Below are 72089 nucleotides of genomic sequence, written 5' to 3' on the forward strand. Positions count from 1 at the left end.
TTATTAGTCCATCAGTCTGTCCGTCGATGTTTCATCATTATTTAAACTATAACGTATCATTTCTTCGAAATGTTTCCGTGATGTCATGGCTAGACAAATGTTCAATCAACAAAGATTGGACATAATGTTTGACCTTTTTGGGTTTTAAGCATGAAAACAGTTGACGTATGTCACAATTGATACTTTACGGAAAATGAAGACACACTATGACAATGTATGATATGTATTCCATACATCAAAACTTGAATAATAATAACTGAGAAATGTATAACAAAAACTGCAGATTGCAGTATCATTATCATCTAAGTACTGAAGTACTGAACATTGGATGACCGCAAGTTCTTGTGGATGGCCACTAGCACTTGTTTCAGAAAAAAAAGTCACATATCTATAGCTGAAAGTGAGGTTGATGTACAGATATAACGTTTTTTTCTGAGACAAGTTCGTGCGTGGATGATATTTAAATGACAAAGAATTCAATCTCGCCGTAATAACTATTATATTGTAGTGATACAAATCAGCATACTCTGATTTATTGATATATATTGTATTTGTTTGTATATGTTTGTATGGTTTAGAAGTTTACAACGAAAAGCAGATAGGAATGGACTCGTTTAGTGACAAATGAAGAAATTGTTAAAAATTGATGAAATTGTTAAGCCGTCTTGAAAAAAATTGAAAATAGCGAACATGCACTCACATCAAAATGCATTTTGGGATTAAATAGGGCTTGGTTGACTAATTAAAAGATAATAGCAACTTCATAGGTTATTAGTTAATAGAAGCCTTAGAAGTATAAGTATCTTATCAATTGTATTTTCTCCAAATGTAGGCACTTCTGAATTGTTGGTACATACAAATGAAATGTTCAAAATATGGAAACTAAAACCGCCCTTTGGTCGTTCAGTTTTGTTCTCAACCGACCATCAATGAAATTTTATCATTAAAATGTATGTCAATATGTGAGTCATACGGGAGAATGGGCGACAATAAACTAGTTCAACATTGACAAATTCTGTATGTGGCTCATATTCCTAATTTAACCTAACTGTATATGTTGTACATAAATGTATTTGGTGTATTCTTTTATTTCAAGTTTGATAGAATAGATGCGTCCAACAAATGCCAAAATTTGAATAGATACTAATGAGGAGATATCATCTATATAGCAGAAAATAAAGTTAAAAATAATGCCAGCTTCTTTCCATTCTTCTTTAAAAAATAACACACTCTTGTTTCAAGTCAGCATCATGTGAATGAAGAAAGTAATCCGCATGAATAGGTGAATAGTTAGTTCACATGGGAATGTCGATTTTATGTTGAAAAACAAAGCACGGATACATTGAAGGGTGAAATACACAAGCATGGACATTTATCATTAAAAAGTGGGAGCAGAATCACTAAACCTTTTAAAATGTTACCGAGTCCAAATTACGGTTAGTTTTACGTGTATTCATACATTCGCATATTTTCAGTTCTATGGTGACAACAGAATAGAAGCGATCGGACAAAATCTGGCATAGTTAACATATAACAATGCAAGAAAACAGAATTGGTAAGTCATAGTATTTTTGTATAAGGTGGTGCAGTCAATATCTTACGACTCTTTTCCTAAAACAACGTTGAATCGAACTTTGTTTACATAGAAAATATCTGTACCAAGTCAGGAATATGACTGTTATTATTCATGTGCTAAATGTGTTTGTGCTCTATATGATGCCATTTTATTAGAACCTTTCCGATTTAAAGTTTCCTCGGGCTTCGGTATTTTTGTTATTAGAGGTTTACATTTAATTTTGCTATAATGGTATATTTTGTATTCTTGTATATCTTTCTTGCGAATATTCTTCGTCTATACATGTATGCCTTATAGTGTTTATTTGTTGTCATATTTGTTTGTTGTTAACGTGATTGAGATTATAAGACAATGTTGACTGCTGTACCCCTATGTTTTACATCCTTAACTTTTACGTCTTTTTTGTTTTATTACACAAAGTTTTCAATTTATTGAAATTTTATGCGACTGTCATACCAGTGAGTGGTTTAACTATCTATAAAACTAGGTTCAATTCACCATTTTGCACAGAAGAAAATGCCTGTCCAAGTCAGGAATATGACAGTTGTTATCCATTCGTTTGATGTGTTTATCATTTGATTTTGCAATTTGCTTTGGGACTTTCTGTTTAGAATTTTCCTCGGAATTCCTTTTTATACGACCGCAAAATTTGAAAAAAATTTCGTCGTATATTGCTATCACGTTGGCGTCGTCGTCGTCGTCGTCGTCGTCGTCGTCGTCGTCGTCGTCAGAATACTTTTAGTTTTCGCACTCTAACTTTAGTAAAAGTGAATGGAAATCTATGAAATTTTAACACAAGGTTTATGACCACAAAAGGAAGGTTGGTATTGATTTTGGGAGTTTTGGTCCCAACATTTTAGGAATTAGGGGCCAAAAAGGGCCCAAATAAGCATTTTCTTGGTTTTCGCACTATAACTTTAGTTTAAGTTTATAGAAATCTATGAAATTTTGACACAAGGTTTATGACCACAAAAGAACGGTTGGAATTGATTTTGGGAGTTTTGGTTTCAACAGTTTAGGAATTAGGGGCCAAAAAAGGGCCCAAATAAGCATTATTCTTGGTTTTCACACAATAACTTTAGTTTAAGTAAATAGAAATCAATGAAATTTAAACACAATGTTAATGACTACAAAAGGAAAGTTGGTATTGATTTTGGGAGTTTAGGTCCCAACAGTTTAGGAATTAGGGGCCAAAAGGGACCCAAATAAGCATTTTTCTTGGTTTTCGCACCATAACGTTAGTATAAGTAAATAGAAATCTATGAAATTTAAACACAAGGTTTATGACCATAAAAGGAAGGTTGGTATTGATTTTGGGAGTTTTGGTCCCAACAGAATAAGGGGCCCAAAGGGTCCAAAATTAAACTTTGTTTGATTTCATCAAAATTGAATAATTGGGGTTCTTTGATATGCCGAATCTAACTGTCATGACTGTGTATGTAGATTCTTAACTTTTGGTCCCGTTTTCAAATTGGTCTACATTAAGGTCCAAAGGGTCCAAAATTAAACTTAGTTTGATTTTGACAAAAAATGAATCAGTTGGGTTCTTTGATATGCTGAATCTAAAAATGTACTTAGATTCTTGATTATTGGCCCAGTTTTCAAGTTGGTCCAAATCGGGGTCCAAAATTAAACTTTGTTTGATTTCATCAAAAATTGAATAAATGGGGTTCTTTGATATACCAAATCTAACTGTGTATGTAGATTCTTCATTTTTGGTCCTGTTTTCAAATTGGTCTACACTAAAGTCCAAAGGGTCCAAAATTAAACTTAGTCTGATTTTAACAAAAATTGAAATCTTGGGGTTCTTTTATATGCTGAATCCAAAAATGTACTTAGATTTTTTATTATGGGCACAGTTTTCAAGTTGGTCCAAATCAGGATCTAAAATTATTATATTAAGTATTGTGCAATAGCAAGTCTTTTCAATTGCACAGTATTGCGCAATGGCAAGAAATATCTAATTGCACAATATTGTGAAATAGCAATTTTTTTTTTTAATTAGAGTTATCTTTCTTTGTCCAGAATAGTAAGCAAGAAATATCTAATTGCAAAATATTGTGCAATAGCAAGATTTTTTTTTAATTGGAGTTATCTTTCTTTGTCCAGAATCAACTTAAATCTTTGTTATATACAATATACAATGTATATTCACTTTTTACTACCAACTGATAAATTAAAATAATCTTTACCATTCAGTGATAACAAGCAGTTTTTTTACATCTTAATATTTTATGATGTATTTAAATGAGTAGTTATTGTTGCAAACTCCATTAGAAATTTTAATTGAGATTAGTTTTGGAATAAGGGAAAGGGGGATGTGATTAAAAAAATTGGGTTCAATTTTTCTCATTTGAAATTTCATAAATAAAAAAGAAAATTTCTTCAAACATTTTTTTGAGAGGATTAATATTCAACAGCATAGTGAATTGCTCTAAGAGAAAACAAAAATTTTAAGTTCATTAGAACACATTCATTCTGTGTCAGTAACATATGCTGCGTCAACTATTTAATCACAATCCAAATTTAGAGCTGAATCCAGCTTGAATGTTGTGTCCATACTTGCCCCAACCGTTCAGGGTTCAACCTCTGCGGTCGTATAAAGCTACGCCCTGCGGAGCATCTGTTTTTTTGTGTTGTTATTATATTTTTACATGTATGATTCAATATAAAACATAACAACGATATCATAAATTGTTTAGAAATCTCCCATATAGGATTTTATTACTAGACTTACTGTACTGTCATTACCAGGTAGGCGAGATATAGACGAAGAAAGGCAAGATATGTCTTGTTTCAAAAGAAAGGTAATTTTCAACTGGAGGCTATTGAAAGAAAAGCTCGAGCCAAACGAAGTCATAGATGCCTTAATTTCCGATGAGTTGGTGGAACAAGATTTATGGGAAAGGATTAATAAAGATTCACGACGATCTAAAATGGATTCAATTCTGACCAATGTTACAAATGAAATCCAAACATCTGACGAGTTGAAGATATTCGAAGATATTGTGACTAAATATAACCGCTACATCAAATTGAAAACACCAGGTTTTGACCATATTTCAGTCGATGGTAAGATTTGTTTATGGTTTTTTTTCTCCACTCTGATTAAAAGACAAAAAGTAGAGTCATAAATATTGTAAATGCAGATTTCATAAAATTATAACGACAACATAATCTCATTCGATACTACATTGTAACTAACGTTTACAAAATCAGCAGCTTATTAATATGATCAAAGTGTACACAACCGATAGTAATGCAAACAATAAATGTTATTTGATATTAAAACTATTATAAAACATTGCTTTTTGTTGTTACAACAACGGGCAAAATTACATGGGCAAAGAAAAGCATATTATAGTGTATATTACTGATCAAGTCAAGCAAACATATTGTGTTTTTACGACTCTTACGTAAGAAAAAGATATATTATTTTGGTAGAAGTTCTACTTAATTTGTAAACAAATAGATAGTTTGCAATTTTTTATCTTGATGATATTCGAAATATTTTCAGAGGCATTTTCTGTAATGAAATATCGGGAAGTAATCAATTTGTTTCGAATTTTACTCTGCTAAAATTTAAATCTTAAACATGTTAATTATATTTCCGGTTCTGGGATAAAAAAAAACACAAACAAAAAAAAAACTATTTATTAGAGCTAGTTATACTAACACAAATTGACGCCTAATTTATTTGTCTTTTTGAATATCTAATGATGACCATTTCATGTTATTAGACGCGTATTCTTTATTTTTTTTTATATCTAATTTCAACCAAGGTAAATCACATATCCGTAACAATTATGAAGTGTAAAATTTAAAGGAAAATAAATTTACAAGTTCAGTTGTTGTACAAAACATAATCGAAGTATCTTTTAGGTCCTTGGATACGTATTTTAGGACATTCATGGTACAAGCGAACAAAAAATAACCGTTCAAAATCGGCAAAGAGCACAAGGGAATGAAAACCGCATATGTTCTCCGGTATTGTCTTTAGACTTTTATTTTGTTACCAAACAATATCAGTTCTTGATACTTTAAATTTTCTACAGTCGTAAATCAGATATGGATTCTTTTAAAATATCAACCAAAGATTGAAATATATAAATATATAGTTATCAAAGGTACCAGGATTATAATTTAGTACGCAAGACGCGCGTTTCGTCTACATAAGACTCATCAGTGACGCTCATATCAAAATATGTATAAAGCCATACAAGTACAAAGTTGAAGAGCATTGAGGATCCAAATTCCAATATATATATATATATATATGTCTGTCAATGAATAACAATGATCTTTGACATCGTCCGATATAGTCCCTTATTTAAAGCTTGGCTAGAAGCATTTAAAACAAATAATTGTGCTTGATCTATATAGTCGCATTTACAAGATTTACCATGTCATTAAAAATATTTTATTTTGCAATGACGAAATACATTTTGTATTCGGATGTAATTGATTTTGATAGATTGAAATTGCCTACACACAAGAAGTTGTGCAACATCATCAAATCAAATGGTTATAAAGAACATCGACATGATCGCTGTATTTAATGTTGTTCTTCATTTCTATAAATAGTAGAAATGCTATTATTGTTTTCAATCATATCACGCTCTACCCTTTGAAGCAACAAACATGACGGTGTTAGTGAAATCAACTTAACATAATATCGACCAAAAAAAAAAGAATTTCCTTAACCCGTTGAAATCTGTTTCCATGAAAATAAATTGATACACACGAAATTTCATGTCCAACCTAACTAATAAAGACACAGAAATATCGTTCACAAAATGGACTACAAAACTGGGTCATCTCATTATAGCTAGTCTTTGTATGAAGATAACATTTATTTCTTCTTGGGTAATTGTGTCGTTTGTTTGCTGACTGTAATGCATTGCCTTTGTCTCTATTAATGTAGTATATTCTATATTTCTAATGAGTCTGATTTGTTTGTTTAATTAACAGGAAAAGTAGAGAAATATTTGCAAGCAAACAGGGAAATAGTAGAAAAAGAGCTGTATCCTAAATACTATATTGACATATTTTTGGAATTGTTCATTCTTTCGCTTGAAGACCATGAATGGCTACGAAACATTGAAAATGTCAGGCAAAAAATGGCAACTTTCTTTCTTGATAGAATTATGGAGCCAAGTAATGTAGAAAAAGGATCCACGAAACGATTGACTAACATATTTCGAACAGAAACAAACACCATACTAACGTGTTTGTCTCACAAAATGGAGAAGGATATGCCAAATGGATTCAACTTTATTGGTATTTATATATAAAGATAGATAAAGTCGAAGATGCACATGAAAAGTGTTTGTTCCGCAATATGATATTTTCTAAATTGTTAATTTCATTCGCATTTTGCACTTCAATTATTTCAGAAATTAATTGCACAGATGTGAGTTATTTTGTGGTCTATTGAGATTGAATGATTGATTGATTGGTGTTAAACGCCTCTTTTTACACAATTGTACTATTTTGTGGCGATCAGTTTTTTATTGATGGAGGTAGCTGAGAGAACAAGAGAACAAATGACACACAAATTATTGGTCACTGTACGATTTCAAAAATAAGCAAAACCCATACCTCATTGTCAGCTTTAAAAGACCCAGAAATGACAAATGTAAAATCAATTCAACGAGAAAATTAAAGAAATAATATATGTACCGAAAAATTAACGAAATAATTTATGTACCATAAAATTAACGAAAAACAAATATGTAACACGACAACAAACGATTGCCACTGAATTACAGGCTTCTGACTTGGTACAGGAACATATATACAGAATGTGCGGGGTTAAACAATTGCGCGGGATCCCAACCCTTCCCGAACCTGCGACAGTGGCGAAACAGTACAACATATTAACAAACTATAAAAATCAGTTTAAAAAGGCTTTATAGCTGACTATGCGGTATGGGCTTTGATCATTGTTGAAGGCCTTACGGTGACCTATAGTTGATAATTTCTGTGTCATTTTGGTCTCTTCTGGAGAGGTGTCTCATTGGCAATAATACCACATTTTTTTTTATATTAACTCATCAGATAGATACACATAGACAAACATCTAACAAAACCAGAGTGGGCGTAGCCTCGTACCTTTACATCCCAACAACTACAAGACACTTTGTACATATCTGAGAGTACTCGCAGTTACTGGCAGATAGTTCAAAGTCGCTATCAACTAATTAAAAAAATTATGCATCTAAGACTATAAGTCTAGTCAATTCAGGTTGAAGTCTACTGCATCTAACTTGTACGTGATTTTAACTGAAAAGTGGAACAGTAGTTGGACCACTTCGCCATCGAGTCCCCTAGTCTTTTGAGATATATTATTAATGAATGTTCATTGATACGTTTAAGTGATTGACATCATAACATCACCGGGAATTCGATCATTGTTTTTTTTTGTACATTTTTTTCTGATCCTCAAAATCGGCATATGGATGATAAACAACGAAATATCTCAACATTGTGCAATCCTCAGATTATTTAAACGATATGGTTCAGACATTGTACTACCAATATAACTTAGTTTCTGAAATCAATTCATCTTATAAGCGTAAAAAAATATGACACATACATTTATGAAGCTAAATATTTAAATAAATATGTCGATGTAAATTTGTACATCTGGAAAACATCAATACCGGATTGTGATAAACAAATTTTAAGAATGAGGATTTTCGACATTTTTATATTTTCTTAAATTGCTAATGTCATTCACATTGATAGAACCACTGGGTCGATGCCACTGGTGGTTGAGTTTTTTTCCCGAGGGTATCACCAGCCCAGTAGTCAGCACTTATGTGTTGACATGAATTATTATTGATACGGTCATATTTATAAATTAACTGTTTACAAAAATTTTTAAAATACAAAGGCTTTTCTACCTCAGGAATATATTACCTTAGCTGTATTTGGCAAACTTTTATGAAGTTTGGTCCTCAATGCTCTTCAAATTCGTACTTTAATTGGCCTTTTTAACTTATTTGGATTCAAGCGTCACTGATGAGTCTTTTGTAGACGAAACGCGCGTCTGGCGTAAATACAAAATTTAATCCTGGTATCTGTGATGAGTTTATTTGCATGTTTTCACTCTAATATTTTGAGAAAATGCATAACAGCTTATAAAAATAAAGGTTGTTTACCTACGCACACATTCTATTTATATTATCTTATATGCAATCTACAAATTATTGTTTCAGATTGATATAGTATAATGAATTTATTACTTAATCCATCAAAACAGGAGATGAAGATTTGCAACGGCTTATTATGAAGAGAGATGGCTTTCGAAATTCTATTATTTGTCATTGGGCATTTTTGAAAGAAAACTTCAATCCTTTTTACATCATGGATGACTTACTCAATAAGGCATTGATTGATGAAGATAGAGAAGAAATTATCAGAGCTAAGCCAAGACGAGAACAAGTTGATTCAACACTTCGAAACATAGTGAGGAGAATTGACCGACGGGAGACGTTTTCGGAACTGATATCAATTTTAAAGAAAGAGAACAGTTTTATAGCAGATAAATTGCAGGAAAAATCAGCAGATGAACCGCTTTGCATTGATTTGAAAAGTGGTGAGGATAAACTGTAAATGAATTGAAGTCATCTGAAACGAGTATCTTATTAAACATAATGTTAAAGAAAGTATTGAACAAACTCATGCATATCTCCTATCTTTTCGAGATTTATGCCGTTAAAATTTGGCGGGAAATACTCTCTCTTGGCTTTTCATAGCTTTATAATTGACAAGTTGAAGTTCTAAAAATCTGTTAAAAAGTAATTAAAATTTTATAAGACTTTTACAGATTGCTTATCTTTATACATGTAAAAGATTTACAAAAAGAAAAATGGGGGTTACTGGGCAAATTTTTTCAAGGCATTCAAATGTATAAAACCAGAGGATTCCGAAAATCTGACAAAAAATATAAAACAGGACAAGCCAGCTTCCTTAAACATTTCACTGAAAGTTTGTTTACCTTTTCAACCTTTTTATTTTTGTTTACCGGGTTTATCCTGCAATGGCGTTCTGCGGTCGCACTAAAAGTATATTTCTGAAGATTTTTATAAGATACTGGATTTTCATTTATTAGAAACTCCTTGCACACTTATTCTATTTGATCATTCCACCCCAATTGTATAAGGGATAAATATATTTTAAATAATATGTCGGAATAGCAATTCATATTGATTTCATCATCTTCTATGTAAATTTTATTGAAATCCGTGTTATTCCTTCAAATACACTACTATTATTCAGGGGATTGAAATTAACTGATCACTATCTGGACTGTATTTTAATGGACGGAGAAGGTTAGCTACAACAATTAGTATAATTCTAAGTCGGGTATTGCGAAGAGACGACTGCAAATATTTCAATTCGTTTTATTAGATTTTGGTATCCAATAAGCAGAAGAGAGAAGTATATCGTCCTTCTCATGTAAATTCGATAGTAGATAATCTATTCTTGAATGATGTGGAGTAATCAGTTTGATGTGATTTCAGAATTTGTCTGATAGCTATATATTTTACGTAACTATCTTTCTTTCAAGGACATTGGGTGTCTATAAAAAAAAACGATACAGCACACAATATATTAATCATATATAATCGTACTTGTGAATAGGTAACAAAACCCAACCAATATGAAAAAGAAAAAAGTTGATACAAGAATATATAAATATACTCTTAATCAGTTCGATATTGTAAAAATATAATCCATCTATTATGATTTTACTAAAATATCTTGAACGCAATCCAAGTTAAAAACCAATCCACATTTGTATAATTCTAATCAATTTAAAAGTTAATATTTGCAACTGAACTGTGTATATTTGCATTCAAAAATGTAACAATCATACCAAGCTGCAGTGGTTAGCATTGATCGATTTGAACTACACCTTTTTATTGATTTTATTGTGTGTCAAATTCATTTCCGAGAGACTCTTTTCTCCCTAGAGCGAACAGTGATGTAAATAGTTAAACGATTGAAATTTGTCTCAGTGTGGACTTTGGATCTAAAATTTGTCTAAAAGGAAGGTCTGGCTCAGGTTTATATTCACTATGCTTACCGTTCATATTTTATATAACAGCTGTTTTGATTCGCTAACGTACTTTATTACACATTTACGCTATAGAAAATATATAAGTAATCCTCCATTGAACATTGCAAATAATTATGTTTGTCATACCAGTGAAGTGACAGCTTAAAGTCTAGGTAATCAGTATTATAATCCGACATATTTTACCAACCATCCTTACAAGATCCAACAGACAAAGAGACTAGTTTCGAGAATACATAAGCCTTCACCATCAAGTTTTGAAAGTGTTTTTTTTTTATTTGACCTATAACAAGCAAGCACAGTTGGCTCGTAGACGATCCTGCATAATTATGAATGTTTTCGATTTCTCTACATTTTTAAGGATGAGGTGTGATAATTTGTCACATTAAGGATAGTACTTCAGCTCAAACGATATTTTCTTGTTGACCTTATTATGTTTACAATGTACAGGTTCACCTTCAGTAACCAGAAAACTGTGATCGATATGTTGATAAAGGCCTCTGTCAATATCTGGTGTAGTTTTTATAAATAACTGAATTATTTTACATAATTCCTTACGTTATTGGGTTTTGTTTTCGCTAGAAAGTTTCACAATTCTTACTTCATCAAATGAAGCTGTTAATGGCATTTTAAATGCGTATATCTATTCTCCAGATTTCTGCTGCCTAGCATTATCCACTACCATATTCACAAGTTTTGCATTTTATGTTATATGTAGTTATTTGCTTCGATAGAATAGCTTACAATTCAGAATTCGGTTGCATATGTTTGCACTGAGAAATTATTTTTTAATTTGCAAGAAAACGTGTTTAGTTTCAGATAAAAAGGCTCAGTTGGACTTCTTTAAAGCAGATATTGTGGAGGAATTCTATCCGAAAGATGTTGATACTTTTCTCGAACGTCACATTATCGATATTGATGACCACGAAGTTATTTGTGAAGCCGGATCTTCTAAAAAGGAAATGGCGCTAGGTTTTTTTCAAACAATTTCAGAAATAAAATTCATCAAAAGGGGATCTTTTGATTGTTTAATATACTGTTTGAAAACCAATGATTCACACAAGAAAATAAGACGACAGCTTGCAAAAGCATTGTTGTTACCGCACAAACCAGAAGAAGGTAAGAATGTCACACATTTATTCAAAATGGATACTACTATGTATGAACATTTATACAATATATATACATGTATGTATATAAAAAGAACCACTATCTAACTTCAACAACATACAACACTCTTAGGAATCAATATTACGGATGTTATGATTTTTAGGCTGAAATAAGAATTAGACGCATTAATTGATTGACGCTAATTCTTATCTATAAGTAAATATATATAAGGGAAGGTATTTAATCTTTCTTGGTTTTGGTTCAAACAAATAAGAAATGCAGAAATGGTGGTTTTACCATTAGTAATGACGTTTTTGCTTTTCTTTGTTATTCTTAAAACCATGTATAACATAATGGAAAATTTGTCAGTAGTATTTGGAGGATAACATTTATTTAACATAACGATTCTTATATTACTTCGGATACAGTTGAGTCATTATTATATATTGACTAGCTTTCAGAAATTGACAATGACGGTTTATTGAAAATAAAAATAAATATAACCAATATAACTGGAAAACGCCAGTTTGCCATTGGCCTGCTTTAAATCTAGATTTTCATGCTACTGAGATATCGTGGCACTATATCGACTTGCACTGTGCCCGGTACGTTAGACCACTCGACTACCTAAGCTGAATGAAAATCAAGCTTTCGGAGGCCGGGTATTACCTTTTTTTCGTCAGGCTTTATCTCGCGTCTTAACACAGCACATGAAATATAAGGCATGAAGATGGAATATTACAGATCAGCTGAATTATATATCGTAGAGGATCTTACAATTACATTTAGAATGCAGTCCCAGAAATAATTACATTATAAGTACGTCTGAAACGGTGACGACTCCACGACATAATTTATCCTTCTAAACACCAGTGATAGGCACCAAATCGCCTTGCACTATTCCTGGTGCGCTAGACCACTCGACCACCTAGTCTCGAAAATAATCAAGCTTTCTGTGGCCGGGTGTTCCCTTCCTCGTAAGTTTTTATCATGCTTCGTAACACCGTACATCATATTCAAGGCATGAAGATGGAATTTTACATATCAGCTAAATTATTTATGATATATATGTTAGCGACATTAATTCAAATTGAGGTATGGAGCTATAGTTCTAGGCAACTGGCTAACGCATATGTAGATAGTCAATTGCATAGATGGTGTTAGGCATTATTCGTATGTCCTATCTAGGATTTAAGCTGAAATCCTGAAAAACATGCACGGGAAATCAGTATTGATGCCTAAAATTTGAAAGAAAGTACACAAATGACAATCATTCGAAGTTCATACTTAAATGAAAGATATGTTAACTTGATAGAAAATTGTGTTTCCAGTATTTGTTAAGTCAGGGGACAGATGGGTTGCATAGCTATTGATTTTTTTATTTCTGGTAGTTGCACCTGTTATTCAAGCATTGGGTTAACATGCGGTTTAACATTATATGACAAAAGCTGTAAAATTCATAGCTGTTGTCATTTTGAAGTATATTAAATGTGGTGTAACAAAACATTGAAAATCAATTTGATTAAAAGCCTTCTCAAGGGCAAATTTTGACGCAAGATTTCAATTGTAACAAAAAAATACACATCAAACGAATTGACAACAACCGTCATATTCCTGACTTGGTACAGGCATTTTTAAATGTAGAAAATGATGGATTGAACCTGGTTTTATAGCGCTAAACCTCTCACGGTTTATGTTGTAATTTAAGAGTCTTTGCTTAGTATGAAGAAACCATCATCAGTGCTTAAACTTATGCCACGGCTTCAAATAGATACAAAAACGAAACAAAACTTTGATATTGGAATTCATTTAGAACATAGCTGAATATTTTTCTGTAGAGTTGCATGTGTAACATATGTAGATAACATAATTCATAGTTCCATACCGAATTTGTGTCACTACACAATAAGCTGCAATTATTTTTGATTTACCACCATCAGAAACGCTCAAAGCCAAATATGTAAAACCCAAAGACAATAAGTACTGATTCGCGTAAATAGTTTAACGTAATGCTGTATTGACAATTAAAGCTTTTCATTTATAAGGCTTAAACGAGCACACTCTTAGTCTTTTAATTAGTAAATAGTATTTCATGATTTAGGTGCTTTGCATGTGTAAAATGATGGGATTGTCTCTGTTTGTAGTAATTAACAGAACAGTGGTTACAGCCACAGATACCGCTGGGGATCTCTACCCGGAGAATACAAGTACGTTTTTGAAAGATTTAGTACACTTGTTACACTATTTTAATCTGTTTTTTTTTCATTTTTACCCATCGCGTTGTCAGTTTATTTTCGATTTATGAGTTTGACTGTCCCTTTAGTATCTTTCGTCCCTCTTTTAAATGTTTTTTTTATGTTAATTGTTCATTTGATTCAACATCCCTTTTTATCCGTTTCATGTCATTATATAAGAGTGGCTTTAATTTTTTTGTTTTTTTTGTCCATGAATTTATGAGTTTGAACAGCGGTATACTACTGTTGCCTTTATTTAAGTTTAACTGCTTATATAAAAATAATATGTCACAATTTGGCTTAAATTAGAACATTTTTTAAATTGACTTCTTTTGACGCGCTTGTTTTGATTTACCTTCTTCAAACGCTCTAAATAGAAATTTGAAAGACAAGAGGGCATTGAAACCTAAATTTATGATAGAGTTAAAAATTTATTACCCACCAACGGTGGTGCCGACCCAGTGCTGTTAAAACATTGTAACAACACTTTATACATTTCGTGCGTCTCAATGGCGTTTCTGGATTTACCGACATCGGGAGCTTTCAAATCCGAAAAATTGAAAGACGATGAGACATAAGAATCGAGACGGTTGAAAATATATATAATAAACATTTCCTTTAAATATAATAGATTTTTCATATTGATTCAATAAGTATACAGTTCCTATATCCTTTTCTTAGTCAAGGTCCTATGACCTCAAATAAGGTTCTAGATTCATACGGCTAACAGTTTATGAGTTACAAAAGCAAAACAACAAATTTATTTGTTAAAGGTTGGGATAACACCTCAAAGATTTCATCGAAACCGTTTTAATCCAAAAATTCTTTAAAAACATTAAAAAAAAAGAAATTTGTCGTTATCTCTTTTGATTACGGTGGAGATAAACAAGAACAGTGTTTGAGAGATAAATCTTACAATACAAAAGACTATCTCTATTAAAAACATGAGTTATAACACTTCAATATAATATCGAAAATACCTAAGCGAAATCTTGCAAAGCAACTTATCATTTCCTATCCGTTTTGGTGTCTCTCGCCTTTATGTGATGTCTGTTTTTGAAAACCTTCGAAAATATTCTTTTAGACTTAGGTCATATCTGTTAATCAAAAAGATGATGAGGTGGCTGTTCAATGAAAATATGAACTTGTTTTCAACTGAATTGCACTGCTCATGCAGAACTCATTAGTTTTTGTAAATATTTGTTGTTAGTCCGTCTTTGAATTTCGTACTTTTTTTGGGGGTATATTTACATAGATATATTTGTACAATTGATTGCAAGGTTGTCGGATATATCATTTTATAAGATGTTCCATCAAATTTTCAACCATCACATTTTTTTATTTATGCATCGAAATATTGTAGTGGTGCCCTATAAATGAAAGTATGCATTTTCTTACCTCAAAAGTTGTACATGTATTATTAGCTGTGTTGTTAAATTTTTGTCCCATTGATGTAAAGATAATTTCGAATTTCGCAAATTTGATATGTTATAGTAAAGTCAGGTCATGTTTTATGAGTTTGATTTTATTCGGCTTTTCTTATAGATTGAAATAAGTCGTGTTTTTGAATAACGTTTCTCAATAAGTAGATCAGAGCATACAGAATACACATTTAAAAAATAGAGGCAAAAGATACCAGAGGAACCTGCAAATTTAGAACTCATAAATAAACTTACAACATTTGACCAAGATGTACTGTGTATGTACTAGCCTGTTGTTTAGTGGTTGTCGTTTATTGATGTGGTTCATACCTGTTCCTCTTTTTACTTTTTTTTATATATGTATAGCTTGAACCGTTGGCTTTCAAAATCATTTAACGGTTTTAGTTCAACCTGTCTACAAAATTAGTTTAAATTACAGTTACGTATAACTAGAGCCTCTAAAGAGACTGTGTCGCTCACCTTAGTCTATGTGCATATTAAAACACAGATTGTGTTTTGGTGATGGTGATGTGTTTGTAAATCTTACTTTACTGAACATTCTTTCTGCTTATAATTATCTCTATTTATAATGAAGGTGGCTAAGTCGTTACTATGGAAAATATTTTGTAAAATAATTGACTATAAAGGGCAATAACTCCTAAAGTAGTCAATTGATCATTTTCAACATGTTCAATTATATGTAGGTCTTACTTTGCTGTACATTATTGCTGTTTACAGTTTATCTCTATCTATAGTTATGGTTAAGATTATGACCAAAAGCTGCAAAATTTTCAGGAATTACCAATTCAGGGGCAGCAAACCATTAAAGGGTTGTCCGATTCATCTTAAAATTTCAGGGCAGATATATCGTGACCTGATAAATAATTTAATCCCGGTCAGATTTGCTCTAAATGCTTTGGTTTCAGAGATATAAGACAAAATCTACATATCTTGGTTAGTTGGTCGGTTCACCGGACACAACTTTTGAAACTAGATACCCTAATGATGATTGTGCCCAAGTTTGGTTAAATTTCGCCCAGTAGTTTCAGAAAGAGAAGATTTTTGTAAAAGTTAACGACGACTGACGACGGACGTCAAGTAATATGAACTAAAAATAAGAATATGTGGTAATATTGCCAATGAGACAACTCTCCATAAAAGACCAAATGACACAGAAGTAAACAAGTGTTTCTGTGATGTCTGGTGACGACGACCAGTGCTAACCCGAACGTGCTTCTTTAAGGAGCTATTATAGAAGTGAAATTAACAGTTCATATTGATGCGGCGTAACGCAATCACTAATCAATAAATCAACTAACAATCCTGAAAACAGTCACAATGGAATTTTTTTCATCGTTTGCAATAACTTCACATTCAAATTCGCAAGTAGATCAGGTTTACGTGGATATTGATGTGTTGAAATTAGTTATCAAAGGTACCAGGATTATAATTTAGTACACCAGACGCGCGTTTCGTCTACATAAGACTCATTTGATCTTCAGTGCTGTACAACTTTGTCCTTTTTTTCACTTTCGATCTTTTATATCTGGGCGTCACTGGTGAGTCTTGTGTGGACGAGGCGCGTTTTTGGCGGATTGAATTTTAAACCTGACGCTTTTTTTTTATCCATTAATCATGTGTTTCTTTGTCTAATACGTTCTCCTGTTATTTGTATTGTAGTCCTGTAATATTATGTTGTCATTTCAATGTTATATTTAACATTGCCATTAAAGTGCGAGGTTTGGCATGCCACAAAACCAGGTTCAACACACCATTTTTTCCTTTAAAAATGTCCTGTACCAAGTCAGGAATATGGCCATTGTTATATTATAGTTCGTTTCTGTGTGTTTTACATTTTAACGTTGCGTCGTTTGTTTTCTCTTATTTTTGAGTGTAAATTGACATTGCGATAAGACGTGTCACGGTACTTGTCTATCCCAAATTCATGTATTTGGTTTTGATGTTATATTTGTTATTCTCGTGGGATTTTGTCTGATGCTTGGTCCGTTTCTGTGTGTGTTACATTGTAGTGTTGTGTTGTTATTCTCCTCTTATGTTTGGTGCGTTTCCCTCAGTTTTAGTTTGTTACCCCGATTTTGTTTTTTGTCCATGGATTTATGAGTTTGAACAGCGGTATACTACTGTTGCCTTTATTCATCAGTGACGATCATATCAAAATATTTATAAAACCAAACAAGTACAAAGTTGAAGAGCATTGAGGATACAAAATCCCGAAAAGTTGTGCCAAATACGACTAAGGTAGTCTATGTCTGGGATAAGAAAATCCTTAGTTTATCGAAAATTCAAAGTTTTGTAAACAGGAAATTTATAAAAATGACCACATTATTGATATTTATGTCAACATCGAAGTGTTGACTACTGGGCTGGTGATTCCCTCGGGGACGGAACGTCCACCAGCAGTGGCATCGACCCTGTGGTGTAAATAGTTATCAAAGGTACCAGGATTATAATTTAGTACGCCAGACGCGCGTTTCGTCTTCATAAGGCTCATCAGTGACGCTCATATCAAAATATTTATAAAGCAAGACAAGTACAAAGTTGAAGAGCATTGAGGATACAAAATCCCGAAATGTTTTGCCAAATACGGCTAAAGTAATCTATGCCTGGGATCAGAAAATACTTAGTTTATCGAAAATTCAAAGTATTGTAGACAGGAAATTTATAAAAAATGACCACATTATTGATATTTATGTCAACATCGTAGTGCTGACTACTAAGCTGCTGATACCCTCGGGGACGAAACGTCCTCCAGCAGTTGCATCGACCCAGTGGTGTAGATAGTTATCAAAGGAACCAGGATTATAATTTAGTACGAAAGCTGCTATGTCTTTAGTCTTCGGAAAATAAAGTATTTACAATAAGACCTTTAGAAAAAGTCCAACAAGATTTTTTTCCTCGACTACCGGGATATGCATGATTAGGACACCAGTAGTGAGTATGAAGTAAACCCTGATGATGTTAAATCTGATTCGACAAAAAAGGCAAGCGTGTCGTCGTATATGACAAAACAGTTTGAATTGGCACAATATTTTATGGATTACACTTGAAACAAAATAACACAACAAAAGTGCACATAGAACACTATGATTGTAATAGCTCGCGATCCCGCACCTTTAAAATAGGGAAAGGACGTTCTCCATAAGATCTATGTTACTGCTTATTTGGTACAAATAGACAAATATCCAGAAAAAATACAGTTGAATGTAGTCAAGGTTCACTATTTGCCTGTTTATGTTGTATGGTGCATGCATGATTGATTTTAGCTTTAAGTATCACTCGTGATATATCCACAAAACGTGCTATATGATATAGATTTTGCATAGCAATATATGTACTGCAAAAATCATCAAATTGTAGATTACTTTTCTAGCATTCCCTGTGAACTAAAAATGATCACGTGTTAACATGTATTTGCAGGTATTTTTACTGAGGGAGAATTGGTTTTGACATTTGAGGACGAGGAAACCAAAGATATATTGGAAAACGAGACATTGGGAGTAGGAAGATCAACTGAACACCAATACAGAGAGATCGAAGGCCTTAAACTGATCGCCATAGATGCAAAGAAATCGTCAGTTGTTGTGCATTTGAAATCTACCGATGGAAATGTTAAATATGTCGTAGAACAAGGAATTGCTAACGGAGATTTGACAAGCTTCATCAGAAATCTCTTGGATAATGAAAAGATCAAGATGCATATGTCACCAAAAACAAAATACAAAATCTCAGTCATTGTACGCTCAAAGGACAAACAAGTAGCAGTATCATCAGGTATGAATATCTATTAGTTGTTTCGATATATCAACTCTGTATGGTTGATTTTTTGTATTTCCTAGCACATTTCAAAAGTTAAAAGTTGCTAATTGATCAAAGATCCAAATACAAAGATGCCTACGATTATTGATAGCTGCTAACCTCCGCCAATGTATACCAGACATTACCTTTGTGAACAGTATGGGTCAAGTTCATTAACCATTTGGTATCTATCATAGACTAAAACCATGTTTACCATTTCGTATCATATATTTGTAAATCTTTGATATTTCTCCCCAACAACGGTAATCAAAATTTTGCCCTAAAAGGTATAATTCAAAAAGGGACGATCCTTCATTCTGTCCCAATTTAAGTTTGATATCATCACATAATTATCTGTTCAACAATGCGAGATACGAAATAGCATATATAAAAATCTTTCAAGAGGAATACAATTGGTAGGGGCGACATGGTCATGTAACGAAAGGACTAGGATTCAGATTATACATAAAATATACATCGCAATGTGAACCATAATATATTACAAACTGGTAGAGTAAAAGGAAGAAGTATAGATAAAAAACGAAAGATAGTAAAGGGCCATTAGAACTCCGACTATAATATACTGACAACATCATGACTAAAAATAAAAAGACAAACAAACAAACAACAGTTCACAAAATACAACTTAGAAAAATAAAAAAAAAACAGAGAGACATCAGGTGCCCTGAAAGGGTAAGCAGATCATGCACCCGTCATGTTGCTTATGTTAGCATAAACTAGTTGATCAATCTTATACGATAGGTCACATTTGGAAGAAAAGGGACAAGATAGTTGTTACGGCAATCGGAACATTTATGAAACAAAATCGTGATTGAGTCCACCGTTACATTTAGGATGGAACGATTTTAACTTCACTACTTGAAACTCTTGGTTTAACAGATAGTGAGAAGCAACCTACTTTCAATTAAATCATGATTGGAAAAACGAGCCTCAAAAACTTTAGTTTTTGCTTAACCCTAAGTTTGAAACTAAGTATGGCTTCTCGATTGTCTCATTTTTGGTTTTTTTCTTCATCTTAAAGCGTTTAAGCTTCGCAAATAAATTTCTTTTTATGTTTTTGTTTCTTATAATATTGATTTTTGGGAAAAATATTTTGCTAGTTTCTGTTGGCTAGGTGCCCATCAATTTTTTTTTCACTTTTTGGAATACACAAATAGCATTTTCTTTTATTTGTATTTACCTTTAAGAAACAATCGACTGAAATATACAAATGTTTTATGTTCGCCATCACAAATGTTTTGACCCCTACGATTAGTCTGTGTTCCAGATCAATAGTAATGTTTTCACGGTCTAAGTCTATATGTTCCCGAAAAAGTCAAGTCTCCTGTTCACGATCGTGATATTTCGACTGATGTGACGCTCACTAGTATCTTTCAACGCATCTGGTGTAGCTCCTTTGTATATGTGTCTACCGAACCAATATGATTTATTATTTTTGACTACTGGTTAAGTGTTATAGCTTCAAATATATAGTCATTGTTTTGGTAATTCAGTTTAGTAGGTTTTACGATAGACATAAGAATTCAGTAGGATCCGGTCCTCTTGATTTAAATCATTATTCAAATATAAACTAGTGAAAATGTGGACTCTGTCTGACTATGGTCTAAATGTAGAAGAGTCTTTCAAATTTATATCACTCACTAGCTGCTTTGATGACCCTTTTTACATTTTCACCATACACCTGGGTAATATTACATTCGTAGCAATATTTGTTCACCGCCGTTTAACTTCTGGATTGATTAAGATGGATAAGACAAAGTATTTATAGATATGTTTCCCCATATACAGATTAATACGATTCAGTTTTCAAGGAATCAATGCTAACAACATCAGAAACGAACTTCATCACAAAGAAGTAAGATATAAGATTCCGTTTTATATAACATCAATTGGAACCATAACGTTATAATTTAATTTTGGATGTAACGCGTCTTCTGATTTGCTGACGTTATTTGTTATGAGCTCATAGACATAATTTAGTCATGTGACCGTGACGTTATCAACGTTGTTCATGGTTTTCTACGGTTTAAAATGGAAGTTATAATTAAATTATAAAAAATTACTGCAATATTTTTTCTGTCTTTTCGAAATAACATTAAACACTTGGTGCACACTGTTAAATAACCCGCTACGCGCGTTATTCAGTGTGCACCAATTTTTTTATGTTATTTCTTCATAGACAGAAAAAATATTACAGTCATTCCTTTAATAATGAAAATTAATTTGCAATGAGATAACATTAGAGCATGATCAATTTTGAACAAGACACGCTGTAAAAATCGGTTAGTTGGTTGATACAACTTTGATTCCTCAAGTTGAAAAAAAAAATGCGTTAATATTTGATCGTTTTCAGAGACAAAGAGTGTGTAAATATTCTGATACCTTTTCAAGAAACATATATTTGGACAAAACATTGAACAATAATGTGTTTGTTTGTTTGTCCAATTGCTAACAGTTTCTTTTCACATAATTATTAATAAATGAATACTTGGTTAATCCTACGTACAAAAACGTGATCTTTGATAAAGATGAAATGTTTGCAAACCATAACACTTCGTGGCTTTATTGACAATTTGAATGAGCATCAAAAATGAATACTGATTTTGTTTCTATTTGACACCTAAACTTCACAAAATTCCGTACGAACAACGGTACACTACCGTTTCATCTACATGTCAATCATAGGAATTATACGTTAGATAAATTAAGTGTTGCTCCACATCTAGAAAAGGATTAGATAAATACAGTGAAACTGTTTACTAGCGTAGTGGCTTTTACCATTTCTGAATTCTAAAACACTCAAAAGATACATTTCAATCTCAGTCATTCTATGACATAAGTTCAACCTAAACTGTCATTGTTGAAACCTATAGCACCACCATATCACATTGATGGCTATTCATGCTTTTATGCTGTTTTTGGAAATTTAATATGATTTTTGCGTGACCCGGTATGTACACATCAAACTACCTGTTGTTTTTTTTTTTATTTTGGCTGTTCCTATCGCAAGTGGGTCCTGATGTGAGATTCGAATGCAAGAGGTTTTTACAGTGTGGTTTCCTATTTGGTTCACTTTTTTTTTAATTTCAAATGTACTTTATCGAAATAGTGTATAGTGAACTTTAAAAACTTTTGTATCGATGTCCTTGTCGATCAACTATCAACTACCTTTTTTGTTGGCGTCTTTGTTTGTATGTTTGTTTGAAATTTTAGTCCGATGTGATGTTTGTTAACAAAGTTTGGACTTTGTGTGTAGTAAAAACTTAGTATCATCCATGTCTATCAAATTGATTACCAAAACCAATAAAGTGTATCTTACAATTTAATGAACATAAAATTGCACAGTTAAAGACATATCTTAACAAATTGACAATATGTTAGGATATGTTTAGATTGTTAAGAAATGACCAGACAAACTAAGAATGTCTAGAGTTGGTTGAGTCAAAATCAGAAATTTTTACAATGATGTTTCAAGATAATCATCTTAATTTTACAAATGTCTATTTATAAATCATTTGAGCAAATCTTGTCAAACTTTAGAACTGTATTAATTAAAACATTATGAACTAAGGTTTCAACTCTCCCACGCAAAGTTGCCGATATTTTGATTTTTGTAATTTATAGGTTTTTAAAATCCTAATAAACTGTCTTCTCAAAATATATTACAACAAATCTAGTGGATACTTAAAACCAATAAAAAAAGAGGAAAAACTCTACTTAACTCGTAATATAACTATTTGTTTACTTCTGGAGTGTAAATGCATATTTTAGTTGCCACGCTTCTTAGATCAAAATGTTGTTTCTAACTTGAAATCGAATCAAATTTTTAAAACAATATATTTTTTGCAGGCACATTTAAATTGACTGGAAACCGAGGTATTCCTACAATGCGTATTATACAAGCAAATAGATTACTTTTAGAGGAAGAATATGATCCTCTGCCGTTAATAAACGCAATCTGCAACAAAGAAAATGTCAGACAATACAAGAGCGTTAGTAACCTCTCACCTGAGTCCAGGACATACCTTAAACAACTACTTATGGGAATCAACACAATCGAGGACAGACGAAAACGCGTTCAGCAATTTTTTAATATTGCAGAAGACAAAATAGAAGCAGATAAACTTTGGGACTTTATCAAAGATACAGCAAATGCTTTTTTAGTGAAGAAAATTGAAGATGATTGTCATGGTAGGAGTTCAGGTAAAGTAAATCTACTACAAGTTCAACAGTTTTGATTAATTATTGTTACAATCGTTGAATTTTCGATGAACTTGAGACATTTTACGTGTAATATATCCTGCACTTTTTGAAAATAGCAATACTTGTGACTACGATGGTAACTGCTGTATGTGACTGTGAAACTACAAAATACAGGCATAACCGGAGAGTTTAACCACTGCGGCGCAAACGATGTCGCTTTATTTCATGTCATACCGTTCCAATTGTTATCATTCCCAAACTTTTGGTTTTATACCATATTAAATTTACCATCTTATTACCAACAACGCCTTTTAAACTTAGCCATATAATTCTTTTCTCTTAAGGTCTTTTAGCATTTCGTGTATTTTGCTTACAATTGATTTTAACAAACTATTACAAATACATATACGTATTACTAGGTTTCTCTACTGCGTTTAAAATGAATTTACTAATATCTTTGCTATCATTGACTATAATTTCAGAAACAAACAGAGTGAGATTATTGAACCGATGTCCAGGAAATGGCTTAGTTTATAAAGGAACATATGAAGTTGAGATTATTGAAAAAGGTATGAACTATTATTCTTAGTTCTACATACTGTAGCTATTTCAAATTGTCATAATGCAGATATGATTTGCATATCTATAAAGACTTAATTGATTGGTTTGATATAATTTTCTGTAAACTTCCAAAGACCATATGCCGAACTGGTTTGCAAGACGTTGCCTATGCAAACACAATTTTAATGTCACTGTGTTATATATATATATGAATGATACACATGCATAAATCTTTATATTCATAGAAAAGGAATATTGCATAGAACAATTTACAATTGCTTGGTCAAAAGTTAAGGATAAAACGCATTTTCTAAAATAACGGAAGTATTCATTTTGATTTTGTACTGATTATAGTTTTTTTTTTCAATTATATGTATGTTTTCTGCAACATAATGCTTTTAAAAATGGTAAGTTAGATATTTGGCATGTAATATTGAGTAGTTATAACGCTTCGAAATTTACCTTGTTTAACCTAACACTTTTTTGTAAGCAATATTTCCTTTTCCTTTATCTTGTACATAGGTTGCCGCCATTAAAAAAAACTGTTAGGTAAACCTGTGTATATGCATTATTTCTCCTTTTATCAATAAACGACATTTTGTCATACCTTTCCAAATACTTTAGCTATTGTATTGGTGAAATGGAATGTGTCTTTTGATACACTAAGAGTTTTTTGTTACAATTTTGTTATTTTTCTTATCAGCATATCAAAATTAAAGGTGGAAAATCTTCAGTTATTCTGTTTGTATTTAATGCGATAATAGATATTTCTCTGATTCTTATAGCAAAACATGTTTATTATAGTTTTCAATTTCTTTCTGAAATATATTAAATGTAAATTTAACTGCATATTTAAAATATAAACATTTAATGAATCGATTAAAACTCAAATATCTTTCTTACGGTGATTTGGTTTTATCTGTACTAATCCACCATAACATATCTATGTTGACGAAATATGTTATGTATTTTGCGTTCTAAATACTCTTTAACCAAAAACATATTGAATAAATACAACACAGAAGAAACTACGTCTTTACCTATAGGTCATAATCAATTAAGAAAAATATAAAAATGTATCCCATCATGTAACGTTTACATAGTACATTGAATTTTAGTTCTTGGATAAAATTGTTATGATATATGATAATACGCATCGCAATTTAAGATTATCTTACATAAAGATCTAATCTTTTCATTTAAATGTGTTCATCTTATTCTTTTTGTTGATTCTTTTTGTTGGTATTCAAAACACGTTAAAGAAATTTCGGGTTCCCGAAGCATAACTAGTTTCCTCTACCATATAAGTTGTCTGGTGTGGTTCGTCTTTTAATTGCTAGAACATGTTGAAACTTTATACATTTATTTCCGGTGTCTAAGGGAAATATGAAGATTTGTTCACACAAGAAAAATCATATCTCACGAAGCCAAGATAAATGATATATCCCACTGCCTATACTTTTTTTAACTCCTGAATATAAAATTATAACATACTTGTTTTCTTTTCCGTTTTGTTTTATAACTAAACACAACATACACAATGATAATCAAAGTTAATCAATTATTTATTCTTTTCTATTTGTTTTTACATTTGAAATATTTTTTTAATGAAAGAATCAAAATATTTTATTCAAACATTAACTGCGGGTAACGTCGCACAAGGCAAACCTGACGTTCAGAGGGGAATATGAAGTTTTGTTCGACGTCACGTGTGATAGTTTCAACCAATCAAATGTTGATTTCGCTATCAAAATCAACATGCAGTGGAATAATAGTACTTAACCTCAATTATATTTTATATTTTTTCATTGATACTATTCTGTTGTTTGTGTATTTGTTTTAAGTTTCCGGTTTCATCCTGGTTATGCCATTGTAATAACATCTTTATGAATTTTTACAGACCTGAAATCTCCACTTCAATCCTTAATTGTAGAGAAAAAGAAAAAAAAAGGTAAAAGCTTAGTTTTATTCAGTCTATGAATATCGTAATTTCAAGAAATGAATCCGCGATAAGAATATTGTTTGAAGTAAAATATTTATGACGAGTTTTTAACGCATATCACTGTTTGTACGCACGTTTATTTTTTAACCAATTTGCATTACACTTTTGTTATTTGTTTATATCTATTGACGTGAGCTCCCTTTCGATTTTTATATTAATTTTACGTTTCTGAGTTGTGAGATTTATTCATTAAGACGGTGGATTTTACAGTTTTCGGACAATAACCGAAAAACAATCCTATTACAGGCAAATATAACCTTAGCCGTATTTGGCACATCTTTTGGAAATTTTAGATCCTCAATGCTCTTTAACTTTGCATTTGTTAGGCTATATAACTATTTTGCTCTGAACGTCACTGATGAGTCCTATATAGACGAAACGCTCGTCTGGCGTATTAAAATATAAGACTGGTTCCTTTGATAACTATTTAGACAAATTTCAAGAAATGTGGTTAATTGCTGACATCTATTGACATCAGCTTTTTTATTTTTCTATGTGTTTATGCGTTTCGGGGTCTTATACATAAAACAAATATTGGATGTTTCAGTTTTCATGAGCTTTGGTGAATTGTTTATATCTATTTACGTATAACTGGGTGCAAACCACGCGTAACTTAAAGTAAACTCCTCGTGCACATATTTCTTCAGTTAACTTCAATATAACTATTGGAGAAAATAATGCTAAGATAGACTGCTATACTATGTGTACATGTAACATTATGTTGTATACAGTGTCATGAGTAATTGGTTAACATTCTTTACGGTAGAGTCAACTTGGTTATACTTCAAGAAATTATGTAAATGACATATCGTACAAAGATTTTTTTCATGTCGTAGCTCATTATCGCTGCATGTCATCTAAGGTTGCATTTCTGTAAATATCTACAATGCAATTTCCCATATTCTCTCCTTTTACGGCTAACACTGAACCCCTTTTACTTTGAAGTTTTGAAAAAAATCTATTCTAGTTCTGAGTTTTTGTTCGTAAAAAAGGGTGATTTTCCATTTTTTTACACTATCTCAAAAGTGCTTTAAGCAGTTTTGATGAATCCATGATGACTGATTTATACATATCAAAACAAACTCCCTTTAGCTTTTTTTTATTTCTTAAAAGGCCTTGAGGAGGTATGGAATTTTATTCTTTAGAAAAGCAACGGTGTATCATGTGCTCATGGCGCAGCTGTTTATTTGCTATGTTTATGCAAAACTTTAAATTCATAAACTTTGTATTATGTTTAGCAATGACTGTATTCATACCCATTGATAAGGGTTTTCAGCACATAGTGGGTGATAGATTGTATGAACGCATAGATCAAATGATCGTACACCTCATTAGTGCATAGAAAAGTCTTTTCATAACCTTTTTTCTTTTCAATGTAAAAAAGATTATAAGAATATTTACATAGTTGTTGTTTCGTTTGCTTTGCAAGTCGGCGTATGTTTAATATGTACAAATTGAAAACTCCTTGCTATCCTGCTATCTTTTTCAACACCATACCAGTCCAGTGAAGATAAAAATAATATTCACATAACATTAAAGATCTGAATTATAGTGTTTAAAAGTAACTATTATATCATGATATAAAAGGAATTAAATTAAAAACAATATGTGTAAAAAATAAAATCACAAAAATACTGAACTTTGAGGAAAATTCAAAACAGAAAATCCTTAATCAAATGGCAAAATCAAAAATTTAAACACATCAAACAAATGAATAACAACTGTCATATTACTGACTTGGAACATGTAGAAAATGGTGAATTGAACCTGGTTTTTAGCTAGCTAAACCGCTCACATGTATGAAAGTCGCATCAAATTCGCATTTCAATTGCTTTCAATTTTTTATACGATATTGTATTTATTGATAACATTATTACAACGCTTTTAAACTGCTCTCATTGATAATTTAAAACAATTTCAGCTGCAGATGAAGAGTACAGATCACCAGAAGGTATAATTAAATATAAGGCGACAGTATTATATAAATACACAAGCGGCAAAATAATGGATGTTTTTCATTAATCCATACTTTGAGGAGGTCAACTAGGAGATGCCATCTATATTTTCCAACGTGAAGCTGAATTTTGCAAACTCTATACCCTGAATTAATAGATCGAGAAATCTGTTTCAAAGTTTGATTTAATAGTATCAAATCATTATTAAAGACTATGTTTTAGATAAGTTATCAGGACTTGGTTATATCATTTCTTAATTATTTGCTTTCAAGGATATATTTAAGTTTCAAGTGAAAATGTTTACTTTTATTGACCCTGAAGGAGTTTGACATTTAATGTTCTTCCTTAAGGATGTACGTTAATAGGTGAAGTTTTGGAATAAGTGTCAAATATCCGGACTCCTCAGTGTATTTGCATACGATACAAGGTAAAATATTTTGCCCCAGAACACCTATTTATCTTTTAACATAAGACTTAATAGCTCATTAAAGGTCGTTTGTCAAACGGGGCTCTCGGGTCTAAATCAACTTTTTTTCTTATATAGGATTTTCCTATGTTTTTCTATGATTAAACTTTATCTTATACCTCACGGAAATATAAAATAAAAATATGGGGTCACCGTTCATGTAAGCTCACAATCTGCCTCCGAAAGAAGCATACATTTTTGTAAATATACTTTTTTTCTGTTCAACTAATAGGAGAAATATTGGTAATATCGAAATAAAAAAGAAATAAATTACAGAAATCACAAAAATTTTACGACTATTTAGTTAATGTACAGCTTGCTTGAAAACAATAATAAAAAATATAGGTCACCGATGAGTTAAAAAAGATATTTCAATTTAAACGTCAAAAAATGATATTTTTGCACCAAAGGGAGATAATTTGGAGCTTTTTCTATAATATGAACATTTTAAAAGTCATCTGTGGCCGAACCAAATCGATTTTTCTTGCTGATTTTTGTACCATATTATAAAGTAATAACTAATTGTGTAATAAATAAAATTTGAAATGAAAAAAACAAATGTTTAATTTTTTGCTGATTTTTTTTATACCGGCGAGCCTCCTTAAAGAGAGTTTTTGATTTTCTTTCTTTTGATTTAAGACCCAAATAATAGCAATGCAAATATAAGGTAAAGACCGAGTCAGCCTTTTCCCGACATATTTTATAAATCAAATAATTCAAAAAGGAGTTTCATGACCTATCAATTTTTCTAGGTTATTTTGATTCTTAACTAAAACTCTTCCAGCTTAAAGTATCATTTTTGAATTCTTGATTTATTTAATTTTACCTTGATGAACATCGATGAAAAATGCTTTGTATATCTTTATTTTCATTATATCAGTGATAATAATTAGGTGTATGATATCGGTTATGGAGAAAACTTTTGGTTTAAAACTATTTAAATGAAAAAAATTGCATTTAATTGTAAGGAAAATAACAGTCTGTGTTGAAAGGGAGGACAATTTGAGGGGAATTACTTTCCTCTTATCAGCTTGAGATTATTTGCTCTATGCTACTGGGTGTATATCAGCCAGTTTTTGTTCTGCTTCAGTCCTGGTTGCTGTATAAACTCAATAAACCCACTTTCATGTTGTTTTTATAAATTATATAATTGAGGCTTTTATAAGTGCACTCACACTATGCAAATGAATACGAAAAATAATTCTAAAAAACATTATGAGTGTTATTTAAATGTCCACGAAACACAAGCATCAAAACACAGTTATTTCATTTATTCCAGTTTGGTTTTGATTTTAATTTTGATTTTATTTATTTCACAGTTCAAGATAATATTCAATGGATTAACAAGTATAACGTGATGTGGTTGCATATTGTAGACGGCAATTATTAAACAAAGACGGTGTGCAAAAAGGCACACAAATAATTGAATGGCATATATAAGCTAATTTTATTCTGACTTTTGCATGTATTTTTAGATGTCCTTTAAAAAAAATGAAAGTAAATTACAACTATGTAGCATTTAGGGAGTGATTTTATTTTAACTCTAGCTATGAGATTCAAACACGTGCTCTTCCTGTTGTTGATTTGTTCATCTCCATACTCTTGCAATTATTGAAATTTTAAGTAATAAAGGCTACTAGAGCCAGCTTGTTTTCCTAAGTAAATAAGGGTTGAGATGATACATATGTGTTGCCGTTTTTAAGCTTACCTAGCCCAAAGGACCATGTGTCATTGAGCTTATGCCATCACTTGGTGTTGGTCGGCTGTCTTCGGTCGTCGTCGTCGTATTGTTCTATTTCTAAAATCTTTTTCTCTAAATTTCGAAACTAGTGGGCAAAATACCTTCAAACTTTAAATGAGTGTTCCTAAGGGTACATATTTGTATTTGGTTTATTAATTTTATCTGAAGTTTGATCTATCAACAAACATGGCCGCTATTACTAACATAAAAACGTATGCGTCGAATTAAATTTTGGGATGATATCTCAAAGAAATTAGAGCAAACGTGGAAAAAAGTTATAGTAATGAATCGGTCTAGATCTATCTGCTATGAAATGTTCAGGCCAATTAGAGAACCCATTGTTGGGTTACTGTCAGCCGTAAATACAAAAAAGATGTGGTATGATTTCCAATGAGACTAATCTCCACAAGAAACTAAATGCCACAGAATTCACAGCTATAGGTCATCGTATGGCCTTCAACAATGAGCAAAACATCAGATTGATACAAATAGAAATACATATAACAAACTTTCGTGGATGGGTACGTACACATCCCATTGCTAAGTACAGATCTGAGAGAACTTGCAGTTACTGAAAGCTATCACAAAGTAAATAACAACTAGTCATGCATCTAAGACTAAATTAACAATCAATACATATCCAACATCCAATGGATTGAGTGTAAAGACGTCATAAACAGTCATAGAAAAACATGACCTTGTGCAGTGCCAAGATACAGCAGTCGACAAATTGTATATCTATGGGTCTATGGATACATATGTTTATAACGAAAATATTACGTTTGCTTTTAATTTACAGATAAAAAATCAAATATTATTTATTTCTATAGGAAATTTTTACATTTTTTCATAAATATCTTTAAAATTAGTAGACATGGTAGATTAGTCTTAGGTGATTAGTTAAGTTTTAGATGCATGATTTTTTTATTAGTTGTTAGTGGCTTTGAAGTAGCTATCAGATAACTGCAAGTACTCTCAGATTTGTTCATTGTGTCTTTTTGTGTCGGGATGTATAAGTACCCGGCCACGTACGTCAACTTGTATTTTTGTCCATCTGATGAGTTAAACCTTTTTCAATTGATTTTTATAGTTCGTTCTTATTTTGTACTGTTATACAACTGTCCTAGGTTAGGGGGAGGGTTGGGATCCCGTTAACATGTTTAACCTCACCACATTATTTATGTATGTGCCTGTCCCAAGTCAGGAGCCTGTACTTCAGTGGTTGTCGTTTGTTTATGTGTTACATATTTGTTGTTCGTTCATTTTTTTGCATAGATAAGGCCGTTACTTTTCTCGTTTGAATTGTTTTACATTGTCTTATCGGTGCCTTTTATAGCTGACTTTGCGGTATGAGCTTTGCTCATTATTGAAGGCCGTACGGTGACCTATAGTTGTTAATGTCTGCTTCATTTTGGTCTTTTGTGTCTCATTGACAATCATACCACATCTTCTTTTTTATAGATAGAAAGAAAATGTAAATGAGAATTTATTTTTATCTAAGAAAGATTTACAAATATTTTTGCATAATCAAATTATCAATTGACCCCTTAATAGTTATTGCCCTTGAAAGACATTGTTTTACATTTGTTTGTGCGTCTATAACATTCTCAAAAGTTTTCTCCTCTGAAACAACTTGGCCAAATATACCTACCTACCTATCCTCTTCGCTCCTGGTGGAGCATAAGGTCGCCACAAGATTTCTCCATCCAGATCTGTCTTTAGCCTTTGTTTCGGCTTCTCCCCAGGTCATGTCAAGCTCCTTTAGTTCTGCCTCAATTGTTCGACGCCAGGTGGTTTTGGGTCTTCCTCTTGGTCTCCTCCCCTGGGGTGTCCATCTAAGAGCTGTCCTGGTTATGTTGGATACAGGCATCCTGAGAACATGCCCCAGCCATCTGAAGCGCCTCTGTTGTATTTCTTTGAGGATACACATGGACTTGGTCGTTTCGAGGAGATGGTCATTTGAGATACGGTTTGGCCAAAAGATTTTACAAATTCGCCTCAGACAATTGTGGTGGAAACTTGAGAGCGATCTCATATCTGTTTTTGTTACTCTCCAGCATTCACTTCCATACAGAAGGACAGATTTAACATTACTGTTATATAGCCTGATCTTTGTTTTTCTGTTGTATTGGCTAGACTTCCAAATTGGTCGTAGTCTTTGAAATGCAGATCTGCCTTGGCTAGCCTACTTTTAATATCTTTTTTGGTTGAATCTTCTGTACTAACGACAGTTCCTAGATAGGTAAATTTATCTACTTGTTGGATTTCTGTACCTTCAGCTTCTAGTCGAAAGTTTGATGTTGTGTTGAGTCGCATTTCTTGAGTCTTTTTTGCATTTAATTCCAGTCCAATTTGGCTTGCAAAATAGCTGAGCCGATCTGTCTTTTCTTGCATATGATCTTGTTTTGATGAAAGGAGTGCTATATCATCAGCAAAGTCAAGGTCCTCTCGGGTTGTAAACATCGACCATGTGATGCCTCTTTTCTTGTCACTGGTGGTCTTCCGCATCACCCAGTCAATGGCAACCAGGAATAAGATGGGTGAGATGATGCAGCACTGTCGTACTCCAGATTGTACTTCAAACCAGTCAGTTTCCTTGTTGTTGAGTATCACAGCACATTCAAAGTTGGTATAAAAGCATTTTATCATTGTGACGATCTTTTGTGGTACTCCATATGATATAAGAATTGTCCAAAGAGTCTCTCTGTGTAAACTGTCGAATGCCTTCTTGAAATCAATAAAGTTGATATATAGAGGTGTCTTCCATTCTATACACTGCTCAATGATGTTCTTAAGCGCAAATATCTGATCAATGCATCCTTTCCCTTTTCTAAACCCAGCTTGTTCCTGTCTCAACCTGTCATCCAGCATGGAGTCTATTCTGTTTAACAGTATTCTGCAAAACACTTTACTTGGGATTGAGAGTAATGTTATCCCTCTCCAGTTGTCACAGTTCCCAAGATCACCTTTCTTTGATAGTTTAATGATAAGACCTTTTGACCAGTCTTCAGGGATTTTGTTTTCTTCCCATATGTCTTTGAAAAGATCATATAGTATGGCAGTTGCTGTATTGATGTCAGCTTTCAGTAGTTCTGCTTGAAGTCCATCTATGCCTGCTGCCTTTCCTGATTTCATGGATTTAATTGCCTTTGTTATTTCTTCTTTAGATGGTGGGTCAGTGCTGATATCCAATTCTTCAAGTTGGGGTGCTCCCTGGAATTCATTTATTGGCTCAGGTCTATTCAAAACAGCCTTAAAGTGTTCTACCCAACGTGCAGCTTGTTCCCTTTCAGTTGTGATGATTTTTCCATTATAGTCTTTTACTGGAAGCGGTTGTTTAGATTGTCCACACAAGTCTTTTGTGATCTTGTAGACTGTACTTAAGTCACCTCTTGCGGCAGCCTTTTCTGCTTCTTCAGCTCGTTCTTCCAGATGGTTCTTTTTATCTTTTCTAGCTCTTTTCTTCACCTCTTTATCTTTCTCTGCATATTCTTTCTGTGTTTGTTCTTTTAACCTTGATGACCTAGTGCTGAGGACCTTTTTGGCCAAATATACTTGACAACAAAAAGTCACGATACACAAGTTTGAACTCAAATGTATATATAATATAATTTATAAGACAAACTATTAAATTATCCAATAAAATACATTCATTTACAAAGTAAATTCTAATGATTATGACAATTTGACCAAATCAGAATGGGTGTCCATTTTGTGGCGGAAAATGATGACAAAAGTCGGCACTTAGAGTTTAAATCTACACTAAACTTCAGTACTACTCCTACCTTGCCTTGAGCTTTTCAACATATTTCAATTTGACCGCTTTGCTTGTGTATATTTTCTGTCAAAACTCACAAGTTATGTCTTTACGAAATGAGACATAAAGATCATATCTGAGAACCAGTACATAAACAAAACTAATTATCTAAGAATATCCCCGAAAGAAGCGTGGTATGTGAAACAGCTGTACTTACAAAGTGTAACATTTAAGAAACAAATCTTTGAATATCACTTCAATTAGTGAATAAATTGGTTTTGTTATCCAGTAAATTAAAACCATACTTAATATAATTGTTATACTCATATGCAATTTCATTCGATGCCTACATTTTTTTAATTAGTTGGTATTGACTTTAAATTCTATAAGTGACTGCGAATACTCTTAGATCTGTTTTTGCTGTCTTTTAACTTGTTACGGATGTATTAAAAATACCTTGCAACGTCCAGTTTGTGTTTCTGTAAGATTTTGGTTGCTTTGTATTGATGAGGCGAGGAAGATACTTTTCAACTGATTTTTATAGTTTAAGAAATTGTTCTTATGACACCAGACAGCATGTTTAATCTTTCACATTCTTTATGTGCCTGCCGAAGTAAGCAGCCTGTAATCTAATGGTTGCCGTTGCTTACTTTATATGATATTTGCTTTATATATAAAACAGGTGGTTATTTTTGCAATGAAATGTTTTAGGTTTGTAGTGTCGACCCTTCTAAAACTGTTAATGCAGCATGGGTTTTCTCATTGTTGAACGTTGTGTTGTGACCTATAATCGTTTACTTCAACATTACTTGGTTTTTGGTGGACAGTTGACTAATTGTCAAACTTGCCACATCTTCTTGATTTTATATACATGTAAGTATAAACAAATCGTTTTAACAGATATCTTAAAGTGAAAGGCATATTTTCATATTAACATCACTCGATAAAGACAGTTTGCATTGTGCTTGTAATTTTTCATTGTGTTATTAAATCTCAATCGTTTATTTTTTTAGGTGTAAGAAGACGGAACCAACGGAGAGGTATTATAAGAAATTTAGGTTATTTTAAATCAAGTAACATTTGTTTGTTCTAACAAAGTGTGAGTACACCAAAAGTAATACGTTTTTTAATCGTCAGAATCCGATGGTTAGCAAAAGTGAATCGTGTGCAATTGTTTTTTGAATCGGGGATACATTATTTCGCAAAAAAAATAAAAATGTGTGGAACAAAGTTGCATTAAGTGTGAACAAAGAGTACTTCATCTTTACTTTAAATAATCATTAGTAAAAAAAACTTCCATGTAAGCAACATTCCCCCCCCCCCCCCCCCCCGAAGAAACATAATACAAAACGGCTTCATTTCCATATCATATGGAATCGATATGTTTTTCTTTCAATCTCATTGAATAAAGCTGTTGCTTATATGCTGAAATACATAGAAAGTTAAATATTAGTAAATCCCAAATATGAATATTTTTATATGAGCGTCACTGATGAGTCTTATGTAGACGAAACGCGCGTCTGCTGTACTAAATTATAATCCTGGTACCCTATTTACATGCTTTTACAACGCAGGGACTACTCAATTTTGAAAATATTTTTTTTTATCCTTCATTTGTTTTTCAATAGTCAGGATTTAACATACATGTACCCCTACATACCACCTGTGATGGGTATTAAGGGGTTACATATTAAAGAAAATAATTCAGTATACAATTTTTATCACTGACAAATTGATTTTTACAATTATAATAGTGAAGAGTTACATATAAGTTTTATTTGGTAATATTTTCTCGCTCTCCGACTTTCTCTCGTACAATACAAATACTCTTCACTCATTTGTTATGCTACAATATGTATCTTGACTTACATTTTTTTTTTAAATATTTTTTAAAGACAAAAAAAAAAATACAAAAATCAAAGCTCAAGGATAAATTTTTGCTCATAATATATATAAAAAATAAAAATAAAATTTCTTATTTATATGTAACAATAATTAGTTACATATTACATGTAAAGGAGACCAACATTTTTCACACACTTGGACTCTGTTATTTTTCTCTGCAATATAATGTTAAAGAAATTGGTATTTCTTTATTCTATTCTTTAACCCAACCATATTTGGTTTTGTTTCATTTAATTTACATTTGTATATACAATTCTTTGTAATTATGACTAACAGATTCAGTAATAAACTTTCATGTTTGCAAACAAAAAACACATTCTCTTTGTTAAGAACAAAGTTTACAAAAAAAAAGATTTACTACATTTGAAAAAGATTGCCACAATTGAAAGGTTGTTGGGCATTCAACAAAAAGTTGTACAATGGTTTCTTCACCAAGTTTACAAAAAGTACACATCTTGGTGTCTTTTAATTTCATTTTGTATAATAAGGTATTAGTTCTTCCCATTTCGAAAATTTGACTGTTGGTAGTTCAATAACTTTATTTACTAAATTTTTATATACAAATTTTGCTTTCACATTACCTATAATTCCCTCTAAAAAAATATCACCATTATCCGGTTTATCCAAATCTTGCTTTAAACAGTTCTCTTTAAAGCTATTTTTCATAGTCTGAGGGATTCTTGAAATCAGACCATGATATTTGATAAAATTGTTGATTTTTACTCTTTCTATAAATTGCTCAAATGTATAAAAATTCATATTTTATTTATTAATTAGGTCACTTACTGACTGCACACTTCCTTGTTTCCATTGAATATAATATGGGAAATCATCCAAAGAAGAAAAGTTCAAAATATCTAATGATAAAATGCCTCTAACAGAATTCTCAGTATTTGGTTTTGCTATAGAAAAGAAAAGTAAAACATCCTTCCAGAAAGGATTTTACATCTTTTTGAAATCTCAATCAGCTTTTCTTTCTGTAGATGCAAAACCCTTTCACCCCATACATTGTGAGATCTGCCAGTAATAACTGCTGCCAGTCACCAAGTGGGTTTGACATCAGTCTTTTTATTCAACTAATTTTTAAATAGATATTAAAGGAATGAATATGTACCATATTAAGTCCACCATGTGAAATATCACCAATAAGTGTGTAACGCTTAATTCTGTCTGGTTTTCCATTCCAAATAAAATTATAAAATAGTGAAGTGAGCTCTGTTAACCTGGATTGTAATAGGTTTGGAGTGTACCAATTTTGAAAGAGCAAGAGATTTAACTACTGTAATTTTCCTCAATAATGTTAGTTTACTATGTTGCCAGCTTTTCAGGATTGCAGAGACATAATTAATCTTCTTGGAAAAATTAATTTCTGTGATACAGTTTAAATCTAATGAAAATTCAATCCCCAAAAGTTTAAAATTTGAATGTGACCAATGAAGTTTTAAATCAGGACAAACAATCATATCTGAATACTTTTTGTTTCCAACCCATAGTGCTTTTGTCTTTGAAGCATTTATTTTTAAACCTGAAATTTTATAAAAAGATTCAAAACATGAAAGTGTTTCCCTCAACGATATTTCCTTTCCATCTAACATTAGGAATGTGTCATCTGCAACTGGCTTATTTGAGGAAAATAATTAGACAGGTTTTTATTTTTTGTTGATTTTGAAAAGGCCTTTGATTCCTTAGAATGGTTATTTAAAAAAAAAATGAATAGATGCAAAACCCTTGTCTAATCTTCATTTTCAATATTTCAAAAAATGTTTGATCATTACATGACAAATCAACCGGAAGAAGATCTTCAATTATTATTATATAATGTTTAGTCCGTTGCTGTGTGTGTTACATTTTAATGTTGTGTCGTTGTTCTCCTCTTACATTTAATGCGTTTCCCTCAGTTTTGGTTTGTTACCCCGATTTTGTTTTTTGTCCATAGATTTATTAGCTTTGAACAGCGGTATAATACTGTTGCCTTTATTTAAAAGTGATTCATTATTATCTACAGTTACTCCCCTTATTTCAGGATTATCTTTTAATTTTAAAGATAGTGATTCAACACCAAAAATAAAAAAATTGGATGAAAAAGGATCTCTTTGTCTGCAGCCTCTTTCCAATTGAAATAAATTATGTCCATTATTTATAACACAACGTGATGCCCCTGAATATACAGTTTCAAGCCATTTACAAACTGAAGGTCCAAAATTAAAGCTTTTTAAAGAATTTTTTTTAAAATAACCCTTCTAAGGAATCAACGGCCTTTTCAAAGTCAACAAGTAATAAAAGACCTGCCTTATTATTTTTCTCAAGATAGTGCATTAAATCATATAAAAGGCGTGTGTTTTCACCCATAAATCTATCTTTGATGAAACCTTTTTGTGTATCACTTATGACAAATGGTAAAACTGGTTTACGTCTATTAGCTATAACAGCAGAAGCTATTTTCATATCATTATTCAAAAGACTAATAGGGCGCCAGTTACTTATATACTGTCGGTCTTTCCCCTCCTTAGGAATGCATGTAATTACACTTTGATACTGAAAATTAGAAAAATTTTCAACCTCATATCCAAAATAAAGAGACCGAAAGATGAAAGGACCAATATCTTTCCAAAAAAAAATTATAAAGTCTACTGTGTACCCATCAGAACCTGGACTTTTACCATTTGTAAAATTTTAACGAATCAGCACACTCTTTAAAAGTTTCCCTCACAAAATCTCTTTGCTCTTCTGTTAGCTTAATGTTATTATTAAAAAATGATGAATCATCACAATTTAATTTTTGCTTGAGTATAAATTTCTATAAAAATTTTGTTGTTCCGTTAGAATTTTTGATTGCTCTGATGTATGTTGACCTTTGTCATCTATTAGTTCTGTTATTGTTATTTATAAAACTTTTCTTTTCTAATTTACAAAAACAATTTGAACATTTTTCACCATTCTCATGCCAGTTAGAGCGGGATCTAAGCTGCAAACCTTCAACCTTCTAGAAACGAAAATTTTCTAGTTCAAGCTTTTTATCAAGTAAAGATTTTTGAACCTCATCATTTGGAGAATGGTTCATAATAGTTTCTAAATGTACAATATTATTTGCAAGTTTCAGGGTGACTTTTTTTCCTCCTTTGATTTATTTATGCTGTAATTTATAGACAAAGATCTAATCTTCATTTTCAATATTTCAAAAATGTTTGATCATTACATGACAAATCAACAGAAAGAAGATCTTCCATATCAACTGACAGATAGTATTCCAAAATAGTATCCTTAATGCATGATTTAACCTTTTGTATATAATCTGCATCTCTGAGTAACTGAGAGTTAAATTTCCAGTAACCTTTGCCCCGTTTCTCTAAACAAGCTGAGAAGGTGAAAATAATTGCTGAGTGGTCAGTTCTATAACCTGGTATAACTTTAGTATTTTTCATTATTGAAAAAAGGTCTTCTGAAATTAAAAAATTATCTAAACGACTTTGTTTTATAGGTGAGGACTGACTCCAAGTATATTTCCTATCTTCTATATAGCATGTACGCCAAGGGTCAAGTAGTTCAAATACATCAATGATTTTAGCAATTTTTTTACGGGAGTTAGGATTTCTATTATGTTTGATATTATATGTATCCATAAATTTATCTAAAACAATATTCCAGTCACCACATAATAAAACACTTGTGGTTTTACAGGATAAAATGTTCTGCATAAGTATATCAAAAAATGAAGGTTCATCAGTATTATAACCATACAAACAGGCAAAACTCAATTTTTGTGAAAAAATTGTTAAATCTAAAACAATGTAACGACCATTATCATCAGTAACAGAATTATGCACAACAAAATCCAGACCCTTTTTAAACATAACAGAGACACTTGCACTCTTATTATCTTAAAGACTGAAAAAACATGTGCTTCCCCATTCATCCTCCCAGTTTTTTTTCAATGTATTTAATACTATGAGTTTCTTGGAAACACACTATTGAAATATTTTTACTCTTAGCCCAATCATATACATCTGCCCTCTTTTTGGAATTTTAGAAAAGACACCTTACATTCATTGATAATATCGTTACATTATTATAGATGAAGTGATGTTTTAAAAACCATATTAGTAAGTTCATAAGTACAAATATACAATTGTAACAAATTTGACATACACAAAACATACACACATACAAAATAAGATGTTGCTTATTATTTTCTTCATTCAGCATTGAATGTATTAATTAATTTACGGTATGGCATGTAACAATTATACATAATTCTATCAAAGGAATAGATTTTAAAAAGGTAGATAAAATTGAATATTTATATCATTATAAATGTTAGTTATTTCCCCTGTGACATAACAATGTTAGATCTGTAAATTTGCTATCGCACATTTTGTTCTTTCCTCGCCGGGATTCGAGCCCATGCTACTAAGATATCGTGACACCAAATCGCCTGCACTGTAGCATGCCCCGCTAGACCACACGACCACCTGGGCTTCACTAATAATAAAGCTTTCGGTGGCCGTGTGTTACCTTTCCTCGTCAGTTTTAATCAAGCGTCGTACTACAGAACATGATATATAAGTCGTAATTTGAATCCATGTTAAAAGAAGCTTATACGAATTTTTTTTACAGAAAATGGCAGTCAAATTCTTTTGTCATTCATAAATTGATACATTTATTTAAGGTAGCACAATACAAAGATTTTATACATCTTATTCCCAAGTTTTGAAATGCTGTAATTTTCTTTATAATGTTTGGAAATTTACAACATTGGTATTTATGGAGAGCTAACAGATTTCTCTTTCTAATTAATGCAATGTTAGTATTATACAGCAATTATGTAATCAATATTATGTTTACTGTCTCTACAAAGTTTTACAAGAAATTTCCATTTTCAATTGAAATTGGCTTCTTCATGGTAGCCCGATAGGTAGTGTTCCTAGAGCCATTACCTAAAAAATTGTCTCAGATTTCGGAAAGTATGTATAGATCAAAGGAGAAGGTTCACGAAGGGTTAAAATTGGCCCTTATTTTTTTTGGTTTTTTTTAATTGGGGCAAAAAATTACAAATTTCACGTAGAAATACTTGTGATAATACTACTAGACAAAAAATAATTTCTGGCACTTTCTTTTACTATTTATGGAGCAATGACCCTTAAATGAGCATAATTTGTATTACTGTGGATTCATTATTATTCGTTAGATACCAATTTTCGTGGGTTTCGTTGGTACAGGTGAACCACGAATTAAAATGTTCAACGAATATCATATTTTTAATAGACATTGTATACAGAGATTGGCAAAACCACGAAATCAAATACCCACGAATATGCAAGTTTTTAGCAATCCACGAAAATTGATACCCACGAAAATAAATGAATCCACAGTAAAAGGTCAATTTTAATACTTTTTTCCCATAATTTTAATTGTTTTTGGCATAAGTAACCTTGGCCTCCATCTACGATCCAAAAAGTTTTTATATTGATGACTTATACCAAAATTGGAATCCTTTGGTTAGAACACATTCTGAATCGTAGGTGGCGGCCAAGGTGTTTCAAAAGCTTTTAGGTCTGAAAAATGCACAAAATCATCATATTTTGACAAAATAGCGATAATTTGAGACAGCCCTTTGTAGCTCATGTTGTGTTGATTAAGATTTTGTTTCAAATTTTCTTTTCTTGTTATAGAGATGAAAGAGGTTAGTTCATTCAAACCTAACCAAGATTTTGCCATTAATTGCATAATAATTAATTATATAATGATCGCATAACAAATATATTGCAATCATTTAAAAGATTAATCTTTTATCTATCTATATATACTTCTTTATTAATCTATATGCATTCTGAAGAAAATGACATCATTTTAAAGGATGAAGATTGGAAGTAAATAAATCTTTGTATTGTGCTACCTTAACATTAACTTTAAGACACATGTGACATAATTCGTATTTTAGAATATTAATGAGTTCCATATTTTGCATTGATTCGATTTTTTTCCGTTTCATATTAGAAGTTTCATTACTGCCTTGATTATGACATTTTCTTTTTTATGCTGATAATTGTAAGACATACGATATTGAGGACTCTTGTGTGTTGTTTTGAGAAAGACCTTACAATATATTATATTTTTGTTATGCTTGAAGACTCTTACGCAAAACATCTTTTTTTAGAGAAAAAGTTGAATGAAGACGTTGAATTTTGGAAAAATGTCAGAAATGATACACTGCCTAACCTAAATAGATTAAGAAAGGACTTAATAACAGCAAATAACACCATAAAAACCGCAAGAATTACACGGAACTTTTTCTATGCATTTTTAATTGGTACTGCAGTGATTTCGATATTTGCGACAGGTTTTACCTTGGGAGGAGTGATTTTAGAAATAGCTACAACAGCTGGTGGATTAACTGGGATAACATTGCTTATCGAAACATATGTTGAAAAAAAAGTTCTTAAAACATCTCAAGAAGGTATTAACAAAGATAAAGAAGCGACTATAAACCTCTTAAGACGAGTGAGAGCATACAGAGGAACAGATAGAATACCGTTTGCCGAACGTTTGTATAGTATTCAACTGGAAAGTATTGATGACCTAGCTAGAGATCCAATCGGAATATACTTAAATAGATTAATTGACTTACAAAGTGCCTCCCTTATAAATGCAATTGGTAGGATAACACAAATTATCGAACAACTAGAAATTGAACTAAAAGAGGTACGTCGTGTGAAATTGAACTAATCTTAATTTCTTTTATTGTATACAATGTGCCTTTTCAGCATACTGTGGAATCATTTATTTTCATGGGTACCAATATTTAGTTTTATCATCGAGATGTTTCTTTTTTAATGGCAGCATTTGCCTGAAAGATTAAATTTGTGCGACGAAATTAACTTTAAAAATGTAAAAGTTGATATCATCATATTCATTTTTTTTTTATCTATTTTTAGGTTGAAAGAGTTCAAGAACTGCACTCATGGCTTGTTTAAAACAAAACATTAGCATATATTCCAGACAATCCTCGAGAAGCCAGGTAGACTGTGTACTTTTCTTGTACTTGTATTGTCAATATTATTTTAAAGTTTATTCAAGAATAAACGCTATTACTTTAAATAAATTTCTCAAAATTATACCCCCCACCAAAAAAAAACATTTACAAAATGTACAAATATTTATATACAGGTTTTTATAACATATGTTAAACATACTGGTGATTTACATACCATTTTCTATATATTAATAACACTTTTACATAAAAGTTTGAAACATTCAGTAATAATCCATAACACTATTTAAGTCACCATAAAAATCAGTTTAAACCGAATAACCAAAAGCCTCGAATTGTTTTCGAATTTGTTTTTGATCGTGTTTTTTCTTCTTTTTTTTCATCTCTAATTTTGTGTTGCTGTTCTATCTGGATTTGTTGTACATATTCGTGTTGGAATCTGCAAGCCGGTTTCGTTGTGTTTTTTTGTGTTTTTGGGGGGTTGATTTCTTTTTCTTGATGGATGGGGTTATAGTCCTTCTGGTCGAAGTAACAATCTGTTTTGTTTGTGCAGATTATCTAGATTAATTGGTGTTCGATCTGTAAAAATGATAAATTGTCCTTCAACAACATGCTTAAATAGATTGTTTTAATGCTTTGTGAAACTTTTGGAATTTCAATTTGTTAATTAATCAGACATTTATCTTAGGTGACTTAATTACAGATAATCAAATTTAAGTAGACCTCATCAAGAAAATAAATTTATGTTTTATCAAAAGCATTTGGTTGAGAACATCGGGTTAAGTCATTCCAGATTAAATGTTTGTGAATTCATCAAATAAAAAAAGGGTTGAATTTAACTCAAAAGTTAAATGACTTCGAATCCCTATGCCCTTTACACTGTTCTTCAGCTTTATACCTTATTTGGCATTTTAACGTTTATATTCTGAACGTTACGATATATGCATCTGGCGTACAAAATTATAAGCCTTGTAGGTTTTTTTTTCTTAACGTAATTGTATATATGTATATACTAAAGTTGTACACATTTTTTTATTTTCTATTCATTTGCAATTTCTTCTACAAGTATTAGCACTTTGATAAGTATCCATATATGCGTGAAAAAAAAGTAAAATCACAAAAATACTGAACTCCGAGGAAAATTTAAAATTTTGCTTATACAAACGTTATGCATGAAAGAGTTTTACAGGTTTAGTAAGCAATTGACAAAAAGAATGAAAATAAATGGAAACTTGTTGGAACTTTTACAGTGGTTAAGTGAATAGTTTTATCTTGATGGTAGATAGATCGATAATGTACAAGAAATATTATGCATGTCCAAATTTAGTTAAAAAATATATATTTTTTATGAACTACTGATTTTTTTTTATATTTTCATAAATGACGGCACGGTTTTTCTAATAAAAACAAAAACAATTGATATTCATTCAATTTAGGAGACAGAAATGGAGAAAAATATAACTTAGCGATAGAAATTGAAGTTTGATTATCAATCCATGAAGTGACCACATATGTCCAGGAGATTACATTATGATATGTGTTTGGTACTTTAATTAATGTACTTCAAAAACAGATTCCTACAATATACAGTCAAGTCATAAATGATTTAGATGCATATCAAAGATTACTAGATCAGCATGTTTTAATTCTGTACAAATATACGAATCATAGAACTATTATATTCGCCTACGTACTTAGAGTGCATTATTTTCTTTCTAACACAAACGATGCAAACGGCTAAGCATCTTTGACTTTGACAAACTATGCACTCGCTAAAAATGCGTCTACAGTGTGTCGTTCATCGTTTGTTAGAATAAACGCTACATATAATCAGTGCATTTGTCAGTTTTATTTATTCATATATATTATATAACCTGGTGATTGTGTTTTCAAACTGAAATGTTGATTAAAAATTGTGAACTCCTTGTTTCTGTATAGCAGCAATCAAAAACTTTTAGATCAATCATACTCGGTTTCTCTACCATTTTATCTCATTTACTGATTTACACTTGAAATGGAGGAACTCGTCACATCGTTTAGGTTTCGTTTCTGATTCTGACTACAATGTCTACATTCAATACAAATAATTCGCCTTAAAGTCCGTTTAGAATAATCAGCTGAGATGATGATATCCGTAGGGACTAACAGCCCATCAAAAACGTATTCGAATTCAGCATCGTTAAATAGTCATCATAAGACAATCCAGCCTTGTTGTTTGGTATCTAAAATAAAACTTTGGTTGAAATCTTTCGATCAAATGTTTGTTGTTGACGAGTATGAACCAATAAACTTTGATAGAACATCGGTTGAGTGCATTATCTTTTGCTTTTCTTTATTGTTGTTCAACAATTATCCTTTCGGCCTAGCCACAATCAGATGTGCATTTTGTGTTTCACATGAAGTCAAAAATGAGTATCCCCTCAGGGAAAAGCTCTTTTGATATTTTGGTTTAAAAATGGTTTAAATTATGAAAAATAGCCATCGTTAAGCTAACACTGGAAACATTTATATAATTACATGCAGTTTTTGGAAGAAATATTTAATATTTTTATCAAATAAATGGTGTTTAAAAACCGTATAATTTTCTTTAATGGTTGCCTTCAAGACATGGTCACCAGTGTCAGATTTTCGGTCAATGACAAAGATAACAAAATATGTTTAGAATTATTGAATATTAAACATTTTAATCGAGAAAAAAAATGACAAGAACATGTTTAACTCACAGTTATTTCAAACAACAGAAGCTTTCTTTGATCATTAATATTATCTGATAAAACTGTGTGTGAGCTAAGGCTCCGTGTTGAAGGCCGTACTTTAACCTATAATGGTTTACTTTTTAAATTGTTATTTGTATGGAGAGTTGTCTCATTGGCACTCACACCACATCTTCCTATATCTATTATCTATAAATAACAAAACCTCCAAAAAACCCTTTCTTTTGGTGTATAGAACATTAAAATAACTTGATGCATATTCTTACAATAAACAATCAATCTTAGCAATACAATTTATATGTTTTGTCTACGGACAAGACATTGCATTCATATTTTATGAAATGCATTATTAAAACCTAATTTTGATATAGCTGAAAGTGTTCTCTTCAATATAAAAACATACATTGTATCAGGTTTATCTATCAAATGATGCTTAACTTCGAGGAAAATGGAAACAAATACATTTTGATAATGTCTACGGACAAGACATTTTATTGATATTCAATTAAATGCTTTCAAAGATGATTGTTAAAGTTAAGATTAAAAGTAACCAATTAAATTTTAAGCTGTGTTTTTTAAATTTTAGAAAATATAAAAATGTACCCATAATTTTTTATATATCTCAATAATTTATTGATTAAGCCAAAATGAAGACACATTCTCTTAACTGAAATCCATATATCTGACTGTTTAAAACAATCAAACTATTATTAAAACTCAATTTTGGCATAGTTGAGTGTGTTCTCTTGAAAAAAAATAACATACATTTTACCTATCATATTAGGCTGAACTCAAGGAAATTGGATACAAATATATTGTGGTAATGTGTACGGACAAGACAATTCAGGTTAAAATAAAAATCTGTTAGAATTAATTGTGACTATATTTATGTTGACAATACTGAGTTTTAATTTGAATAGATAACTTCCATCACCTATAAGTAAGATTTAAGACAAATAATTGAATTTAATACTTATTATGTACAAGTGTCTTGTCCGTAGACACTTCCTCATCTGCTGTTGATACTGAAATGCAAAAGATAAAGTTAGAGAATGAGAAATACTTTTTCTTCATTTCATTTAGTTAATCTTTTAAGGGGCTTATTCTCATTTCGCCTTAGCTGTCAAAATAATTATATAAAATTAATCCCAGTTTGCCTTAGTACAAATTTTCAGGTACATAAGAATTAACTAAGGCGAAATGGGAGCTTCTGTAAACATTGTAATTAAGTTATGTTTTGTTTGTATTGCAATTAGTTATTATTTGTTATTTTGATGTCAAATTCTACCATGAAATATTATTTATGTTTGGTGTCCCACTTTTTAATTAATTCTTTTTTATAGCTGCTCTTCTTTTTCTGATTTTTTTACTCATGTGTTATATTTTGTAAATAAAGTCTTATTAGATATGACAAATTGTCTATGGATATTTCATATTTCAATGAATAAATAAATTTAAAGACAAATATCATACTATCTTAACCCCAATACTAAATTCAAACCCCAATTCTAAATTTGCATACTAATATAGAAAATGTACAGGTTATACATAATATCATGAGAAAAAAGCCCTGATACATATAACATAAGAATTATTTCCATATAGTTCATATTGTTAAAAACAAGGCACTGATGTTCACATTTGAATGTTCAAAGTTCATTTAGTTTCCAAGTTTAAGGATGTAAGATGCTGCATCACCATACTGAGGTTAATATGTTGGTTGGCGATGTTTTCCAGGAGATCGAAGAATCTTATATTATTTGGACCAAGCTTGAAGAAGTCAAGTCATAGTATACCATATAATTCAGTGGTGTGTTTGTTTATGCGTTACATATTTCTTTTTCGTTCATTATTTGTACATAATAAGGCTGTTAGTTTTCTCGTTTGAATTGTTTTACATTGTCATTTCGGGGCCTAATATAGTTGACCATGCAGTATGGGCTTTGCTCATTGCTTAAGGCTGTATGTTGACCTATAGCTGTTGATATCTGTGTCATTTTGGTCTCTTGTGGAGAGTCTCATAGGCAATTATATCACATCTTCTTCTTTTTTTTGTATTTTTACATGTATTATCTTTATTATATATAATTATAATAACACAATTAAAAAACAAATGTTATTTTATTTATGTTATTAAAGTTTCTGTAATATATGTACGGTAAACAAGTTTGTGTGAAACTCATATTAAATTAAGCATAAAAGAAGCAACTTTCCTACTGACTCATGTTTTATTGTGATTTTTTTTTTCTTTTAAGATCATAAAAATTGTCACTTTTACTAAAAATAATAATTCAAGAGAAACAATTCCCTAATTAAATGTTGATAAAATGCTATAAAAACACAGAGGTTGAATTTGTTTATTTAATATTTTTATCTAAATTCACATTTCGCCTTAGTTCAATTCCCATCTGGCCTTAGTATATTTTTTACCTTTTTTACCTGGAATTCACAGCTAAGGCGAAATGAGAACACACCTTTTAAGGTATGCAGCAACTGGATTAAACAATATTGAAGTAAAATAAGGTATGACTGACACTTTTTAAAATCCACTCCTGTAAAGTAATTTTACAAAAATTGAAAACACTTAAATTACCATTTATTTATTAAAAATAAGATATTTCTTTAGTTTAAACAATACATAGGACTAATTAAGACCCATAAAGCCAAGCAATATTGATAAAAAGACCTGTCTACGGACAAGACATGTGTCTACGGACAAGACATTCTGACATATTTTTGAATTTTTTCCTCTATTAATAGATGGTAGAAAAAATGTTAGTAATGTTTTCATATCTACAAAAGAACAGGAACTTAGCAATGTAACATTAATGTAATTATGCTTCCAGTTTACTAGGGAATGCATGTCTACGGACAAGACATTTTTTCACTTTATTTGTATATTCACCTTTTATGGCATATATCTCCAGCTAGGGTACTACAATTTTGATAAATGAGGTAGTTTTTGATAATGTATATACTAGAAGAGAAAACAAAACACATAATAGCATAAATCTTATTTATTTTTCTCTTTTATCACTACACTGAGCAAGCTAAAAACAAAAGTACAAAATTTCATAACAAACACATAGTATTCAGGTTTTTATCATAACTTTGTAACCACTGAAGATTTTTGATGCAACAACCAGTAAAAGAAATATGAATAAATTGTCTATAACAGTGAAACAATAATGTAGTTCAAATTAAGTTGACTTATTAACTATCAATTGATAAAAACAGGTAAATTTTAAATGAAACAACATAACGTGAAATTTTGCCCATTTTCAGCATGTATTTTAGTGTTTTATTTCAAAACGGTAACACCTATATATGATATTTGATATTTATTGTGAAACCCTACATTCTCTTCTAAAGTTCAAAGATGTATTACTTATGTAAAGTTTATCTTCTTGTCCTTACAAGCCTATAACATAGACCCAATATGAAATGAACATCTGATCTTGGCTAGGCCGTTTGTTTATTGTCTAAGGTTTGATCCTTAGTTTCACCACCTTTTCCAAGTGGAGTTTCGTGTGAAAAGATAAAAGATAAAACCAATCATTAAAGGTTCAAGACTTGTAAGAGATATTTTGTTATGTATTGTTATCAATGTTTTCCAAAAAGAATGTTGTAAAAATTTTAAAACTTGTCATGTATCTATCGAAATATATGTAATATGTTTTCTTTCTTATGTTCTTATTTATTACAGTAACTTATTATTCAGCTGTTTTTCCTCAATGCTGTTTTATTGAATATATAGAAGCTTTGCATTATTTTATATTGTGAAATCATAATTACTAGTAACCCATGATTTAACGGGTATACAACATCGGAAAAGGGACATGACTTTTAAAACGATTGATTATGTTTTTTAATGATATCTGCAAACCAGAATTATAAAATCTTTTCATGATATGTTTCATTTAGAAGCTATAAGAATGCATCTATTAAAAATGGCGCACACAAAAGACCTTTAAGAGTTGTGTCCCTTAACCTATTTAAATAATATTTCGAATGTAAAATCCTTTTATCGTTATCTTCCAATCAAATACCAGCTACGTATATTTGTTTATGTTACTGTCCGCTCGAGTTCTATAAATCTTTTTTTAAATATATCAGGAAAATTATTTTGTTTATTTTTCGATGTATCTCTGTCTATACAGAACTCATTTTTAAATGTTCGTTCATATCATAATATAAAAGTTGCATTGATGTCACATATATTGACAAAGAAAAACACATAATTATTGAAGTAAGTATTTTACCATGATCTGTTTTTATTCACATTTTTAAAAATATGATTTTGAAATAAAAAGGTTTTAATCGTGGAACAATGAGTAATGTTGATTACAAATGAACGACTGTTCTGGTCATAACATGTAAAGAATTGTCTGTGAAATAAATATTGACTTTAACGACCTATCGGGATATTTTGTTTTAATAGATCATAAAAAAAAAATTAAAAAAAATTGGCTTAATTCGTATAACAGTAAGAAAAATATGGATTATGCTATTTATTTACAATATATGCCGGAGTAAAATTGGGATTTTTGATAAATTATTTTAGAATTCATATAGAACTCAAACGGACGAAAATGTCAAAGTAAAAGAACATGTTCATCAGATAAAAGGGTGATTTATCTATCCACTGACTCAAAAATGTATAAAATATAAATAGAAGGTTCTTAAAATTAAAATAATTTTCATAAGTCGTCTGCTGATTATCAGACATTACATAATGTCTAAATATAGTCAATACGCGTTTTTGAACGGTCGTTTATTTCGCAGTTCGAATTCAATCTGCAATCATCGGCATTTTCCGGCTGAAACCTGGTTCTTTTTAATAACCCTTGCAGTCATATTATAATTTCAAAAACTGCTTCTATTTTGACGGAAAGAAATAAAATAAAATAAATCATTAATTTACTAAATTAGCTTTTGAGTAACTCTGGTTACCAAAAAAAATGTTCGCTTTCTTTTTTTGAGTAGAACCTTTTAGTTATCGTGGACACCCTTCCGTGACATTTGTATTTGGATGATAACGGTACAGTGTATGTTTTACAGTTTATGCATCACCAGTATAACATTTGATTCTATGCTTAATATATAAAGAATATCTGAAATTAGTAGTGACTTAGTTCTATATATTAGCCAAATACCACATCAAAGAATGCATGCAAATAATTTTCTGTAGGCATTTTTATTCGTAATAATATGTAAACAATCGGCTTATAGGGGTCTGAGCATTAAATTGGAATCAACTCATCAAAATATACCAGACTTAAAACATGTTACGCAAAACATGCAGCTAGTCTACATAAAAAGGGGTGAAAGATACAAGAGGAACAAACACACTCATAAATCGAATAAAAAACTGACAACGCCATGGATAAAAATGAAAAAGGCAAACAGACAAATAATAGTACACACGAAACAACATAAAAAACAAAAGACTGAGCAACACGAACCCCACCAAAAATAAGGGTAATCTCAGGTACTCGGGGAGGGTAAGCAGATCCTGCTTCACATGTTGCACCCGTAGATAAGATTCACAAGCGGTTTTTAAATCAAAACAGTTGGAATGTCAAATCAAATACGAAGTTCGTGAGCATTTAAAGTTTTTTAAGTTTTTCTAATATACGACTAACTTAAGGCAATCTATGCTTAGGAGTAGAAACCATCAGAGTTTCTAGTAATTCAAAAAATATTTCATAAAGAGTAAATCATTGGCTGAAATTGTCAATACTTATTTTCCTGGATACAATTTAACTTCAAATAAAACATTGGAATACAAATAAAAAAAAAAACTGTTAGCAGGTCAATTATAAACAAAGTTTTGGGTTCAATTAATGATACAATTAGCTTCTATGGAGATATGTTAACTCATGATAACATTATTTCAACTTCGTTCAAGACAGAAATATATATAAATATATATATATATTATTTTTGCAACTTTCAAAAAAGTTATAAAACAAAAGTACTGAGCTTCAACATAAATTCTATATTGAAAGTATCTTAACAATTGGCAAAATCAAAAGCTCAAAAACATCAAACGAATGGGAAACAACTGTCATAATTATTCCTGACTTGGTCAAGATTATTAACAAATACGGTAGAACCATTTAAAAAGATATTAAGCGTTACACATTCGTAATGTCAAGATTAAGATTCTAATATGACGTTCTTCTTTAGCTTTGGGTACAAAGCCATGTTCTAATTCGAATAGAACATGGGCTGCACGTGATTGGCGTCACAATTGAAATTGCAACGTCAGATGGATTTTGAACAACGCCAGACATCAAAATGGACATTTTTGTTGGTGTTGCTCGCTAGGAAATAAAATAAAAACATTCTAAAAGTAAGTTTAAATGTTTCTGTTCTTATTTTATTGATATAAAACTGTTGATTTTTCAATAACGTTTTTGTTCATCAAATCAAAATGGCGACATTTCGAGCGTCTACTATAGATCCGCTTCGTACTACAAAAGTGCAAAATATTCCTATTAGAATCGAAATAATTCTATCATGCCATGCTCTATGCTCATTTTAAATAACAAGTACTGCTGCATTTCATTGATAATTTACCACATAGATATCTGAAATATTAACGCTACTCATCAAAAGGAATTTCATCCCTTATCACTATATATATATGTACAAATATGGACACAGATCAATGTGGAAAGTAATAGTACAAATGCAAGTCATACCGGTAGGACTTTGTGATTTTCATTTCGAAGTTTGCACTATGTGCATGATAAATAGTAGCATTTGTGCATGCTCTGGTTGGATTTTTTTCTCATTGGATTTTGTGTTAAAATGTTTTCGTTGGTAACAGTCATTTTGGTTTTCAGATTGACACCAAAAGGTCTTGATTAGTAGATGATCAACTTTGTATCAAGTTTTTTAAGTTATCTGTCTGCATTATCAATATGGTTTTATGTTAAATGATGTTCCCAGTTGTGTCCATCTTAGTTTTGATAGATAAGTATAAAAAGCCAAAATTAGAATAGGATCAATCTTCGTGGGTTTGTGCATCATCTGATTTTAATATGCGAGATTGTTTGTTATAAACTTTCTGTAGGTTTTCCCATGCGGTTCTATTATGATGCAACATCATGGTGGTCTTTAATATTTATTTGCTTTAACAAAAAGGAAACTAAGAAATAATGAGTGTAGTAGCATATATTATCTATAGTGGAAATCACTGTTTAAATATTGAATAGATATAGGAAGATGTGGTATGAGTGCCAATGAGACAACTCTCCATCCAGATAACAATTTATAAAAGAAAACCATGTACGGCCTTCAACACGGAGCCTTGGTTAACACCGAAAACAACAAGCTATAAAGGGCACCAAAATTACAAGTGTAAAACCATTCAAACGGGAAAACCAACGGTCTGATCTATATACAAAACAAAAACGAGAAACGAGAATTATGAATACATTACATAAACAAACGACAACTACTGTACATCAGATTCCTGACTAAGGACAGGTGCAAACATTTGCAGCGGGATTAAACGTTTTAATGGTACCAAACCTTCTCCCTTTTTTTGAAACAATAGTATAGTATAAGATTAAGATTGTTTCTGATAAAAACCATGTGTATGTATTTCTCAAAAGGTTCTATGTTAAACGCTGTTCCATGGTATTTCTCAAATCATTTATGGTTCTATATACGATGACTGTTTCTTGGTGTCAACTGTTTTTATTTGGATTGGCACATAAACCTCTGAATCCAACACTGCCAAGCTCTTTCTTGACAAATCTGTGCAATTTCAGGCACTGTTTTGGCCCCATCAGCCATTTATAGTTTCTAATCAACTTCAAAGTCTCAAACATTGTGAAGTTTCTTCCAATGAACATTAGGACTGTCAAAATGTGCCTCCAATTGGAAAATTCTGTTTTGCAGAAGATTTTATTTAATAACATGGTGTAAAATCGATGACAACACCTCAAACACCAGCCAAGTATAGTGATATGTTAGTGTCATCGTTGTACATGTTTTCTGCCTAGACCGGCAAAGCTTGTTAAAAAATGAACAGATTGGGAGAAGAGGACTGACGAGTAAAAGAAAGATAACTCCACTATTTTTAATATAAAAAAAAAAAGAAGATGTGGTATGATTGTCAATGAGTTAACTCTCCACAAGAGACCAAAATGACACAGAAATTAACAACTATAAAGGTCACCTTTCGGACTTCAGTTATAATTATTAAATTCTAAATTGTGTGAGAATATATATGTATAGATGGCAAAATAGAATGTACACTTAACTATGTTGACTTCATAATTTGATATCATAATATAAATTAAAGACCTTATGTCCATCCATTTAAAAAAAAAAGCTGGTATATGTATGTGCTTTCTTAAACTTAAAGTTAACTCAGACAATTAATAAAATTGAGAGTGAAAACGGAGACAACAACCCGATCAAAGAGCAAAACAGCCGAAGCCCACCAATAAGTCTTCAATGCAGCGAGAAAATCCCGCACCCCGAGGTCGGCTTTAGCTGGCCCCTAAACAAATATATCTTGAACTGAATTTTAATGAGCGTATTGTTATGCGTTTACTTTTCTGCATCGGCTAGAGGTATAGGGGGAGGGTTGAGATCTCATAAACATGTTTAACCCCGCCGCATTTTTGCGCCTGTCCCAAGTCAGGAGCCTCTGGCCTTTGTTAGTCTTGTATTATTTTTAATTTTAGTTTCTTGTGTACAATTTTGAGTTTAGTATGGCGTTCATTATCACTGAACTAGTATATATATTTGTTTAGGGGCCAGCTGAAGGACGTCTCCGGGTGCGGGAATTTCTCGCTGCATTGAAGACCTGTTGGTGACCTTCTGTTGTTGTCTTCTCTATGGTCGGGTACCTATGATAAGACGTTTTTACATTGGTTTAATAAACCATACACTGCAAAAAAATATATATATACAACTCCGTTTATCCTGAAGGTATTGAAAAATGAAAAAAAAATATTTCCCAAATTGCTCTGGATACTATATCTCGATCATAAACAGCTTCTGTCCAAATTCCATATGGTTCCAGGAAGATTGGACACAGCAATTGATGTATACCGAACTTTAACCCCGTACTGTTTTTTAACATTAACTGAACAAAACAAAGTCAATTTATCAAGAAAAACGAATACGATACCTTATATCAGGTCACTGTACAAATATACAAAGCACAAAACAAAAATATTTCAAAGCAAATAGAAACTAATTTATTAATTATTGATCATCATATGTCCTTCAACAATAAGCCAAACTGCATAGCACGCTATAAAAAAGGCCCCGATACACTTGTTGAGGCCGAAATTAAACGATATCTAACGGGTGTTTTATGTATCACATATACAGTACTGACCTTCATATATTCAAAGGATGTTTGTGGAGCGCATGTCCTAAATGTAGAAGAATATATATATATATATATATATATAACTTCATAACTTCTGTGGAATATTTTTGGCATACCAACCCAAAATTGTTGGCTACAAAGCAGCCAGTAGGTTCAGTGCCGGGAGGAACCAAGGTTTGAACCCCAACTTTTTGTTTGACAACTAATGTTTTATATGTTTGAAAAATAAAATAGCTGGGTTTGCATCTGCGGTACGAACACAATCCGCCGTTTGCGAGTACTTGAAGATGTACTTGTTAACATAACTTTTATTCTAGAAATGGACATATTAGGGAGAGCGGATTCATGGAGAATGGGGCCCGATCCCCGTTATGGAGCTGCATATATGATACAGAAACGTTTGATCACCCCCTTTTTTCTAAATCTTGGATCTGCACATGTTAGGTACCCTTTTTTCAACATCTTCGGAGATCTTTCAGGAATCTTCAAATATTGTATGCCTCGGCATGATTGTTCTTGTTGTTTCAGTGGCGGATCCAGAAATTTTCTTAACGGTGGTCCCATTGACTGCCCTGAAAGAGTGCCCGCTCCAGTCATACCCTTTTTTGAACAGGGTAGACACAGTAAATTACCTTTGGAAAAACGAGTATGTCTCCTCTGTAAAAAGGAGGTAGAAGAGGAATACTATTTTGCTTTGAAATGTCAAAGGAGTAGGTCCGGTAAGGGCCGATTTTGGCCTCAAATTTCAGGTTCATCTAACGAAAGATTTTGGACACTTTTTAAACACTTAAGTGTCTATTTCAATTGATTCAATTAGTTTATGTGAAAGATTTTGACTGATTCAGTCATTAAAAACGCTCCGATTCAAGACTAAATATGAAAAATCTATCAAATATGCCAAAAAACGTCACTTTTTAGATAGTTTTTGTCAAAAATGAAAGTGGCGCATCCGTGTTCATCCTCAACCTTTATATATGTTATGTATTATCATCAAATTCAACTTACATTTCAATATTATGAATGAACACGAATGCGGCCACTTTCATTTAAGACGGAAACCGTCTAAAATTTAACTAAAATGCTAAAATTGTGAAGATTTCTGTAATTTAGCATGACTTAATGATGCTAGTACCCGATATATATGTGCACTGTATTGTCAAAAACAGCCCATATTTATGTAGCAGAAGCATTCTACTTTCCAGTAAATAGCTAAAAGATTACATTTTCACAATTTTGTAAAACTGCTATATTTTGGGGCCAAAAAGGAGTCTTACTGAACCTACTCCTTTAAGAAGAATGTAGACAAACACTTTTACAGGAAAGTAGATAGTACAGTTCCATATTTCACCAAAACGTCTGATGAGGAAAAGTTACATTTAATGAGTATGACATAACTACAATTATTGTCAAGGGAGTTAATGACTTATATGTTTTAAGAAACAGCCTAGCTGATAAGATAAACTAGTTAATGTAACAAAGTTATGACTATTTATGATTTTTCTTATAGTTCTTGTTATGTTATATTTTATAACATTTGCATTAATACGAATATTATACTAGTACTTTCAAATTTGCAAAAGTATCACCTCCTCCAAAACATCTATATATATATAGTCTTAAAGAATATGAATGTTGTTTAAATTTAAATATTGTGTGTTGGTAAATATTGTCATGTTTGTCTTGGTAACAAATCATTCCTCCACCCACCCCCTGGATCCGCCTATGCATGGTTTGTAGAGGATAGCATTTTATAAATTAAGTGTGCATGTGTTTTCCTAAATTGTGGTACAATGTACATCAAATTTTCAATTTTATTAGGCATACGAAAGCAGTATAGATGCTGTTTTTGTTAAAACAAAATATCACGTTTCGTTTGTCCTAAATATTGTATAGGCCCCATCACACTTTGGCCAGAGTTTGGTTTACCTAACAAACAGGGGCGGATCCAGCCATTTTAACCTAGGACAAAGGGGTTGTTCCAACTACGTGTCCCCATTCAAATGCATTGATCGTCCAAATAAGGGGGGGTCCAACACCCGACCCCCCCCCTTGATCCGCCCCTGACAAGATAAATGACGCTTTAGGTTTTAGAAATAATGTCTCAGGAAAAGGAGTGCGAAAAAGCACTCATTCTGTTTTGACCTCACATTATATCGATTAAAAGTTAACAGTTGTTTTTTTTATTGTTTTTTTTCTTACAATCATATATATTATCACATATCATGATACTTAAATGAAATAGAAAAAAAAACCATATATAATGTCTTGTTATTATTTATCATATGTTTAGTAATAAATACAGTAGATTTGCATATGTGATAAATAGCCTGCTGTTTAATCCATATCGCGCAACTTTGATGCGCACCCTTTATCGCATACCCTTTATCACACCCCTACTTTTTTTGTTTTTTTTTTTGTTTTTTTTACATAAAGTCAGTTTTGGTTGGTTTTTTTTGCTTAAGAAAAATTTTCCTCAAAATAGGTAAATTTTTTGAATGACGTCACGAACGTCGAGTTTTCATATTGTATGTGACGTCACGAACGTCAAGTTTTCATATTTTTTGGCACACTAAATGCAACTATGAAAAATACAAAACACACAAATTAATACAATAATAAACAAAATATTTTTAAAACAACAGCACGCAAATTGTAAGGTAACCCAGGTGCTTCGGATAAGTAATTGAGCAGTTCTTTTAAGGCCTTTGTAACAAGACAAAAGTAGAACTGAAGGTAACCCAGTGCTATGGATCAGAAAACAGTTCATATAATATAATACTCTTCTGTTGAAATATATGATAAAGTGTATAATACATGGCAAAATCCGTATCACATGCCGTATCACCCTCGACCAATATCATCCCTCGGGCCTAAAGGCCCTTGGGCTGATATTGATGTCTCGGGATGATACGACATATGATACGGATTTTGCCATGTATTATTCTCTATTTTTATCAAATTTTGGTTGTGAAAAATATCTTAATATTGTTAAAAAATTTGAAGATAGACGGAATCTAACAAGATTTCGCATATCTGCTCACCATTTACTTATAGAGAGCGGTAGATATATTAATACTCCCCGACACAATAGAATATGTAAGAGATGTTGTAGTAATGAGGTCGAAGATGAAACACATTTTCTTTTCAACTGTGATAGTTTATCGGACCAAAGGAAAGACATGATAACAATGCATGATAAATAATTGCTGCAAGAATTTTAAAAATCTTGACCCTAACCTAAAACTGATATGGTTAATGAATAATTAATGAAGATGAGAATGTATTATCAGAATTGTGCATGTTCATTAAGAAATATGAAAAGTTTTAATGGGATTTATCTCCCTCTACTACTTGTAATTTGAACTTTATATTTTCTCTATAGTGAGTTCTAGAGCACCGTCCCTTGGTGAATATTGCCCAGTAGCAATGTCAACCCTTGCTGCTGTGCATTAATCATGAGGAGAATCACTATTGGAGTAATCTCATGTATCTGTAGCTGGTTCTGAAGGATCCCCCCTTGATGACCTTTGCATTGTTGTGATGTAAAAGTCCCTCACTGCTGTGCACTGGTCAAGAGGAGAACTACTGCAGAATGAGTTATATTCCTGGTTCTATTTTTACTTTTTTTTTGTTTCCGTATTAAGGTTTATGTACCCTTCTGTAGCCATTTTTGTACGAACTTTTCAAACTTCAATTGTATCAAAACTACAGATATAATGAATAATAGAGATAGGCCATTTTGTACATATTCCAAGGGGAAACTTGATGCAAAGCATTATTTTTTACTGTTCCATTGCATTTAATAGAAAAAGAGGACTTTGTGGAAAATAAATTAAGATTTTTATAGAAAATCCACAGCCTTTATCCTTGTACTCTCATATTTGGCAATTTGATATAGGATTTTTGCATGCAGTGCTAGCATTGATTTCCTTAAAACGTGCATGTTTATAAATGTAGTTATTGGTTAAGACAAGTATAAATATGGCCAAAATCAAGTACACCTTTTAGGGTGCGCTCGAATTTAGTGACTCAGCACAAGGTGTTTTGGAATTTACAGGTTACTTAGGGAGCTACCATTTGATTTTATTGGGGGGGGGGGGGGAGGGGGGGGGGGGGGGGCTAGGATGAAAATTTTTGTCCTGCATTTTTTTTTTTGTAATCTCTGTCCTGCCTTTTTATTTTTCATTCTATTCAGTCCTGCCTCTTTTTTTTTTAGTTTATCCTGACTTTTTTTTACCTAAATTGTCATCCTGACTTTTTTTTTTGCAAGTGTCTCATCCTGTTTTTTTTTTACTCAAAATTCTGTCCTGCCTATTTTTTTCAAATTTCATCCTAGCCCCCCCCCCCCCCATAAAAATCAAATGGTAGCTCCCTTAGAGCTTTTTGTAAAAAATAAACACTAGCCACTAGCACATCATAGAAAATCAAGTGAGTAATTTATGTTTCAAATTTTATTACAAAAATCTCTGTATTAAAGGCTGTGGATTTTCTATAAAAATCTTGATTTATTTGCCACAAAGTCCTCTTTTTCAATCAAATGCAATGAAACAGTAAAAAAATAATGCTTTGCATCAAGTTTCTCCTTGGAACATGTACTAAATGGCCTATCTCTATTATTTATTATATCTTTAGTTTTGATACAATTGAGGTTTGAAAAATTCGTACAAAAATGGCTACAGAAGGGTACATAAACCTTAATAAACTTTAATATATCATATTCTTTTAATATTAAATCGGCCTTATTACACTCAATGCCTTTTACCATAATTATATCCTACATTGCTCATATTATCAATTTATTATTTGTGTATTAATTATTGTGTATTTCACTAATGTTTATAATATAATCATTGAAGGCCTATGGATGTTTTTGTATCTTGCCCGACAAGGGCCCATGATTGGTATCATAAAATAGTGTCTCATGTTTAATGTCTAATGTGCTGTACACATGCAATAACTATAACATCATCCAATTCAAACGAATGGAAAGTTTCTGTAATTTTCGTTAAATGCAATGTTTTCCAAACTTATTTACCCCTTTCCGAGCCCCTCTTACATTACTACATGACCCCTCCCACTTTAATAGAACTATTGTTATTGTCTAATCTGATTGGTTGACACACATTCATCAGCTGTTCGTGTAAGTCTGGATAAATAATGTGTGTATGATCTCTTTATTTACACATATATAATAACAGAAGATAAGGCAGTGAGTTGGAATTAGACAAAGAGTGACAGGATCTCTGATTCTTGTACAAAGGTTTGTAAATCAATAGTTTGATAGATTTTGATATTACGACAGATATTAAATTAATGCTTTTTGGTTATTTTTTTGTAATGTAATTTTATGTCATTTATATGTGCTTTTGGTAGCTGCGGAACCGCATAAATCGGAAAACATAAGGACAATTAGAGTAACGGTTCCGTCGGTATATATTGGTACTTTTTTGCGTATTTGGAACATAATTTTCATTTTCTTTGTGTTGTATTCCGTTGTTTAACAATAATTTACTAACCCCACTTTATCAGTTTATCAGACATATATATGTCTCTGGTTTTATATAAAACGTACCTGATATGAACAAAATAAGTACAATAGACATATACATGATTACTGAGTGGACCAGTATTCAGGGGCGGATCCAGTCATTTTAAAAAGGGGGGTTCCAACTACAAGTCCCCATTCAAATGCATTGATCGTCCAAAAAAAGGGGGGTTTTAACCCTGAAACCCCACCCCCTGATATCAAATGTAATTCATTTTTATTTGTTTTACAATCATATAAATGAATCAATGAAATAAAAAAATGCCCATCAAATTCCTTAAAATATGCATTTATAACTTTTAAGCTTAGCCTTCAAGTATCGTTAATAAACATGATAAGTAAAAACTAAAAGTATTCATTGTTCATGTTCATTGTTACCTATATATATGCATGATGAACATATCCTTCAATATATTTTTGGAACTGTTATATAAATTAGATAATGTATAAAAAATAATTAGATACCGGTATATTAGCTGCGGAACCGTAGCCCTAAGAGCTACGGTTCCGCAACTACCGGTATATAGAATGAAGCTTGTCTGTTTTAAAAAAATAATCTGTCAAAATAAGTTTTTTTGTGGTGGCTTTGCTTTGATATATAAAAAAATGGTTAGGATTGCCATTAGTTGATTGAGACCAATGATAATTAATATCCACTAGTGTTCATACATTTAAAGCATTTTCAGTTCTTGTGTTGTTTTAAAAGTAATTGTTTGTAATTCATTTTCACATGTAGTAAGACATATGATGATGATCTCAATATTCCAGCAATATAAATGTTCTCTATGCACTTGAAAAAAAGCTTTTGAACTTTGACCTGTGAAGGATTTTTAAGAGGGGGGATAGGACCTTTATCGGGACTCCGGGATCGGGTGTTTTTAAGCTCGGGATTTCGGGATTGACCCTTTCGGGATCCGGGAATCCTTTCTTTTGGATTTCGGGATGTCGGGATTTGCTTTATTTAAATTCGGGACCTCTGGATTTCGTTTTTTCAAGTCCGGGATTTCGGGATCAAGACCCCTCCTATCCCCCCTCTTTAAAGAATTTGTCATAATCACATGAAGAGAGAACAAAATTTGGTTAGGACCATCCAGAACTGGTTTTACTTTTAATTAGTTTTATTGATATAGATTTTACATGCCTAAATTACTAATCCTACAAACATGACATATTATAATATATGATATTTTTCATTCTCGGAAAGGGTATATTAAATTTTTTTTTTAAATATTGTCCTGTCACATGATTGTTTTTTTTAAATATTGTCCTGTCACATGATTGCATTTTCTTTTCTCTTTTCCTTGTTTTTAGGATGATTAGGGAGCTACCATTTGATTTTTATGGGGGGGCTAGGATGAAATTTGAAAAAAATAGGCAGGACAGGAGTTTTGAGTAAAAAAAAAGGCAGGATGAGACACTTGCAAAAAAAAAAAGTCAGGACGACAATTTAGGTAAAAAAAAGTCAGGATACACTTAAAAAAAAAAGGCAGGACCGAACAGAGTGAAAAATAAAAAGGCAGGACAGAGATTACAGCTAAAAAAAAATGCAGGACAAAATTTTTCATCCTAGCCCCCCCCATAAAAATCAAATGGTAGCTCCCTTATATAATAAAATGAAAAGGGAAGTAAAATACAAAATATAAACATTGAATATAAAACATGATTTATGATAAAGTTAACTATTTAAAACAAAAGGAATGTTGATTGAGCAATGTTGAAACACTGACTTTACAGGCAATTTTAAAAACCATCATTGAAAATTGTTAATAGAATCTAAAGTAAAACTTTTTATGTCATCTGCCAAAATAGAGGGAAAAACCTGAATTAACCTTGATGGTAAACACAGACCCTACAGGGTCAGGGGAAATCCATAATTATTTTTGCATGGCATAAATTCAGAAGCCTGAAATTAAGTGACCTATTCAAGTCTATATTTACATGTACCATGATAACCTGACAAAATCAAATGCATCGATGCATGCATATCTTACAAAGGTCTTTAGGGATTAGAAGCTGATTTCCATATATATGCTACTGTATATTGATCTTTAGAGGAGTTTTTGTTTTGTTCTGGTTGAGCTTAGTCTTCTGTAAACTTTTTTGTAATAATGGCAGATCTCAAGCATGTCAAGCTGATACTTGCAATTTTAATGTATTCATAGTGCATTTGTCTGTCTTTTGATTGATTTTTATTACGTTTTGTACATGTTGTATTGCTATGGAAAAATAATTTGATTTCATCTAGATTGATTTGATTTATTTGGTGTTTTAACGCCACTTTTAAGCACTGCAGATTGAGTTTGAATGTAAGATGTCTATTTGGCATCTTTTGTCTCTACTTGACTCCTTTATTGACAGATTTACAGTTGACGTTTACCTATACATGTAAGACTGAAGTCGGAGAACTCATCTCTAATATCATACCTGCCAACATTTAAAAATGTTCATGGGGGTTTTACTTGCAAAATGGTTGTCACAGTTCTACAAAACCTTTGAAAGGGACTTCACATTATTTTTAGTTTTGTTTATTAGCTTCTCCATGCTTTTAAAATGCGAAACCTGAATCCTGATGCTTCAGTCGTTCTCTATATCAACCAAATTTTTCCCCCAATAAAAAGGGGGGGCAGTCAACCTGGACCCCCTTTCCCCTATAATATTTGCCTCTAATTTTAAATGGTACTCCAGCGTCACTTTTTGTAGACAAAATTCATGTCTGGTGTATAAAATCATAAGCCTGATATCTTTGATTAGTTTTTTTTGTGTAGACATAGTAAATTAAAGTTCATTTTAAGATAACATACAGTAACTGTTTATTTAATTGATTTGAAGTCAGTTTATTTGATTAATCTTCCTCTCATATGTTCTTTTCCTTAATAAATCAATTTGTTTGTGCATTTCTTGTCATGGTTTCAATTAAAAAGGTAGTTGGGGAACAGATTTCATTTTGCTTATCACGATTACCTAATCTGTTTGCTGAAAACTTGGATGCAGTGCAATTCATTGAAAATTTAAGGATCTTTGCTACTGCAGAGAATTGTACTGATTCATTCTGAATCACGTCATTTCCGCCTGTTTATGGTTTGTTCATGAAAAGGTTGAGGTGGGCAAAGATTCAGTGTAAATCTCAATGATGGTCCTTTGCTCAACGAGACCATTTTTTATCATAGACCAAAGGATTAAGAAGCTAAGCAAATAAAGGTCACAGTGTGTCTTCAACAATGAGCAAACCCCCACCCTCCTGGTGAACTTTTTCTTTGCGTTTATTCTCTAACTTTAGTTTTCCTCAACCAAATGTTATGAAACTTATACACAATGCTTTTTACCATATTAAACACAGATCAAGTTGGAATTTATGTGGTGTCACTTTTAACAATCTAGAGTTATGCCCCTTTACAAATTGAAAAAATGCAGAAGTTTTTGTTTTCATTCTCTAACTAAAGTTTGTCTCAAACAAATATTATGAAACTTATACACAATAATAATAACCACAAAACTCAGATCAAGTACATGACGTCAATTTTACCAAGCATTCTTTAGTTTTTTACCTTTGTAACTTTATATGATGCATGTATGCAAGCAGCATGAGCAGGGGCTTCATCTGTGTCCCATGGACACATTCCCCATTTATTTATACAATGTATCATCATTTAAGGGACCCTCTTCTTTCATTTAAATGACAACCTGTTACCCTTAAAATAATTGACTGATATTATCATGATTATAGATTTCTAATACTTTAAATTGAAAATCCAATATTTTAAAGTGTTCATTTGTGAACACATGCTGGGTCAATTATACAGAACAATGGTACTATATGAAGTGTTGATTATTGATTTAGCCATATGTCAACTATAATATAGACAATGCAAATGATATGTCAGGATTCTGAGCTCAGTTTCCTATTATTACTTTAATCTTTATGGAAATGAATGGGGATCTAATGAAATAGGAAATGTCATATCGAATCAGTCTCCACTTCAGTGGTTAAATTATAGGATTTTTTATATGCATTTATTTTTGGTATGGGAATTTACCATATGTATTATGGATGTGACTGTCCCAAGTCATGAGTCTGTAATTTGGTGATTGTTATTGGTGGTTGTCTGTCAAATTTGTTATTCAATTATTGTTTTGTTATAAATGAGGTCATTATATAAAAAAGAAGATGTGGTATGATTGCCAATGAGACAACTATCCACAAAAGACCAAAATGACACAGACATTAACAACTATAGGTCACCGTACGGCCTTCAACAATGAGCAAAGCCCATACCGCATAGTCAGCTAAAAAAGGCCCCGATAAGACAATGTAAAACAATTCAAACGAGAAAACTAACCGCCTTATTTATGTAGTTATTTTGGTTTGACTTGTTCTATATCAGAGTTTTGACATAAAATCAATAATTTTAAGAAGCTAATGAATTGCTTACCAAGATTATATCTTGTAGTTCCATTGTGTATTTAACTGTGATATTTTGAAGCTTAGTTTTTAAAGCTGTATAGAAAATAACATATACTTTACTTCATGTACTTATTGAACTTGTTGGACAGTTGTGATAACTAAGTGATACTTTTCATTTTTATGGAAAATTTGTTGTTTGTAGCATCACATTGCTTAGGTTTAAGTTTTTATTTTTCTTTAAATTTTTATTTTCAGAATGAAGTTTCAGGTCGTTTTGGTTGCCGTAGTGCTGGTTGCTGTTGTTGCAGGCAAGAAAGGTAAGTTAAATTTCAGCAGATAAAAATGTTATGCCTTTTACCTTTTGGTATACTAATTTTCGAAAATTTTCAAAACTAATGTTTAAAAGAAAATGAGACAACTCTCATCAAGAGACCAAATGACACAAAAATTAACAGCTATAGGTCTTCAACAATGAGCAAAGCCCAGCATACCTCATAGCTAGAATAATAGGCTCTGAAATCACAAATGAAAAAACAATTTTAACATGATAACTAACAAATTGACTATATAGCTAATGACCTTAAATTACTGTACAAAAAAAATGAACAGAAAACAATATGTAACACGTACAGCAACAAACGACAACCACTGAATTACAAGCTCCTGAGTTAGGACAGGCACATACATACAGAATGTGGTTAAACATGTTAGAGGGATCCCAAACCTCCCCTAACATGGGACAGTGGTGTGACAGTATTACAAATGAAAGTTCTTTTTTCAACAACAAAAAAAATCAGGGAAAACTTCTATAACTAGAAGAAAGTATACTGAAAAAAATATTGAAAAAATAATATTGGTTTTCAAAAGAACATATTTCACATGTATGATGCATGTATCACAGGTTCAGATGTTCAGAATTATGATGAATGATAATTAATAAAAATTAATCATGTTTAATTTAAAAAAAAAAAAAAAGGCACACATCCAAAATGGACTGGCAGATATCATAGAATTCTTATGAGCTGCAGGGTAACGCCTCAAAAAAGTTGAAATAGTTTTCTCTGTGGAGTAGTATTAAACATTTAACTATAACCCCTTCGAATTTGACTAACAATCTACATACATATGTATTTATAGGATGTAAGTATGACAAGGGACAGTGGGGACCATGTGATCAATTGACCAATGAAATGAAGAGAACTATGACACTCAGAGAGGCCAAGGAGGGCTGTGAGGCTACCATGGAACAAACAAGAGCATGTAAACAGAAAAGAGCAAGTAAGTAATTTATGTTAATTTGACAGTCCCTATAGCATGTATAGACTAAAAATTCTGGCAAAATTGGATTTTTCATCTTCTAAATTGACAAACATGTATAACCACTATCATGAATATTTCTTGAATTTATACAGCAACCAAACTACAAAAAACTGAAGACATCTTAAGGTAAAAAAAAATATTTTAAAAGAACTAAGGACATGAAGGAGGTATAGTTTCCCCTGAGACAACTATGAACAACAGTTCAAAGAATGAGCATGAACACAACTATAGGTCACTCTATCTCATATGGCCTTCAACAATGAGCAAAAGAAATATTTCAGTGATTTTCCCAAACAGTAAAATAAATGTGAAAAATTTGAATCTTCTCTTCTCCATAAGGTAAGTAAAAAAATCACAAATAAAACTGATGCAGAATCGAAATACATGAAGCTGAAAATGGTTAAAATTATGTTAAAACTAAATACCAATGGAAACAAGTTATTTCAAAGTACAGTCAACCTTAAAAGTCACTACTAATACTATGCAAAGACAAGTGTAACCCTCTTGTTCTACCATAATAATACCTAATAAAGCATTTTGAATCACAATTCAAAGATCACCTGTACTCTTATAAGGTCAGTTTTACTGGACCCAAGGGTGACCTTTATTTACCTTTATATACAGTTTTGACTGTGAATATGTTCAAATTTATTAACATTGCTAGGTTTATTTTTAATTTATTTGTTTATTTATTGTAGATTGTAAATACACTAAAGGTAGCTGGGGGGAATGTGATACTACAACAAACATGAGGTCAAGGAGCATGACCTTACGCAGAGGTGACCCAGAGTGTGCTCAAACATCAACACAGACTATCTCATGTGAGAAGTATGATCAGATTTACAAAATGAAGGATGAAAAGAAGAAAGCAAGAGAACTGATGAAAGCTGAAAAAAGGGTCGTTAAAGACATGCAGAAGAAACTGAAAGAATTACACAAAAGTAAGTTCATTGTATATAAAACTGAGAATGGAAATGGGGAATGTCATGAATGTGTCAAAGAGACAACAACACAATGAAAGAGCAGAAAACATGTACATGTATTGTATGGAGAGTTGTCTCATTGGCACTCATACCACATCTTCCTATATCTATGCACATGCACCATATTGCAATAAAATATACACATCAATAATCATGATTGATCAATTTAAACTTTTTTGCAATGATTATGTCATGTATAGAAACTTAGAACAGGTAAATTTCCCCTTAAATGCATCTATTTTTAGCTTGTTTTTACTTCTTTTACTTGGTCTTATTTTACAAGCCAGTACCAGAAAGTTTTATCATAGAGAAGGTTGTACCTGTTGAAAATTTATATACTCTATAGTCAAAAGTCAGTTATATGAAAATAGTCAATTATAACCTGTTAATGGATCCCATAGAAATATTGTGTACCATGCAGGACAAATTTAATAAAATCAAACAATGAAAATAAGAAAGAAATACAAACACTTGTATGAATAAAAAAGAAGATGTGGTATGATTGTCAATGAGACAACTCTCCACAAGAGATCAAATGACACAGAAATTAACAACTGCATGTCACCGTACAGCCTTCAACAATGAGCAAAGCCCATACCACATAGTCAGCTATAAAAGGCCCCAAAAAGACAATGTAAAACAATTCAAATGAGAAAACTTACAGCCTAATTTATGTACAAAAGATGAATGAAAAACAAATATGTAACACATAATCAAACGTCAACCACTGATTTACAGGCTCCTGACTTTGGATAGGCACATACATACATATTGTGCAGGTGTTAAACACCAAATAATCAATCAAATTGTTCTATTTTTATCTTTATTATTTTACCATTTCAGTGGGATGTACATATACTGAAGAGGTCAGCGAATGTAACCAGGAAACACAGAAAGTGCGTAAAACCTTCACATTCTCAGGAGTTACCAATCCCTGTGTAATGGATCCCGTAGAAATCTCATGTACCATGCAGGACAAATTTAATAAAATCAAACAAAGGAAAGAGCAATTAAAATTAAAAAGGAAAAACAAAAAAGACAGAAAAAACAAAAAAGACAAAAAAGACAAAAAAGACAAAAAAAGGAATCATAAAAGAGGAGGAAAACAAGGTTAGATGAACAAATGTATTTTGGGGATTGTTGAAAAATCGTGAATTTTCTTAGCAAAAAAAAATGCTCGGTATAAATATTACTAAATTATAATCCTGGTACTTGTGATAACTATTCTTAGATGTTCTTTTACAATTTTCTTTCAAATTGTCAGTACACAACAGGATATAGTGTCATTTGAAGTATTCAAGATCATATGAAATCTTCTTGAATTATAAGCAATGACAACAGAACCTAAATTGATACCTGAATTGAAGCAATCTGTAGAAGGATGTTTTTATTTTCCTAAGAAAATTCACAATTTTAAGTGGTTGTAAATTGATATACTCACTTTTTCTGAAAAAAAAGTGGATGTGTCAGTTTTGTTAGTTGTTTCTAGTTGCATCATTTTTATTTTTAGTAGATGTTTTTTTCTATTCTTGTTACATTGTACATAGCGTAGCAATTTTAAATTAACATCATACAAAAGGTTTTTCAGTAATATAACAATTTGCAAAATTGCAAACACACATCTGTCTTTTTTTAAATGACTTTTATTTTCTAGAGTTTTTGAACATTTATTGAAATATTTTGTAATTTGTACATCAATTTGATAAAATGAACAACTGAAAAATCCTAAGATAAAATGTTTTGATAGAAAAACATTCAAAATACACGAATTCTTGTAAATGAAAATAAATTAAAATTTTCTGAATTTACAATTTTTTTTACACACGTGTTAATGTCAATTTTTTTGTACATTTATTTATACATTAATGTTATACAATCTATACATGATTTTAAAAATCTTTTTTATCAATTTTTTATGTTAAAAATCACAAAAATATGTAATCCACCGATTTTTCTTTGTGTTCCTTACTTTTGAGGCATTTCCATCAATTACCATAGAAACACACCTTGTAGTTTTATGCATAAAATGACATTAGATTTATAAATGACCCCCTGGGACAAATAAAATCATAAAAAGGTCTCCATAATTGTCAAACTGCCATTAATTTAAACAGTATTAGGTTGTATTTCATCTAGTCAAAATTGCACTGATGTGTCTGACCTTTTATAAAAACTGGCAGGGCCCATCATGGTGCAGCAAATATATACTTCTCCTGAAAGAAGGTGTTTAACGTCTATTACTATCCACAAGGTCTTACAGGGTTGGAGCAAATACATCTAAACTATTTTATGGAGTTTAAAATGTGTTCCATTAAAATAAGGGTTGAAGTTATATCATACGTTTTAATTAAAAGGAAAATTTCATGGCAGTAAAATTTTTTTATTAATTAACTGGTTTAACAATTGATTACCGTTGTGTTATGCATGGCTATGGCTAATGCATGACTTAGTCAGAGACTAGATGAACAAATAAAAACAAAGATCATATTGAGCTTAAATCAAGTCCTGCAGTTTTTTAAAACATTTTGATTCCGAGGATTAATTTAGGTAGTTATTTTTAAGAAGAAATATATGCACACACTTTTCCTCTCAAGTGTGTAATAAAAAGTGTCAAAATTTTATCATTGTTCAGATCTTTGTAAAACTTTTAGGAATACTACCTTCATTGAGCCTCAGTTACTTTATTGACTGGTTCCTTGTTCTGAATTCATTTTCTATGTTTACATCTATTAAAAAAAAAATACCAGTCAAATTTGAAAGAAATTGTTTGATTGCAAGACTCGTTACAAATGCCTTGCATACCTTACGGCTAAGGCTAATGAAAAAGAACTGGAGTGACAAGGTTAGGAGTTTTTGTAAAACGACCCCAGCATTGTAAAGATGCAATTTTGCAAGGAATATATGTCCAGATAATCAAAATTTTAAGGCCCCCTGAAGCATTAAAAAATCAAAATCTTGAACACTGTGAGATACAAGCTGGCTAATTTATCTTGTAGACTTCAACAGAGTTCTATAATTCCAGCCTTTTTTTTATTTTTTAACTTGGAAATCAAAACAATCATATAAGTGTATAATTACATCTTTTCATCAACACATACATGTAAGTTTTTATAACTTGTATAATTGCTGTTGTAATATATTGTTATATCATATTTGTCACATGTAAACATTGTATGAATTGTTTATTAAATCAGTCAATAAAGTAACTCATTTTAATTATTGTTTTGTTTTGCATCAGGCCATAAAAAAAAGTTTCCAGGTTTTAGTTTCCAGGTTTTCCATTTCTGACTGTCAATTTGACCTCTTTAGATAAACTTATTTCAATTTTTACATTACTGGTTCAATCTTCAAATGTGAATCCAGGAAAAGTTCTTTGACATACCAAATTGATAAAGTCTTATTTTCATTCGCAAAGTTATAAAAAATAAAACATATTTTTAGAAAAATTTGTTTGGTTTTTATACTAGAAAAAGTAAAAATGAATCTGCCTTTCAGAAAATATTGAAAATCTAGGAACTATTTGTTATGGCTATTACTGTTAGAATAGAATAGATTAATTATGTTAATACTTACTGATACAAAAAAGTCCTTGTGTCAAAAATCACTCTAATGCATAATAGTGTTGAGTGAAAACGAGAGTAGAAAAGTGATTGAAGATGAAAACATAAAAAAAACAACATTTAGAATATTTAATTTACCGAGAAAAGTCTTAAAATCACCTATAATCTTTTACTACATGAAAAATCACCAACAGGAGTGAATTATAAGTGATAATGCCCAGTGTGTTCACCAACTCCATGTCAGAAGTAAGATCATGAAGATATAGCACAACTACTGGTACACACCAATCTAGAGTAGAGAGGGTAATCGGCTTAAAAGATGTCATTCAACAATCAGTTTCATACGACAGCATAATTTTGGAGGGGGGGTTATATAATGCTATAAAGTTGTCCATGTCTGCGCTGCCCACGTCAGCCGAAGACAAATTTGGTTTCTGTACAATAACTTTAGTTAAAGTGTATGGATCTCTATCAAATTTTACAAAAAGTTTTAATACCACAAAAGGAATGTTGGGTGTTAGATCTTATGGTATTAACATTTTATCAAAAAGAGACCATAAACAAGCATTTTTGTAGTTACTGGACAATAACTTGTGTGTTAGTGTATGGATCTCTCTGACATTGTACCACAAGGTTCCATATCACAATGGGAAGGCTGGGATTGTGTTTGGGGGTAAATCGACAAGGAAGACAAAGCTATAGGCAACACAAAAAATGAGTTGAGGGAATAAAGAACTAAAAAGGATATAAAAATGTGAATACATTACTCGCTGTGTGAATTCTCATTCAGTCAAAAATATATTTGAAAAAATGCCTTTTATTAAACTCAAAGGTTAGTTTGAAAAAAGGGAAGGTCCATAAAACCTCACCATCAACCAAAGGGGCCTCAGTGGCCGAGTGGTCTAAGTAGTTACTACTGTAATCACTAGCCAGTCAACACTGAGGCTGTGAGTTCGAAACCCGCTCATGTGGGTGCACAAGACTCCAATCTTGATTGACTAGGATTGCCAGTTTTCCTATTGAAGGTCAGTGGTTTTCTCCAGGCACTCCAGTTTCCTCCACCAATAAAAACTGGCCACCACGAAATAGCCTAAATGCAGTGCTTAAAAGGGGGGTTAAAACACAAAAAATCAATGAATATATCAACTAAAGGGACAAATGTAAACCATCTGTCATCTCCTGACTTGGTAAATTTGGAATAGGACACTATCATGACTATTGATAAATGGACTTCCGGTATAATCATCTGGTGTTTGAAGAACAAATATTGTGAAAAATTGTCTTTAAAACACGGTTGTTGTCAGAAAAAAAAATCCAGAAGAGAAATGAATTTTGAAAGAAATAGATTGTTTCT

At 31.5% G+C, this 72089-nt stretch overlaps 2 protein-coding genes across 3 annotated transcripts; both read left to right on the forward strand.

Annotated features, from left to right (window-relative positions):
* Positions 1–1473: 1473 nt before the first annotated feature.
* Positions 1474–42948, forward strand: LOC139491817 (uncharacterized). Its single transcript, XM_071279688.1, has 14 exons — positions 1474–1555; positions 4331–4648; positions 6548–6856; positions 8844–9179; positions 11478–11783; positions 13919–13981; positions 18868–19221; positions 23116–23469; positions 23952–24038; positions 25931–25981; positions 27954–27983; positions 34965–34991; positions 42011–42555; positions 42789–42948. Exons 1-14 carry the CDS (start codon positions 1537–1539, stop codon positions 42825–42827), a joined length of 2838 nt encoding a protein of 945 aa, XP_071135789.1. The 5' UTR covers positions 1474–1536; the 3' UTR covers positions 42828–42948.
* Positions 42949–60015: 17067 nt separating this feature from the next.
* Positions 60016–70391, forward strand: LOC139491818 (midkine-like). Of its 2 annotated transcripts, XM_071279690.1 has the most exons (5): positions 60016–60185; positions 65128–65189; positions 66010–66150; positions 66891–67133; positions 68019–70391. In XM_071279690.1, the coding sequence occupies exons 2-5, from the start codon at positions 65129–65131 to the stop codon at positions 68288–68290; spliced, it is 717 nt and encodes a 238-aa protein (XP_071135791.1). In that variant the 5' UTR covers positions 60016–60185; position 65128; the 3' UTR covers positions 68291–70391. The 2 variants fall into 2 exon arrangements, with proteins under 2 accessions (XP_071135791.1, XP_071135790.1); XM_071279689.1 differs by lacking the exon at positions 60016–60185 and having other exon boundaries at positions 63090–65189.
* Positions 70392–72089: the final 1698 nt, after the last annotated feature.

Source organism: Mytilus edulis, chromosome 10, assembly GCF_963676685.1.
Source record: "Mytilus edulis chromosome 10, xbMytEdul2.2, whole genome shotgun sequence".
Taxonomy (NCBI): Eukaryota; Metazoa; Mollusca; class Bivalvia; order Mytilida; family Mytilidae; genus Mytilus; species Mytilus edulis.

Coding starts and splice junctions, on each gene's coding strand:
- LOC139491817 (XM_071279688.1), top strand. Junction 9,180..11,477: donor TTGCATTGATTTGAAAAGTG/GTGAGGATAAAC, acceptor AAACGTGTTTAG/TTTCAGATAAAAAGGCTCAG. Junction 23,470..23,951: donor TTGTCATGGTAGGAGTTCAG/GTAAAGTAAATC, acceptor CTATAATTTCAG/AAACAAACAGAGTGAGATTA.
- LOC139491818 (XM_071279690.1), top strand. CDS start 65,129: ATGAAGTTTCAGGTCGTTTTGGTTGCCGTAGTGCTGGTTGCTGTTGTT. Junction 65,190..66,009: donor TGTTGTTGCAGGCAAGAAAG/GTAAGTTAAATT, acceptor ATGTATTTATAG/GATGTAAGTATGACAAGGGA. Junction 66,151..66,890: donor ATGTAAACAGAAAAGAGCAA/GTAAGTAATTTA, acceptor TATTTATTGTAG/ATTGTAAATACACTAAAGGT.